At 34.8% G+C, this 72089-nt stretch overlaps 3 protein-coding genes across 3 annotated transcripts; 1 reads left to right on the forward strand and 2 right to left on the reverse strand.

Moving 5' to 3' along the window:
• Positions 1–12234: 12234 nt before the first annotated feature.
• Positions 12235–13596, forward strand: LOC143555517 (uncharacterized). The gene is made up of 4 exons (XM_077045047.1): positions 12235–12433; positions 12595–12664; positions 13026–13075; positions 13494–13596. The coding sequence occupies exons 1-4, from the start codon at positions 12250–12252 to the stop codon at positions 13583–13585; spliced, it is 396 nt and encodes a 131-aa protein (XP_076901162.1). The 5' UTR covers positions 12235–12249; the 3' UTR covers positions 13586–13596.
• A 4893-nt stretch (positions 13597–18489) lies between these two features.
• LOC143555533 (uncharacterized) lies at positions 18490–32094 on the reverse strand. Its single transcript, XM_077045070.1, has 7 exons — positions 31927–32094; positions 20300–20515; positions 20069–20222; positions 19176–19365; positions 18840–18997; positions 18598–18670; positions 18490–18508 (listed from the first exon to the last, which is right to left on the reverse strand). The coding sequence occupies exons 1-7, from the start codon at positions 32092–32094 to the stop codon at positions 18490–18492; spliced, it is 978 nt and encodes a 325-aa protein (XP_076901185.1).
• A 5232-nt stretch (positions 32095–37326) lies between these two features.
• On the reverse strand, positions 37327–49763 carry LOC143555526 (protein PHOTOPERIOD-INDEPENDENT EARLY FLOWERING 1-like). Its single transcript, XM_077045061.1, has 20 exons — positions 49669–49763; positions 49020–49100; positions 48815–48922; positions 48648–48728; positions 48481–48569; positions 48271–48407; positions 48131–48186; positions 47208–47346; positions 47027–47101; positions 45475–45527; positions 45254–45388; positions 45120–45158; positions 44955–45023; positions 44604–44666; positions 41628–44514; positions 41084–41148; positions 40924–41000; positions 39496–40249; positions 38529–39034; positions 37327–38141 (listed from the first exon to the last, which is right to left on the reverse strand). The coding sequence occupies exons 1-20, from the start codon at positions 49726–49728 to the stop codon at positions 37748–37750; spliced, it is 5868 nt and encodes a 1955-aa protein (XP_076901176.1). The 5' UTR covers positions 49729–49763; the 3' UTR covers positions 37327–37747.
• Positions 49764–72089: the final 22326 nt, after the last annotated feature.

The raw sequence follows: 72089 nt of genomic DNA on the forward strand, positions 1-72089 counted from the left end.
CAGGTTTATTCTTCAGGAAGAAACATTACTTTATCTATAATCATAGTATGAGAATGCTTACGTTTCTTAATCATGAAGAAACAATAATTTGTCTATAACCTTTTCTTATGAAAAGTTATATTATGCTTATTAGTAATCAAGGTTTGGGCTATACTCCCGACTATGGTCTAAGCCATAATAAAATAATAACTTAATCAGAACCCCTACCTCGCACGGGTAATCGGAGTTAAATGCCTATGACTGATCGAGCGGCACTTCTACTCTATATCGCGTACTAGAGCTTAAACCATCAGAGCTTCGGAGCTTGGCACATTTCACGAGGTCGGCACGCAAACCGAGGCTAGTGTGTGTGAGAAAATGTGTGAAATATGTGTTGAGGTGTGTGATGGGAGTGTGCCGTGAGCTTCCCATTTTATAACCAAAATTGGGTACCATCGCGTAGCGCGATGGTCCCTTGCATTATGGCATCACGTAGCACGACGCCGCAATTGTTAGGATGATGCCACGTGTTGACACGTGGCTGGACACGTGGCACTGGTTGCTTAATGGGGTCATCGCGTAGCGCGATGCCCCTTGATCCTTGGTCATCGCGCAGCGCGGCGCCCCCCCCCCCCCCCCCCCTTTTTTATTTCTGGGGAAGAGCATCGCGTAGCGCGATGATGCTGTTCCTGGGCTCATCGCGTAGCGCGATGGGTCCTGAAATCAGATTTTTCACTTTTGATCATTCGTCTAAAAAAATTTGATAACTTGCCACTTCTTGGTCATGTTTCCATTTTCCAAAAATACTAAAGCGGCCCTTATGCGGCGATGCGAGCGTGCGAAGTGACAAGTGCGCCATCAAAACACCACATTACGCCCATTGCCCGAGTCCGAGTCCGAGTCCGTGCGCGTCGGGTGCTTCGCACCCTCCGCTAGGACTATGGAGAGTGGTTAGCCACATTAAAACATTTCTATGGAAACTTGCTTCCTTATAAAGAGCTTCTATTTCTTTGTTTGTTTTCATGTGGGATAAAGATTCCATTCCTTGTTTATGCCCATGGAGAATGCTTCTCTTTTCTTCCATCTTTTCATGTGGGATGGATTTTTCTTATTTCCTTAACATAAAAATGCTTTGTTTTTCTTATCTTATTCTTCCCATTACTTGCCTTTGAAATTATTTTTAATCCTTCAACTTTCAAAGTTGACATATTTGGTCCAAAATAAATATGGGTTTTTCCTAGATGTTACACATTCTCTGTAAGTTTATATATTTCAATACTTTGTTTGCGTATGAATATGAATTACAATTAAAAATCATGTTGCTGTCTCAAAAAATATATTAAAAAATAACCTGTCATTTGAAATTATATGTGTTTACTTTATGAATTTTATATTTCCACCAATGTCATGCACGGGGTCAATAACCTAGTATATGTATTATAGTAGCTAATTAGGGCCAACTTTTTTTAGATGGTCAACAAACATAAAATTGTCTAGGTACTTTGTACGGTGACAAAATGCCACCTCTAGCTGGTCCAACTCAAATGTACAGAGCCCTTAAACGCCTCTAAGTTATCTCCTGTTCAGGAGAAAACTCACCCGTCCGAATGCCCATTTGTGTTAAAACCGGGATGCCCTTAGAATCGAACCGGAGATCACAAAAATCTCGGTCTTCCTTCATTGAGACACCCATGCCCACCCTAAAATGTTGTAAATAAGAATCGAATTTGGTCTCTTAAAAAAAAACCTCAAGCTATCTACCAGTACATCACATGGGAAAGGAAATAAATATGAAAATTGAAATACCCATGAAGTAGACGTGTGGTTTTCTCTACACCAAGTCACATGTATTCATTAAAGGTTTATTAATGTTTTAATTCGTATTAACTTTATATTTGTAAATAAAAATACGAGTATTTCTATGAATATATTATATATCATATAAATAAGGCGAATTGGATTTTTATAATCTCAACTTTATGCAGTTGGCTGATAATAATCACTACTTAAAAAGTAGCAGTTATCAATCCCAACTTTCACACAATTTGTTTTCTTTGAACATCTGTTAAAAAAACTTAACGACGGTAAATTTTTCCAAATTTTAAATTGATGTTTTAGGTTAGGGCTTTCGATTGGAACGAGGATATGAATCGATTAATGTAAAACTTACCTCAAAACGGTGCTTCAAACAGCTTGATTTTTTTTAATTAAAAGTTTACACACTGAAATTAAAGCATCTTTTAGTCGTTTGAACCCTCCGTTTTGAGATGAGTTTTACATAAATCGACTTTTATCTTCATTCTGAATGAAAGCCCTAAAACATCAATTTGAAATTTTGAAAAAAATTAAAGCCGTTAACAAACAGTGTGAAAGTTGAGACCGGTAACAGCTATTTTTAAATTGGGATTATTATCGGCTAACTGCATGAAGTTTGTATTATTAAAACCCAATTTGCCTATAAATAAATACTTATGGAAGATAACAAAATAAAAGCATTAAATCAAGAAACATTTTATGACAGGATTGAAGTTAGTTATTACCGAAATAGAATTAATTAAAAGTTAAGAAAATGTAATTAAACTTATATATGCATATATGTATATATAATATAAAATAATAAAAGGTGACAAAAAAAGAAAGTCAAAAGCATAAAAAACCAATACATTTGTAGCCAGGCTCCTTGCACGGAATACTAGGCATGTTCAAAACGGTTTGGGACTAGGAACCGAAACCGGTTCCTATATTCAAAACCCCCTTTTAAACCGGTTCCAGGCTCGAACCGGTTAGGGAACCGAACCGGTTCTCCCACCTTCGGACCCCTAACCTATCTAACCGGTTCTTACCGGTTCCTAACCCGGTTCCTGTACCGTAACCGGTTCCAACCGGTTACAGTGTAAATTTTTTTTTTTTTTTTTCGTTTTTCGTTTGCGATTTGGATTCTAAACTACGATTCGTATTTGTATAACATGAAAAATAAAAAAAACAATTAACATAAAAATAAACAATTAACTGATGAAGAAAAGACAACCACTGGAGATGTTTGCCCTGAAGACAACTACTGAAGGTTGCCACTGATGACAACTACTGAAGGTTGCCACTGATGAGGAATACTCATCAGTTGGAACATTCATCAGTTGCAGAGTTTGTTGTCACTGATGCAAAATATGAATCAGTGACACATCAGTTGCAGAGTTTCATCAGTTGGAACATCATCAGTTAAATATGTAACCATTGTACAATGTAAACTTGTTCATTGGATTTGCAATACAAGTGCATTTAGTTTTTTTTTTTTCGTTTTTCGTTTGCGATTTGGATTCTAAACTACGATTCGTATTTGTATAGCATGAAAAATAAGCAAAAACAATTAACATAAAATTCATTTTATTTACTTTAAGAAGTTCAAAAAAAAAAAGGTTACATGTTTTAAAATATTAAAAAACAAACTAACAAAACATTAAACTTATAAATATAAAGTTGTGACATATTATTTCTAGAAAAGCCTTCTTGTTCGTCGTGTTCAAGTGTTAATTGTCCAAGTGTTCAAGTGGCTAGAACCGGCTAGGAACCGGTTCCGGATGGTTCGGTTCCAGAACCGGTTCCGGTTCGGTTCCGGTTCCTACCCGCCCCACTCAGAAATGCAAGAACCGGTCACGGATCATCGGGTTGAATCAGATAGGGTCCGGTTCCTAAAAAAAACGGGTAGGGTCCGGTTCGGGTCCGGTTCGGGTTCACCGGTTCGGTTCCAGGAACCGGTTTCGTTGAACATCTCTACGGAATACTGGCCTGGCACGCTGGGGAAATCAAAATGGATGGCCGACCATAAATTGTAGCCCCTCTCGACCTCTACTCTAATTCATAATTTGTTACTACTTATTATGACTTTATTTATTTATTTATTTATTTATTTATTTATTATTATTATTATTATTTTAAATTTCATGTTCATGTTTTGAAATTCCATGTCTTGAATTTCAATCGCATCTAGTTGGGTTTGGTTTCAATAATTTGTTGGAGCTCAATGAGTTTCACACTTAACTATACGAGTGATCATGGATTGAATATCAGTTAATAAATTACAATACAAAACACACAAAATTATTCATTGTTTCTCCATCCTTACAAAAGTTATTTCTAATTATTTACATTTCGGTTGGCCATGCCCGAATCCTTGAGCCTAATGTACCTAGAGGTGCATAAAAACATATTGGGTTGGGAACCAAAACCGGTCCTGAAATTGATAAACCCTGAACTTGACTTGCCAGTTTCAAACTGGTAAAACCCGATCATTTACCCCTCAAACAAAGGTTCTGCCCCATAAACCGACTTAAAAAATAAACGTATTTAAAAAATAATTTTCCTACAATAATCCTTGCTTGAGGACTACATGACAAATTCCCAAGATCCGCTGAAATCCTCTACGTGTCGTTTAATTTGTTTTCTTAAGTTGTTTGCGGCCCTCACCAACATTTTTGTTGGGGTTCTCAATTGGTGATTTTGGCGTGATTAATTCTCCATCCCGAGCCTTACCAGTTTCACCAACTTTTGTTTCAAGTCCGTCTTCACACTTTCTTAGCTCATTTCTTCACCATTTTGCTGTGTACATTACTACCTTCAAATTACGTGAGTATAAAATATTAATTAATTTTGGAGTAGCAAGAAAAAAATTGAGAGAGGAAAACAAATGTACGAAAAATAAAACAGAAAAGATTTATACATTGAAATTGCTATAGTTGTTATTTTTAAACATTTAGTTTTATATATATATATATATAACGCAAATACATTTTATACTTGAAAGATTGATACCTTGATGTTCATTTTATGATCACACTTACAACCCATCTTCTCTCAAACAAACACCGATCCAACATTGTTTTCTCGCCCTTTTCACGATTAAATATGCAAGTATTGCTGACTATAATTAAAGGTTCAAGTATGTGGATGATCCACGTAAGGTTAATTTGTACTTATAATTTAATATGTGATTTTTATATACAACAAACCCCGTCTAGCACATGGGTTTCAACCTAGTTCCACATATTTAATTCTACGGAAATTTTCTAAAATGTTCTATTTTTAAAGAGAGATCGCAAATATGTCCATTCAAAATTCAAATTCCCCATTTGTCCATGTACTAACTCGTCTTCAGCTCTACGTTAGAAAATCGAGACGACATGTTCTTAACCCGCCGCCTCCCCGCCATATTAGCTCATAGCGCGTCGCCTCCCTGCCATATTAGCTCAAAACCTATCGTCTCCCCTCCATGTTAGATAAAAACTCGTCGTCTCCCTATTGTGTTAGCTAAATTTTTTTTTCACCTTATCTTTACTAAAAGCATGGATCCAAAACTTAATTAAAAAATATTTTAATATTTTAAATTATATTGTCTCCATCATCTTCGAACATTCAATCACAAATCCTAAAATTCCAAATGGGTAGCTTTCAAAATCTTGTTGCTTTTAAACTATTAGAAGCCCTATTGCACACCTCTGTTGTCTCTCAATTAATTCATAATATAGTCAATCCATATTTATTATTCAAGGCATGTTAATTTCGTTGATGCTGCAATAATCGCTGTTATTTTTCATCGGTTTAAAGTTTCTTCAAGTTATTTTGTACGATTTGTTCGTTTGTAAACCCTAATTCTGGTTAACACAGGCCGTATAATAAACCCTAATTTGATGAAAACTTGTGTAGCCAATTATGTATTTTATCATATTTATAATTTTTGCATCATCAAATTTGTAGCAAGTCATGTTATGTCATATGTATGTTAATGTCAAATTAATTTAGAAATTGATGTTGTTGAATCATGTAAGCTTGTGTTTGAATTCAATGATTTAATCTTTTTTTATTTGAAAAGAATATTACTCACAATTTGAAGCAGCTTTTAGACGATTCAGGGTGACTTTTTTCCGGTTCAGTTCGCCTTTGTGCCTCTCACCTGCACCGAACGAGGTTTTGTCTAGCCTGGGTTTATGTGTTGTGAGAAGAGTATTAGCAACCACTCAAATCATGTACCATGGACAGTTAATACATTTGTTCGGCAACTAAAGGACGCGCTTTTGTAAATTAACTTTTTGGAGGATCCAAATTACATGCCAATATTAACTTAAGTTCATGTTTTGAACAATTGTGGTTATATTCTTGCAGACAAACTTGTGTCGAGGTGACCGGTTCCCGCAGTAAATATTCAAATTTATCAATGACACAAACTTTTAGTGGGCTGAGTAAAGTGTACATTATTCTTACTTCACACTCACTACATTGTTTCATGTGATTCCTTAAAGGTTCATCTACACGTACAGTCTCAATTAGACATTAGTTGCCATAAATTTTTATTTGATTTTCGGACTCGAATGTGAATCGAATTTGATTTTTTTACAACAGAATTTTAACATCGAATTGGAATCGAGTCAAATTTTGAATTTTTTTAATCCGAATCGAAATCTGGACACCCTTATTTCATTTTTTATTTTGGTCAACGATTTTCTTTTTTAAATTTTAAAACTTCCAGATTATACTTAAAGGTGAATTTTGCAAATCAACCGTCTAACCTCCCATAACATGTAACATTATCCCGATTAAAATTTATTATTTCTAAAAAGGATTTTCAATTTTGAATTTTAAACTTTTAAATTTAACTTAAGTTAGAATTTTTTTTAAATGACTGGTCAAACATTCCAAAATTAACGTCTAAACTTACCACGACTAAAATTTATTTTAAAACAAATTTCAATTTAAAATTTTTTAAACTTTCAAATTTAGATTACAGTTGAACTTATTAAATGATTGGTCAAACATTTCATAATATGTAATATTAACACTATTAAAATATTTTTTTTAAATGATATTAGCCCATGCACACTTCTTGTATATAATCCACATCATGTTTTCAGTTATCGTTCATCCGATTTGCGAGCTCACCAAATGTTTCTAATATATCATGATTTGTTAGCAAGACCTGTAGGTGTTGTCCTTTTTGGCCACATACTTACTCTTAATTGTTTTTTTTTTTAATTGTTATCAGTCCCTAGCAAATTTGTGTTTTCAAAGTTATTTTTTTGCATTTAACAGTGATTGCATAAGAAAAGAACTGCAAAAACTTCAAGAACCCTCGAACTTTAGGTCTTGCTGGAAATTGACAAAGTAATTGACGGATCAATTATACTTGCGTTTAAGGAATTCATTACAAAATTTAGCTTAGGTAAAAGTTGAAGCGAATCCATTAAAAACCTATAAACATATAAGAATATAAAAGCCTTTAATTATGAATATTTTTGTTTTGAGTTATATAAATCATTTTATTATTTCATGTTTTTATGTACAGACTTTGGATATTGTTTTAGAGAATCCAGATTAATTCAAAGTTGCAGCACTTGCTGGAGGCTCATATATGTCATTTCTTGCTGATTAGGTGACTCTAATTTGACCTAATATGGTTTATAAGGAAATATTTAGTAGCTTATAAAGATTATGTTTGAAACTTTAAAATTTTGATTGTAGATATTATATATTATGTAACATCATGTTTCGTAACTCCTTTTCTTTTACTACTTTCTTTCTTTATCAATATGAATTGTATTTATAAATCATGTTGTCGTGAAAAATTTCTTGTTGTTTGAAATTATATATCAGTTACTTGACGATTTCTATATTTCCACCCGTGTCGTACACTTGTTAATAACCTAGTATACACTATATGAACAGAAAAAACGTCACAGAAATTGGCTTAAACAAGCTTAGTTTAGTCAACTAATCTGTCCTATATAAATGGGCTTGGAGATTTAAGACCCGGATCTTTGGGTGACTTTTTAAGAGCTAAAACAATTAAAATACATAATGGGAACATAACCTATTTTTTTAAAAAGCAAGAAAACCAACAAAATGGCATTCCTCACCGTTCAAATAAAAAATCTGCTTCTTATATCTCCTGTTCATTTCCTCTGATGTCGTATCAGATCGACCATCGAGAGGTCAAAGCTGAAACATGGTATTGTTTTGTAGGTTTTGCCTGAAACCGATATTACGTCCAACAAGGCATACCATGTCTGAGGTATTGGTTTTTTTGTATTTTGACTTTCTTCTTTTGCATCTCCTTTGCTTTTTTTTTTCTTTTATCTTTTTCTTTAACGGCAGGAGTAATTATATAAATATTAATTGAGAAGTTAGGGTCCTCACAGGAGTAATTAATATAGAAACCAAAAGTATATCCTATTCACTTCCTTATTACGTTTTTTTATATAATAACTCAACTTATATTTATTTAAATTCTATATTGGTAATTCCTTTATTATATATGATCTTCCTTACCCAAATACTTCAATCAATGTAAAAATGGGTTGTGTTGGGTTCAAGTCTCACCTTAGGAAAAAAAAAACACTAAGAATTCCAAACATTGGGTGTTTTCACCTGGGATAGGTTCCTCTGAAGGTGAAATAAAAATGATCGAAATGGTCCATAAGTGATCAAAATGAAAAGAAGTATATAAATAAAACAAAACAAAAGGGATGCAATGGCCGATGGGTTAGATAGATATGAGGAAGGAAGGAAAACCGGAAAAGCGTAATTAATTCAATTCTTGAGTAAAAGGGAAAAAAATAAGAATGATAAAAAAGATTTATAGCAAAAAAAACCCATAAAAAATAATGAAAAACTAATAAAAAGTCGTAACTCAAATTTTAATACAAAAACGAAAAATGTAAAAACACAAAAATGTTTCCACTGTCTTCCTTGTCTAAAAAAACGAAAAATACACAATTTTGAGTGAAAAAGATCATTGTGCATTTTTGTTTATCATTATATTTTGTGTTTATTTTCGTTATTGATTGTGATTTTTTCCTTGACATTGTGTCTTTTTTTCTTGATATTGTGTTATACTACTCAACATTGTGTCATATTTTGTCTGACATTACGTTATATTTTCCGATCTATTGTGTCTTTTTTTGTTTATCATTCTGTTCTATTGTTTGTTCATTTTCGGCATTGTGTTTTTTATCTCGGCATTATGTCTTTTCGTCGTTTTTTTAAACGGAAATGACGAGGAAACATTTTGTTGTTTCGGTTTTTATTTATATATTGATTTATGATTTTTTTTTTTGAATGGATTTTTATATTTTTAGACTTTACCCTTCAATTCCTTACATAAAATAAAAATAAAAATAAAAAAATCCCCTGAGTCGAGTCAGTCAGCTCCTGCAATAATAACACACACACTCTATTTGTTATTAGACAAAATGGTAAAAGACGTCCTTTACGTTTGACCTGATTTTCATTAGACGTTCTTTAATGAAAGAAATAGCAAAATGCATACATTATGTTTCAAATTCCTTTCACGTTACGTCCTTTGGTACTAACCAAGTTAATTTTTTTCGTTAAATATAGTCATGTGCAAGGCACACGAGGGTAAATTTGTCTTTCTACTCCTTAAGGGACTAGTTGTGTAGATTGCTTAATGTTTGAGCAAAAAGATAAAAATTAATAAAAAATATATATTTCTCTCTCATACTCTCTCTCTCTCTCTCTCTCTCTCACACACTCTGATTCATCACCACCATCCACCATCACTCAACTTCCAATGGATATCAAGAAGAAAGAACAACAACCACTCCCATCAACTCCCACCGCCACCACCGCCGGCCACCACACCAAACCCAAACGCTGGCGCTGCATAATAATTTGTTCGTCAATACTCGCAGTCCTCCACACCCCGTCGCCACCACTCGCCGCCAACACCCCACCCCCTTCTGCTACCCACCTCCACCCGTTATCACCGACATCTACTACCCACCACCACCAAACCAAACCAGACCAATCATGACATTTCCACAATCTACCAACACCTATTACTTAAACCACCGTTCACCACAATTGATTAACCGCCGTTTACCACCACTACTCAGGTACTGGCCTCAACTCTGCCATGAACCACAGACTGTGAATGAAAATAACCAAACACCCTTTAGTTTCTTCAATTTCTTCAACCAAGTACACATCCTAAAATACAGTAACCTCCTCATCCCCCCCCCCCCCCTCTCTCTCTCTCTCTCTCTGCACCGTCACACTACCGGCTAACCACCTACACACCACACCACAAAACAACCATAATAACAACACCTCACTTAAGATCTGAAATTAGTGTTTCTGAATAGCTTATTAGGTATGAAATTAGGGTTTCAGACGGACAACAACCACAACGCCATTAAGATCTGAAAAACGGAACCCTAATCGAGGTTTTGTTACACTTACCGTGCCTTTATTCATTTTGCTGCTAGTCCGATTGGACTTCTAACCATCGTCTAATGCTTCAATCACCACCAATCACTGCAAAGGGGGCTTCTTCTGGTCGCCGGAAAACGAGAAGGGTTGTACCCTCTGCTGTCGTCGCAAACCAGCATCCTCGTGATGCCTAACCATGTTATCATGTACCAATTTCGTAGCTGCCCGGATGGTGGGGGTGTTAGTGACGGTAGCAGGTGGAGGTGATGGTGGCTAGGAGAGATATAGGTGAGAGAAAGAGACGGGGATAGGGAGTGTAATTATATAATTTTTTTAGTTATTAAATAAAATGTGAAGTTACAAATATACCCTCACGTGTCTTGCACATGGCCAGATTTAACTAGAAAAATTAACTTTGTTAGTGACAAAGGACGTAACGTGAAAGGGATTTTAAACATCAAATATGTTTTCTGCCATTTGTTTCGCTAAAGGACGTGTATCAAAAAAACGATCAAACATAAAGGACGTCTTTTGCCATTTTGTCTTGTTATTATCTTCCTCCTCCTAGTCCTAACTCCTCATCGCCGGCCGGCCAGTAAGTAAATAAATTAATTATGGTTTTGAATATAAACTATTGAAAGCTGGTGGTTTATAAGTTTTATTATTAATAAATTATTCCGTTTCAATGTATTATGACCTAAATAAATCACCGCTTGATGTTTAATTAATGTTGATGATAATGATGATTTCAGATGAAGAAGACAATATCTGGTCTGCTTGTATGCTGGCCGGTCGTTCTACTATTAATACCATCACGCGCACAGCCGTTACATGGTATGAAACAAAGGGATGCATATCTGTGAGACCTGGTAATTAAGTAGCTACTAACCTTCATTAATTAATTAATTAATTAATTTCTAGCTAGATACACAACACAAAAGTAATTAAACAAACTCCATAATATTAATTTACGTTACGTGCAGTACAAAAAAAACTCACCAACACGTCATGATGAGATTCATAATGCCCTCACAAATATAGCTTATCTAGACAGCAGGATTCACATGCTTGGGTTGATTCTTTTCGGACCGAGAAACCAACGATCAATCCTCTGCGCAGTTGGAGCGCCTGAAAACCGCCCTTTTGTCCATGACCAACAATGTCTAAAATCCACGGTAATTAAACAAACAAACAGCCAGCAGCTAGCTAGCTACGCCTATGCCTGCGCGTGAATATATATATTATAGTCTTGTAATTATTAAATTCATGATATGCATGATTGATTTCTAAATGATAGTATCTTTTTTTTTCCGCACTGAAGATCAAGTTATTTGAAAAACATTGTGGTGCCGTCACTGAAAACCGGATGAAGCAGTCTTTGGCCAACATATGCAATTATGTGGCTGACAAGACGGCAATTGAGGAAGCAATTCTCCTCACGTGTGCCTTGCGCGCCACCGACTCACATGGTAACTCATACTGCTTGATTTTATTATCTTGTGTTTACGCTACTTGACACTTGTTAGTACTGATTGGTATTTTCCTCTTTTAAAACCGCAGGCATTGACATGAGAAATCCGAAAATAGACTTGACGCCTGCACCAATTCATGGCACCTCTCAGTATTGTGGCCGCGTTGCTGTTAATACTACTCCAAGAATCAAACTTGACCCCTATGCAAAAACATATAAAGTTATGTTGGTTTTGTCACGTAGGATACCTGATAGATATGCGAACATGATTCAAGTTTGTTTCCACAGGCAAGTAAGATCATGTGTTTAGGGTAACTAATCAAAACAGGCGGGCTCATCCCGGCCGTTATATATTTGGTCAAAATGAGCCACATTGTTATATGTAACTATATACTTAGTGCATTAATCTTTTATTTCAAAAAACCAGTATATAATATAAACTGGAAGTTACATTCAACCATTTTCATTTTAGTTCAAAAAACCTATTCATAACACGACTTAATTAGTTACTCCTCATTCCCACCTCTAGCTAGTAGATGTCTCTTATCTTTAACTCTCAATCGCCATGATAATTCATAATAATGCTCATAAAAGAAGACGTTTGCAGGAATGATTCACTGGGATTATGCCAGTGTGAAAAGGATGAGTGGGTACCTATTCGAAAGAGGTCATGGAGTTCGAGCATGCGACCTTATGAGCAAAGGTTTATTGATGTGAAGTTCATTGTTCAGCTTTCCGGCTCTGTAACCATCACTCTTGATGAAGGTACGTATAAACGCATTTGCTTCTACAATATTTGGTAGTTTGTGAAAGTAGATTGGCTAGTTTCAAATGAAATTAGTAGCCAGCCACTTATCACTTCATGACTCTGTTAGTCTCTATTTTCGGTGTTTCTTATTCATTTGTTGCCAATTGGTTTCGTGCAGTACTGTCGAAGGGATGGCAGTATGTATTCCTACTAGGGGGAATTGCTTTGCTATTCATTCCGGTTCGCAAGTAGGTCCTCTTTTACTATACCAGTCCTGTTGTTCTCATAAATAAATAAATCTTTATATTCAATTAATTAATAGATAAAACAAATTGGCATGTGTTTGTTGAAGAACAACCTAAACCTTATTATTTGTTAGTTTTATCTATCAATTTGTTGAATAGCAAGGATTTTCCTGCACCATGCTTTATTACAGCTGATTATGTGATTGAGAGTAATATATATTTAGTCACATAATCACTTTCAAAACACAAATACAAACAAATTTTTTTTATTGTAGGTTTTTGAATTATAATGATCACTAATTAGTTGTTTGGCAGAAGTAGTTGAGCTATCTGAATCTCAATGTCTTGATATTATGTCATGCAGAGCTCTCATGTTTTTAAAGAAGATCAATCAACAGAATCAACTTGAGCAAGGTACATTAACCACGTAAATTGTGAACTGAAAATTTGTTACACACTAGTATGATAAATCTGACTTTTTGAATAAAATGATTTACAACATTTCCACTTTAATTTCCGTTAATTAATCTTTTACCTGTTCATGAACATACCAGAATTGAAAGTCCCACGTCTATGTAATTACTTGCCCAATAAAAATTGAAATTTTCTTTCTTAACCACATGATCTTGGACTGATACACCCACCTATATGACCATATATCGCGGTTGTCATTACAAATAATTGATGATCATAAATTAAAGAAAGTTTGGGTCAAAGATTGCAACACTTAAAAATATTTTAGACTAAAAGTACCATCACTGATCAACAGGTCGTAACATTTTACGAAATAGAATGAAGCTCTCAAACAACGAACACGAGAAACTTCCCGCAGGATCAGTTTCTGAGATGGCGTCTTCTCATGAGTTCGAGGAGTGGGTGATCAGGAATGCTCATAGAATCAGACTCCGTCCTAAAGCGGATTAAGATGGAGATGCTCGATAAGAGAATGCAGGTTGGTCCTGTTTCTGTCTTGAGGGTACCTTTGGTCATTAAAAAGCTTCTATGCTAGCTGGAAGTAGTAATTAGTTGCTACCTTTTCTTTTCCGGTAATATTGATGTAATCAATACCAAATATATATGATTGCCTAGCCTAGCTATATATACCAGGAATCTCAAATGTCTATGATTTTCTTTCTGATTGTTGTTTTCCCAAGTTCGCCTTATTCCAAAACTATAATTAGCGGTTTGCTTTGGTACAATGTTTTCTCAAAACCAACCAAACCCTAGCCCTTAGATGTCAATTAATTTTTTCACAAGAAATTACTTTTAGACTTTTAGTGTCGGTTATTAACACTTTAGTGCATATGTTGAATCATAATAGATAGTATACACCACATTCGTCTAGCGACTCATTGTTTCTATAACAACCCCCTTATTTTTGCGTACAATTTGAGCGAGAGAAGCTAGCTAACCATAATGTGACTGTGAGAATGTAATTATGGATGGTATATATTAGCGGTTTATAAAAAAAAGTTAATAGATAGAACAAAAAGGGCATTTGAAAGTTGAGGGGTTGAATCGTCATATATGGTAAGTTGAAAATCTAGGGATTAAACTGTCATTGTGTGAAAATGGGCTACATGGGTTCTATGATGTCCACACAGGGTCGTATGTCCGTCCATACATTCGGGCGGTATTAAATGTCGCCCACTTTCAAGTTTCGAAATAACCTATGTTTCAGCCATGGTTTCACCCATTTTTGTCATAACCCCTAACAAAACCGAACAAGGGACATGGTAGTTAAGATAATAGTTTGTAACTATGATACGATCTTATATTATTATTATTATTATTATTATTATTATTATTTAGTTTCCTTATTATAGTCAAATTATGTTTCCTTATTATTTATCTTTTTCATTATTTTTATGTCTTTGTTTCCTATATATTGTAATCTCGTTTAAGAATAATAATAATAATAATAATAATAATAATAAGAAAGAATTATTATTTTGGGTCTCTTTTCTCTTCTTCTCTTGTGTTCTTGGTAGATTGACGGTTGTTTCGAATAAACCGTAACAAACTTTAAGACCACACATAGTGGACTCTTTGTGGAGTCCTATTTGAGTCCAAAACGAGCGCCGCACCTCCCTCTCTGGCACAGCTTGGGAAGACAACAGTTGTTTTTGGCATGGTGGGACCAAGGGTTGAAACCAGCCAATGGCCATGGAGGAGGGGGGTGTTTTGGCCACTACATGTGGTCTAAGGTCCCTGGTTTAAATTTCGTGCTACTTAATGCACTAGCCCACACAACTCCAGCCCTATAGGCTCTAGTTACTCCATGCACACTCCTGGCCACCTCCGCGCCAAATGCCAATCCAATCGCCACCATATCTTCATTCTTTGATTGATATAACATCAGTTCTTTGTAGATTTGTTTGCATGTTTAAATTGTTTTAAGTATGTGTTTATCAATTTACACCATTTTTATGGTAATCATCCGATATTAGGAAAGACAGTCAATTTTAAACCTATTTAGGATGGAAAAACAAAAAAAATTGAGATGCCTAAACTGGTACCTGATATTATGGTGGTGGGCCATTGCGATTGTGGTGGTGTTGGGGTGGTGTGCTGGTGGTGGCCTATGGTGGATTGGTGGTGAAGAGAAATTGATAAGACCATGTGTGATGGATAATCCCTATAGGTGTTATGCGTCATGTTCCATAGTGGGTCATACAAAAAATAAGGTGTAGTGCATAGCCCCCCTCCCAATTATTATTATTATTATTATTATTATTATTATTATTATTATTATTTTATAAAAATAAAACATAAACACATTTCATTAAACAAAAAAAAAAGAGAAGAAAATTATATTAAAAATAAAACAAATACCAAAATAAAAGAATACCTAAAATAAAATATTTAGTCTTCTTTATCGAAATTACTGACCGGGAAGTTTGGATGAGTCGATTGAGTGGTGTTCGGGAGTTGAGTGGATGTGCATTGCCCAAAACCGAGCATCGGACGGTTGTACTGATGCATTGTTTTATAAAACTTGTGTGTTGGGTTATTTGTTTTGAGAGGAGTTGTGGTTTAAAAAATTTGATAAGCGGTGTTTTATAGGGTATTAAATTTTAAAAAAAATGTTTCTTTAAAGACCGTTTGACAACGGTCAAGTTTGACCCACCAATCACAATGCTTCATCATCAACGTTGTGTGAAAAGCGTCCTCACCTCCAAACCCTCCAAGATAACACCCCCCCCCCCCCTGGTCTAAGAGAAGTCAAAGAACTGAACAGGAGAGAAAAAGAGATATTTCTGTTTTTATTTTAATTGTTTGCATTTTATTTAGATATGTGGTTATACCATATGCATTTAAGAAAAAAAAACTGAAATACCCTTCAAGTTAATGGAAATAATTACTTGAGTCGGTTAGTGGACTGAAATGACAAAAAAACAAAAAAAAAATATTTAACGGCAATAATATTAAAGTTTATTTTGGATGGAAATGACAAAAGTGGTCAAAACATATTGATGAAAATAACCATTTATTCTTAACTATTTTATAAATGTTTTGCATTTTCTTTTTCCTATACTTGTAAAATTGGAGTGATAACATGCAAAAATAAAAATAAAAGTCACTGATTAAGCTTGTTATCTTTGTGCGAACTCACGAATGTGTATCGTGCTGGTTTGAGTCTTTTTAGTTTTTGTGTTACGTAATTGACAGTTTCTATATTAGTTAACCAAAAGTTTTCCCACATCACTTCCACTTGGGCAATGAATAACTAATTAGCCCATCAAACCTGTGTAGTGAAAGAACTTTTTTTTTTATAGCTAAGTGTAACTAGATATCGAGGGACTTCGAAAGGCATACCACCTACTTATAGCCCACCTTACCCTATAATCTCATAGCTTGAAACCCTTGTAATGTTAGATACACCATCGTAACTGATTTAGACTTTTTTTTTTTTGGAAAGGCGAATTACATAAAAACTGAAAAAGAAACTCAAAGCAAGAAGCTAGAGCCCAACAATTAGAAGAAGAAAGTAAAAGAAACAAAGGAAAAATAACGAAATTGAAACGGCACCAATAAGGTCAAGACCACTTATCCTCTAGCTGTTGTGATTCAACCAAAGGAAAGAGGAAGTGTACACGCCTCTAACCGCTAACTGATTTAGATGTATATTGGAAATAGTTTAAACACACAATTATATTCTAACTATTAATCAACATTTTTTATTCAAAACTAGTTACTTTTATTGCAAATTTCGTTAACAAATAAGAAGTATATAAAAGTTATGTAAGGTTAAAAAAAAGGAAGAAGAAAAAATATCATGAAAATAAAGGTTGATTCTTTATTAACACTTTCAGAAGTTAAACAAATAGCTTATCCTTGTCATAAACATAGTAAAACAACTCACATTACTCTCTTGATTCTACCCGGGTTGTTGATCACCCAATTTCGAAATTCATGGGCCGACATCCCCCACTCGGCAACATATTCATCCGCAAATTCATCTTGCATCAACAACTCTCTGAGTTCAACCCATGGCAACAACTCTGTTGGGGCTCTACACGGTATAATAATAGCACATACTTAGATTCATATTAGTCCAACTAGTTTTAACATTTTAGTGATAATTAAAAATTTAACAACAGTTCAATAACCTACAACAGACAAAGGTTAAAGAGCGGCTTGTATTTGTGTGTTTGGAAGTGATTATGTGACATAGAATATTGAGAATCACACATAATTAATAAAACATGATGCATGATATAATGTTTGAATTTGCTTTTGCCTTGTGGAGTAATAATCAACAGTCATAAAACCACCCTCTTATTTGTTAAATTAATGGATAAAACTAGGGGTGTAAACAAGCTGAGCTGAGCGCAAGTTCGGCTCGTTTCAAGGTCTTTTTCTAAAGCTTGAGCTAAGCTCATGTGTTGTTTTTTCAAGCTCGAGCTCGGCTCGGGCTTGCCTTGTTTATTATTTAGTAATTAATTCATATGCATCTTTAATGATTTTTATATATATTGAGAAAAACTTGAAATAAGCCTTAGCTCGGCCCGAGCTCATGTAGTACCTTAACCGAGCCAAAGCTCAGCTCAAGCTCGATTGTGCAATGTAAAACAATTGCATATAATAAGCAAAGCTGGAGCCCGGGCTCAATAACTAAGCGTGAGGCTCGGGCTCGAGTAGCTCGATCACAAGCGACTCGGCTCGTTTGCACCGTTAGAAAAACTGCTCAAAAAGCAACCAAATGGATACTATTATATTCATATTTTTTTGAAGAATGAGAAAACCAATACTATATATGTATAACCTGGTCAAAGAAGTTACATTTAAATGAGAATATTTTCATGCACTAAAAAGGTTGAACAGAACTTACATGATGGAAGTAACCACACTATTTAATACCAAACAAAAAACAAGTGCCACCATAGCCAATGGGGTGTCAAGAGAGCTCTGAAAAGGAGCCAATGCAAACTTGAATGTAAAGAAAATTAACATGGAAAATTGTTAAAAATAAAAAAAATCAGAAAAAAGGTGATCAAGTAACTTACTCGGAGAATAGTGATGGCTCCAACGACCCACATGACCAACATGGATACATTGTCATCAGCAGCAACAATTTGTATCAACATGTTCTGAAAAAACAACTATGAGAAACAGATACGAATTAAGAAGTCAATGAAGTCAAAAGTTAACTAAAAAGTCAGATGAGAAAAGATGTGTAGAGTGGCTAGTTAGGGCAAATTGTATAAAACAACAAGATTGTAACAGATTCAGTTAGTTCAAAAAATAATAATAGTTTCCTCTCCCCAATTCTCTCTGACCCTAATTTTGTTAGTAACTTGGTGATTGACCATTTATTTCAGATCTCAATCATCTAAAACCCAACTGCAATCAATCTTTGTTACAGATTGCATCAGAAACACATCAAAACCTCTAATAAGCACCGAGAATAGTATAGTAAAAAGGGACCCCACCTGCGACTTGATATTGATAGTAATCCAGCCCCTAAGACAAGGAATACATAGTGCAGCAGCTGCAACAGTGGCACTGCACGGCAGGGCACAAACCATCAAACCATACAATTACAAATTAGAATATATATCTAATATAGAACATAAAAAATTAAAGAAAGGAATCAAGATTTCACGTAACTAGATCTTGCAAAAAAGACTATAGTAATACAACTGTGATTGTGGATATGTAAATACACACACACCTTTGACAAGAGAGACGGTTACATAACCAAAAGCGGCATTAGCAAACTTCACGTCAATGAACCTTTTCTCAAATGGTGAAGTGAAAGAATCACTAGACCACGTTTGGATATGTCTCCATGAATCCTTTTCACATTGGCATAAGCCAAGTGAAGCATTTCTGCAAACAACTTTCTTGGTGAATAATTTTTCTTTTTTCAAAATCATGAAACCTTAATGGCATGAGATAAAAGAAATTGAGTTGAGTTTAATGGATATGGCCTCAACATATATTATTAGTGTAACAAAACATAAAATAGTTTCTATAATCATAACTAATGCATTAAATCTCTACTTACTGGTGAAAACAAACTTGTATTTTGTGATGCAATGTATGAGGGAGAGATTCAAACGCAAGTTTATATGTCTGGGCATAACTTTGCAGGTTCATTCTTGAAATTCCATTCACATAAACACACCCACAATATACCGAAGAGCCATGTATTGGTGCTGGTGCGACATCGATTGTTGGATTTTCCACATCAACAACTGTGGTCTCAAAGCAATTAGTATTGTATATGTTGTCAAATTACACAAGTGATTCAATTCTTCAAACATGCACACACAAACAGTAAACTCGTTTGCGAAAAAAAGAAAGAACTGATAATTGGCACCTACCCTACCTTTTATAATCTACAATTAGATTCAAACTAGACTCCATCAATTATTAGCTTTAATAATAATTATCTCCAATTATCTTCAATGCATACAAGTGCCAAGTTGTAAAACTAACTAATAGATTATCCCATAAGTAAATTAAATGTTCCTTTTAATAAGCATGGGAGTTTATAATTAATTAACTGATAGGTAAAAGAAAGATTGACAGAATAACAGATAATTAACCAACTTTTACCTACTCATTCATTAGCTCAAATCGTTGTAAAGTACACGGCCTAACTAGCAGACTCTAACTAACAGCCTGTTAATAACCCTCTCTACTTACAAGAATTACAAACAAGTCCTATTTCAAACTATTACATGTTGACCCGTATACTTCTTAATATGTAGCATTAACCAAATTATTACACGCCTCATCCATTTGTTATCCGAATTTGGTTTGTTTTTGTATTTTTAATTAAGAAACCGAATTTAATAAACTAAACTGATTTTTATTTGAATTTAAGCCATTTGGTTATCTAAATAAACAAAATTCAAACACTAATAATAATAATAATAATAATAATAATAATACCATATGGTGCAAGGTTGTTGGAGCCACATGTAGCGAGGATTGCATCCTCGATCATCACCATCTCATCCACGTAATGGCATATGTTTGATATAGAATGAATGTGTCTCGAACCGATGGAATTTCTCGGACCACAATGCCTCGTGAACAAGTCATCCTTCAATGAATTAAGCAAAATAATCAATCATATACAATGCCTCCTACACGCATATTTGTTTAGTTAAAGCAACATACCGTATTTATGAGACATTGGGTGTAATCTTCCCCTACATGTTTCTTTTCATAGCCATCTCCACCGCCACCGGCACGAAGGATTGATCGACCCTTTTCTGGCCCGAAAAGTATCACCCCGATCATATCAAGCCGAGTATCACGGAAAGCTATTTCCTTCAACGACTCACTTATCTCATTCGCAATGCGAAATCTTTGCAATCTTGTGGAACGTTTGTACTACACGCATACATATTATAAGCAACATATATAATATAATATTATAATAATAGGGGTGTACCAAAAGTTTATAATATATATGTTAAGGCTGTCACTTTTACCCGAAACCCGAAACCCAACCCGAAAAAACCCGAACTAACCCGATCCGAAAAACCCGAACCCGAACCGAAGTAATCCGGGTTGGTTCTCAGGGTTGATTAATAAGTTTCGGGTCAACCCGAAAAACCCGACTAAACTTTTAATTTTGAAATTAAATATATTTTTAGGTATAATAGTTTAGTCTTATTCACCAAAGTTATCAGATCTGAGCCTAATAGACTGTTGTCATTCAAACTATTATGAATCGGTTGTTTATTGTTAATTTATGTTTTTCGTTTATTACCAATAGCAACCGTAATCGAACAACCAAATCACGTCTAATTGAAGACGATATAAGAGAATGGAAATCAACTTGATTACTTTCATTAACTTAGTGATCAATATATACACAAAGATAAATCAAAACTGCAGGAATAAATCCCAAGAAATAAGCTATCATCAAACCTAGTTAAGACTATCTACATATAAAATAAGAGTTACAATATTTGAATTTGAATTATTTCTTTGGAGGGAGATTATTATCTCTAATATGCCCCCGCAAGATGGACGATCTTGAAATAAGTCCAATCTTGGATAGGAGAGTTCTGTAGCGGTCTTTCAGTAGAGGCTTGGTTAGTGCATCCGCTAGTTGATCATCACCTTTGATATGAGTAACCCGCATTGAGCCTTCTTGTACTTTTTCACGAACAAAGTGAAAATCCATTGCTAGATGTTTCATTCGTGAATGAAAAACTGGGTATGCTGAGTAATGAGTAGCAATTAGATTATCACAATATATAACAGGAGTGACCGTAGATTTAAACCCGAGTTCATACAATAGATTGATGATCCATTGAACTTCAGTTGTTGTTGATGCAACAGCTCTAAATTCGGCTTCGGTGGAGGAACGAGCTAAGGTGGGCTGCCGTTTTGAGCTTCAAGCTACCGGGTTTGATCCAAGATAAACGATATATCCAGTGGTACTCCTATAAGTTTGTTTGTCACCGCCCTAATCAGCGTCAGTGAAAGCGTGAAGCTGTAATGGGGAGTCACGACGGATAAGAAGGCCATGGTGGATTGTACCATGTAGATACCCGTAGTAACCGTTTGAGGGCAACCCAATGCATGTCGGTAGGGTTGTGCATAAATTGTGACAAATTTTTTATAGTGTAGGAAACATCCGGTCGGGTTAATGCCAAATATTGTAGTGCCCCCACAAATGACCTGTAATCAGTAGGTGTACGATAGGGTTTGATAGATTATGATTGTGGTTAATTGTGATTAGATAATAGAATAAGGCAAACGAAGAACCGAACGATAGTATTAATGAAAATGTAAAGAAAGATTACAAGAGATTCCCGGGCCTAGCCCTCTCGCTGCATACGCAGGAGCCATGGTACTACCATCTTAAATCTAAACATACTCTCCTCCTCCTTATTAGCTAATAATACCTATTTATAGAATTATGAGTTGCACTTGACCCCTCTCAAAATACAAAAATGACATCTAAACTATAACTTGAGCATGATTCCTATCAGTGTAGGTAGAGGGGTGCCGTTGGTGGTGGTTAGATGGACTGAGGTTGACATAGGTGTGGATGCCGGTTTAGATTCACTCATGTTGGCCTTATTGAGAATATCTTGAATGTATTTAGATTGTGAAAGGAATAAACCATTGGATTGGTGAATGACTTCAACACCAAGGAAGTAAGAGAGATTGCCTAAGTCCTTTAAGGAGAAACGATTAGCAAGAGTTGAAATAAAGGAGTTAACGAGGGAAGAATTAGGACCTGTAATGATGATGTCATCGACATAAACTAGAATATAGATAGGATGAGTAGATGAATGATTGATAAATAGAGAAGAGTCGGAAATGGTAGGTTTAAATTTATTTAAGAGGATAAAGGATTTGAGTTCGTCATATCAAGCATGGGAAGCTTGACGAAGGCCATAAATGGCTTTGTGTAATTTGCAAACATGATTTGGAAAGGATGGATTAACAAATCCGGGAGGTTGGGACATGTAGACGGGTTGGGTGAGAGTGCCTTGTAAAAAAGCATTATTGATATCTAATTGGCGTAGGCACCAATTATGCAAAGCGGCTAGGGCTAGGATAAGACGAAGAGAGGTCGGCTTGACCACCGGACTAAAGGTTTCTTTGTAGTCAAGACCGGGACGTTGATTGAAACCTTTTGCAACAAGACGTTCTTTAAGGCGATCAACAGACCCATCGGGTTTGGATTTAGTGCGGTAAACCCATTTGCAACCAATTATATTAGGCGCGGAATTAGGAGGAACGAGGGACCAAGTATTGTTACGAAGCAGAGCATCATGTTCTTCTTCCATGGCTTTGCGCCATTGAGGTTGTTTAAGAGCTTGAGTGATGGTTGTTGGTTCAGGGAATGATTGAGCGGTAGAATAGAAAGAATATTTTGGATTTGGGTTTCGTGATTGCCAAATAGGTCGTAAGTTGGGCTGATCAGTGGTTTGAGAGGAAAGATTGGTGCTGTTAGGATTTATTGTTGTTGAAGGCTGTTGTGGAGGTGGTGTAGGGGATGTTTGTTGTGTAGGTGTAGGGGAGGTATGCTGTGAAGGTGGTGTGGAACTGTTTACGGTGGTGGTGGTGGTGTCCGAAACAGAGTTAGGATGGGCTGCGGCTTGGTATTTGGAAAGGGCTGGTTGGGTGTTATTTGGCTGGTGTGGTGGTCGTCTAGTGTAAGTGTGTATTGGAGGATCGGTTGGAGAAGTATTGGTGGCTGATCGAGGAGTTTGGGTAAATGATTGAGGTGTGGGAATAAGTTGTATATGAAGCCAAGAATCAGGTGTTGGGGGTGGGTGTGTGTCGGTTTGTGTAAGGCCCCGTTACCGGTAACCCTACTTTCGTGTTGGATTTACTCATAAACACAGTTCTAAATATCAGAGTTATTTAAAACATTTACGCGGAATGTAAAACTTTCATAAAACATTACATAATTCATAGTTGGTCTCAAAACATTCATTGTCTTTCACATTAAAGCATTAAAGTTAACACATCACAAGTCTTCAGATGCCAGACTCTCGTTCAGTGCCATGTGTCCCCTCAAGCGAGCTGCCTCATTCTACTCACCTGCGTGCATACTAAAAGTCAGCTACGCTGAGTGAGTTCTAGATAATCACATAATCATACCATTCACATAACAATATATTCATCCTTTCATTCATACTTTTATACTTTCATACTTTCTTACTTTCATACTTTCTTACTTTCTTACATTCATACTTTCTTACTTTCATACTTTCTTACTTTCTTTTGTATTAACTTACTTTCATATCTTATGTTATAAAGAGCATTACGCCCTACATTCCTCGAGTATTATTAGGGCTCGGTACCCTCCTTCCTCGAGTATTATTAGGGCTCGGTACCCTCCTTCCTCGAGTATTATTAGGGCTCGGTACCCTCCTTCCTCGAGTATTATTAGGGCTCGGTACCCTCCTTCCTCGAGTATTATTAGGGCTCGGTACCCTCCTTCCTCGAGTATTATTAGGGCTCGGTACCCTCCTTCCTCGAGTATTATTAGGGCTCGGTACCCTCTTTCCTCGAGTATTATTAGGGCTCGGTACCCTCTTTCCTCGAACATTAGTAGGGTTCGGTTCCCTAGTTTTCGAATATTAGTAGGGTTCGATTCCCTCTTCGTTACCATACAACCATACATTATCATTTCTTTCTTTTATTATCTTTATCACGTTCATACACGTAAACATACATATCATACTTACCTTACACATAGCGTTACAACCTGACAGTACGTGCAATATCCGAAGATCGTTCACGTAACATCAAGCAATCATTCATACATATCATATCATTCACATAAGGCATACACTTATCTCTTAGGATAAGCGTATTAACAACATATTGAGTATGCACACAGCCCCGAAAACATAACACATAAGGGGGCTAGAAACTCACCTGGACACGGTTACGTTCTCCGTTGATTGTAATTCCTTTCTTTAACTGGGCTCGGCTAACTGTATAATATTTACACATATAAATTAACTACTACTACTCGTTTTCGATAACTGCCTTAACACATTTTCCATTAGGTTTTTAATTCATTTTATAAACGAACTTCGCTTCAGGCGAAGTTAAACCTTAGGCGAACTTGGAAACAACTTGGTTCTGGCTTGATTCGATCGAATAGGGACATATTCGATCGAATCTGAGGCACACTCGATCGAACTAGACACACACTCGATCGAACCAGCTGGGAAAACTCGTTCGATCGAACATGGCACTCGTTCGATCGGATAGATACTCGTTCGATCGAATACGGATCTCATTCGGTCGAATGAGGCGGAGACCATTCGGTTGCTTTCTTATTCGATCGAATGGACTGGTTCGATTGACTCATTCGATCGAATGGACTGGTTCGATTGACTCATTCGATCGAATGGACTGATTCGACTCCTTCAAGCTGGGCGACGGAGAAACCTACGGGTTTTTCCGGATTTTCCAGATTTCGACCCAAAATCGAAGTTTTTGACATGGAAATGCTCGGGATTGAAAGGGCTATCGATTCCTAGTACTTTTAAACACAAAAGCTTGCATTTTGACACCAAAACAAGGCGGTTTTTGACCCGAAAACTCAAGTTACGAAAATGGGAGTTTTTGCTCGATTTGAGGTCGAAAATGGTTATGAAAACGGATGATTCTCGAGAGGGACTTACCAAAAACGATTAGGAACAAGATTGTGGACTCGGATTTGTGATTTGAGAACTTTCTCTCTCTAGCTTCTCTCTCTAGAAATGAGAGTGTTTGGGTGGGTGTAAGTGAAGGAAGATGGTGAAAATGGTGGAAGTGTCAAGAACTTTCGTTTATATACTACGGGTTTGGTTAGGCTCGGGTTGGCTTCCTACGGGTCGAGACAGGCCGAGTTCATAAAATAACTAAGCCCAAGACCCGTTCCTTACTCGACATTAAATAACTAAACATAACTTTCTTTTATTTATCAATATAAAAATTTCGGGATGTTACAAGTCTTCCCTCCTTAAAGAGGTTTCGTCCCCGAAACCTAACTTATTCCCTATAAACGGAAAACTTCTTATATTTACACGCTTTACCATCACACAACTATTTATTATAACCAACATGCATTCAAGTTAAATTCATAGATCGTTCATACTAAAGCACAAGAAGTCACAAGTACTTCATAACATAAAAGGAAATCATTCAAGCTCGCTAAACAACATAGGTTCAACTGTAACATAAAACGCTCTTTAACTACTAAACATAAAACAACTGTGACATGCCACTTATTCTCCTGCAACCTCCTCAGCAGCTAATAGACCATCCCTTCACGCGTTTCCTCTTCCTTCCCTCACTGCCACGGCTTCTCTACACTCCCTAGCTATGTGACCTGACTTACCACACCTATAACACTTCTGGTCCTCGGTGCATTCACGGGAGTGGTGCCCCTCCCTCCCACATCGGTAGCACTGGTTTGGACCAGCCTTGCATTCCCCCAAGTGCATCTTTCCACACACCTTACATGCTCCACTCCCTGCCATCTTCTGTGTCCTTCTCCCTGCATGTTCCACGATATCCCCAGCTCTTTTAGTTCCTTTCCCTTTTCCCTCATCTTCCACTCCCACATCATCCGCCGCCAGATCATCATAGACTATCTCCGCCAACTCGACCGCAGACTCAAAGGTAACAGGTTTGTTGGCCCTGACCAACATGCGGACCTTCTGGGGAAGTCCTCTAACGTAGCACTTGATCCGTTTCGCCTCGGTGTTCACCATGTCAGGTACCAACCTAGACATGCGGTTGAATTCAGTGGTGTACTCACGATGTGTCATCTTGTCCGCCTTTAGATTCAGAAACTTCATCTCGGCCCTCTCAACCTCAGCATCAGCACAGAACCTTTTCATCACTAACTCCTTAAGGTCATCCCACCTCATGGCCTTAATCTCCTCTCGGGTCTTCCTTTGTTCGACCGTTTCCCACCAGTACATAGCCTCGTCTACGAATGACTGAGTAGCATAACCCACAGCTTGGTCGGGGCGGCATTCGCTAATGCGGATAACCTTGTCCATAGCGGTTATCCATTGGAGAGTAGCGATTGCGTCTCCCAACCCGGTCAGCTTTGGCGGGTCGCATCCTTTGAAGGACTTATAGCTGCACCCACCTTGTCCTCTTCTCCTATCATCGACTTTCACAGACTTATCCCCACTCGAGGCCCCTCTTTCACCTTCCCCATCCTTCCTACCATCACCACCCGCCCCTTCAGCAGTTCGTTCACGGCTTCCAGCAGATCCTTCGGGATTCAGGTTCTTCACAGCAGCAACCACAGCCTGAACAATGGCTGCTTGAACTGCAGGGCTAAGTTGAACTTCTTCGTTGTTGTTCTGGTCTCCTCCAGCTGCGCTTCCTTCATCTTCGGTGTGGGAAGCTTCTTCTACCGAGGGTTGCCGGACAAGACGAGGCCTGCCACGACGTCCAGTGCGACCCCCAGTTCCAACAAATTCTCCAGCTCCCGCCATTAGTATTTTAAAAGGGAAAACACAAACATCATCACTCAAGGAACTATTTAGTACAAGGATAGTAAGGCTAACAGGTAATAACAGTGGCCAGTTGTGATTAGCTGATCACGTTACCTTCCTTGTCCTATACACTTCCCTTTATGAGTCTATTTGTGCTGGTTCTACTTAAGCAGTTTGTCAAATCAAACAATCAATTATTCCTATCCCTGACGTTCACATATCTTTCCTTTCTCATTAACATATATCATTTAATCATACACCTTACCTTTACTGATCTTGCTTGAGCGACACATGGCATTCTTGAACTGGCATCTTCTTTCCTTTCTTACTTAAATCCCATTTTCTGTTCGAGTCTAAGCATGTAGGATGCTTAAATCTCTCGAACTTATGCTCTGATACCAACTTGTAAGGCCCCGTTACCGGTAACCCTACTTTCGTGTTGGATTTACTCATAAACACAGTTCTAAATATCAGAGTTATTTAAAACATTTACGCGGAATGTAAAACTTTCATAAAACATTACATAATTCATAGTTGGTCTCAAAACATTCATTGTCTTTCACATTAAAGCATTAAAGTTAACACATCACAAGTCTTCAGATGCCAGACTCTCGTTCAGTGCCATGTGTCCCCTCAAGCGAGCTGCCTCATTCTACTCACCTGCGTGCATACTAAAAGTCAGCTACGCTGAGTGAGTTCTAGATAATCACATAATCATACCATTCACATAACAATATATTCATCCTTTCATTCATACTTTTATACTTTCATACTTTCTTACTTTCATACTTTCTTACTTTCTTACATTCATACTTTCTTACTTTCATACTTTCTTACTTTCTTTTGTATTAACTTACTTTCATATCTTATGTTATAAAGAGCATTACGCCCTACATTCCTCGAGTATTATTAGGGCTCGGTACCCTCCTTCCTCGAGTATTATTAGGGCTCGGTACCCTCCTTCCTCGAGTATTATTAGGGCTCGGTACCCTCCTTCCTCGAGTATTATTAGGGCTCGGTACCCTCCTTCCTCGAGTATTATTAGGGCTCGGTACCCTCCTTCCTCGAGTATTATTAGGGCTCGGTACCCTCCTTCCTCGAGTATTATTAGGGCTCGGTACCCTCTTTCCTCGAGTATTATTAGGGCTCGGTACCCTCTTTCCTCGAACATTAGTAGGGTTCGGTTCCCTAGTTTTCGAATATTAGTAGGGTTCGATTCCCTCTTCGTTACCATACAACCATACATTATCATTTCTTTCTTTTATTATCTTTATCACGTTCATACACGTAAACATACATATCATACTTACCTTACACATAGCGTTACAACCTGACAGTACGTGCAATATCCGAAGATCGTTCACGTAACATCAAGCAATCATTCATACATATCATATCATTCACATAAGGCATACACTTATCTCTTAGGATAAGCGTATTAACAACATATTGAGTATGCACACAGCCCCGAAAACATAACACATAAGGGGGCTAGAAACTCACCTGGACACGGTTACGTTCTCCGTTGATTGTAATTCCTTTCTTTAACTGGGCTCGGCTAACTGTATAATATTTACACATATAAATTAACTACTACTACTCGTTTTCGATAACTGCCTTAACACATTTTCCATTAGGTTTTTAATTCATTTTATAAACGAACTTCGCTTCAGGCGAAGTTAAACCTTAGGCGAACTTGGAAACAACTTGGTTCTGGCTTGATTCGATCGAATAGGGACATATTCGATCGAATCTGAGGCACACTCGATCGAACTAGACACACACTCGATCGAACCAGCTGGGAAAACTCGTTCGATCGAACATGGCACTCGTTCGATCGGATAGATACTCGTTCGATCGAATACGGATCTCATTCGGTCGAATGAGGCGGAGACCATTCGGTTGCTTTCTTATTCGATCGAATGGACTGGTTCGATTGACTCATTCGATCGAATGGACTGGTTCGATTGACTCATTCGATCGAATGGACTGATTCGACTCCTTCAAGCTGGGCGACGGAGAAACCTACGGGTTTTTCCGGATTTTCCAGATTTCGACCCAAAATCGAAGTTTTTGACATGGAAATGCTCGGGATTGAAAGGGCTATCGATTCCTAGTACTTTTAAACACAAAAGCTTGCATTTTGACACCAAAACAAGGCGGTTTTTGACCCGAAAACTCAAGTTACGAAAATGGGAGTTTTTGCTCGATTTGAGGTCGAAAATGGTTATGAAAACGGATGATTCTCGAGAGGGACTTACCAAAAACGATTAGGAACAAGATTGTGGACTCGGATTTGTGATTTGAGAACTTTCTCTCTCTAGCTTCTCTCTCTAGAAATGAGAGTGTTTGGGTGGGTGTAAGTGAAGGAAGATGGTGAAAATGGTGGAAGTGTCAAGAACTTTCGTTTATATACTACGGGTTTGGTTAGGCTCGGGTTGGCTTCCTACGGGTCGAGACAGGCCGAGTTCATAAAATAACTAAGCCCAAGACCCGTTCCTTACTCGACATTAAATAACTAAACATAACTTTCTTTTATTTATCAATATAAAAATTTCGGGATGTTACAGTTTGGGTTAATGTGGTGTAGGGGAATTCAGCTTCAATGAAATATACATGTCGTGAAGTGTAGATTTTGTTTTTTAGAGGATCAAGGAGATGGTAAACGCTTTGAGAAGAGGAATATCCCACAAAGATACAAGGAGTAGATCTTATGTGAAGTTTGTGTGGTGAGTATGGACGTAGCCATGGATAGGCTAGACAACCAAAAATTTTTAGTTTGTCATAATTGGGAATTTTTTTAAATAGACAAGAATATGGAGAATTATTTTTTAGTGTATTGGTAGGGAGACGATTTATGAGATAAGTAGCGGTAATGAAAGCAAAGGGCCAAAATTTCAATAGAATTTTGGCATGAGAGAGTAAGGAAAGACCCGTTTTGACTATACGACGATGTCGTCTTTCGGCATAGCCATTTTGTTCGGGGGGTGTGGTGGAGATGTTAAGTGAGAAATACCACAAGAAGCAAGATGGGGAGCGAGTTTAATGTATTCTCCTCCATTGTCGGAGAATAACTGTTTAATTTTTGATTGAAAATAGTTTTCAACAAGTCTTTGAAATCTAATGAAAGTGGTGAGGGAGTCGGATTTGTGTTGTAATGGATAAATCCAAATATATTTAGTAAAATGATCTACAAATATAATATAGTATTTAAAACCGTCAAAAGATGTTATGGGAGATGTCCAAACATCCGAAAAGATTAATTGTAATTGTGCGGTGGATGAAAGAGATGAAGTATGAAATGGAAGTTTGTGACTTTTATTAATGGAACAATCATTGCAATTAGTTTTTGAGTTTTTAATAGAAGGAACAATAGATGCTAAAAATTGTAAAACTTGAGAATGTGGATGCCCAAGACGATGATGCCATGAAGTGGACTTATTTTGGTGGATGTGAAAAGCATGAGGTTGAGATGTTGAACGAAGTTCATAGAGTCCTTTGCTAGCTGTTCCCCGGAGTAGAATTTGGTTGGAGTGAAGGTTTTTGATAATGAAGTTGAAAGAGGAAAATTGGATTAGTATACTATTATCAATACATAAGCGAGATATTGAAATAATATTTTTAGAAATTGAGGGGACGCAAAGAACGTTTTTGAGTGTGAAAGGAGTATTTTCAAAATAGATAATTGAAGAACCAACATGAGTGATCATTAAAGATGAACCATCGCCGATGACAAGTTCATCGGTACCATTGTAGGGTGCGTGTAGGGATAGTGCTTTGGGGTCGTTTGTAATGTGATGCGACGCTCCACTATCAAAAAGCCAAGGAGAGTTTGAACTTTGTGTAGATGAAACATCCAACATGTGAGCTTGTGGGTTGTTGCAGCCTTGTCGTGGGAGTGAGGGAAGGTTTATTTGGGGGTGTTGTTTCTTGAAAGCACAACAAGATGTGAGAGTGTGTCCTTGTTTGAAGCAAAATTGACATTTGCCTAAGAAGGGATGAGAGGTCAGTTGATTTGGTGTAGGGAGAATGCTGGCAGTGCGGTTGGTGGAATTGATGCTTCTTACTGTTGCCATGATAAAGAGAATGGCTGTTTACAGGAAGAAAAAAGAAACTGTGCAAACAACAAGCTGTTGAAGGCTTGCAGCAGTGGTTCGTAAACTGTTAAAACAGTGAAGTGTGAAAACAGGCTTGCAATTAGGCTTCTGGAAAATTTAGAGGGGGGAGTATTATGGACATGTCCAATACCATATAAGAGAATGGAAATCAACTTGATTATTTTCATTAACTTAGTGATCAATATATACACAAAGATAAATCAAAACTGCAGGAATAAATCCCAAGAAATAAGCTATCATCAAACCTAGTTAAGACTATCTAAATATAAAATAAGAGTTACAATATTTGAATTTGAATTATTTCTTTGGTGGGAGATTATTATCTCTAATAGACGATTATGGTTCGAGTTAGTTACTTAGCTTTACTCTTCTTTTGAATTGTTTTATGACTTTATCAAGTTATGTTAGTTTATTATTTGATTATTTGTGTTACGAGCAAAGAAGAATATTTGTTTTAATTTTAGCATTGAAATTTTTAAAAAATTTTTTGTTTTTGTTTCATTTTCTAGGATACTCGAAACCCGATTAACCCAACCCGAACCCAAATTACCCGAACCCGATAAACCCATGAGAGATTTGGGTTGGATTTCGGGTTAAGATTTAAAGCTTTGAAACCCGAAGAACCCGACCCGAAAAACCCGAAACCCGAAGAACACCCGTAATATATGTGCAACGTCTATAACTAAACGCTTACGGCATTCCACAAGTAACTAGCATAGGCTTCTTTTCGCCTAACGAGGCCAACATCAAAAGGAATCCCGTTAACAACGGCTTCTAGGGCATCCCATGATGACATGTTTACAGATGCTTGGGCATGTGAAACCACCATCAACAACATAAGCAGCAGCAACCAGCTAGTCATGACTGTACGTGTATCATCAAACCAAACATTCATTCATTAGATAGATAGATAGATAGATAGATAGATAGATAGATAGTTGTTCTAATTAAGCAAAATAAAATAATGAAAACTAATAATAATGTAAATGGCAATTAATCTAAATTGCTTAATAATGAAATTTGAATTAATCATCACAAAAACAAAGACGGTTTTCTCTGTGACGGACATTTAGGGAAGAAATTACTAGTGCTACACCCAATGTTATGAATAACCAATTAAGATCCGAAAGAGAGAAAGAAAACTCGGCTGTCATTGAATGTAGGTAGCTCGGTGAAGAAATGAATGCCCAATTGTGACCGGAGGCCTTTTCTGTTTTTCAACCCACCCGCCCTTTTGTGTTTTTCTTTTTTATATGTATTTTTTTTACATTATTCATTTCTAATATTTATTTATATTTTTTTGAATTTTAATTTTATTTATTGTAAAGAATTTAATAATATACTTAGTATTTGATGATGAGAAAGTATCACAAATAAATGAGATGTTATAACATAGTTTAAAAGGTATCTAGGTTTAGTGAGACCCATGAACCGTTTATATTTTTTACTATAAAATTGTTTTCTAATTGAAAATAATATCTTTAAAAATCATAAATTACTTTTTAATATATCCCTATTTTATAGAATTTTCATATCAAATATTTGGTAAGACTAACTTTTAATTTAATGAGATGTCATAACCCGTTTAAGGGCTATCTGAGTTTGATGAGACCCATACCCATGAATTCGGGTTAAAAGCATGAAAAGCCTCCATTTACAAATGAAGCAATCTGGTGGCTTGAGAAAACGTAAGGAGCAACAGAGAGCTTTTAATGTTTCGTTTATATCTGTTTAAGATAAGTTCTAAGTAGTTAGTTAGTTTTACTGCCACTTAGTCTAACTGTACTGGGCGGCAAATATGGGCAACAAGAGGCGAGAACACCAACCCCTAGACGACAAAGGGGCGATTTCGAGGGGGGCATGCATTTGTCGCCTTGATGTGGGTTTTGGTTTAACATTGTTATATTAGTATGTGTGTAATATATATATATATATATATATATATATATATATATATATATATATATTCTTTATAACACTTTATAACTATTTTAACTAGTATTAACTTTATATTTGTAAATAAAAATATATAGAGTATTTCTTTGATTATATAGTACTTATAACTTTTTTTTAGAACGACGACTTTCTTATATTTAGACTATCGCACTCTTCAAATTTGGAGAGCCCCGATGCCCTACTAAAGCCTGAAATCAAGAAATATATCATGACAGGATTGAAGTTAGTTATTACCGAAAAAATTAATTAAAGGTTAAGAAAATGTAATTAAAATTATATCTACATATAATATAATATAAAATAATAAAAGGTGACGAAAAAAGAAAGTCAAAAGCATAAAAAACCAATACGTTTGTAGCCAGGCTCCTTGCACGGAATACTGGCCTGGCACGCTGGGCAGATCAGAATGGATGGCCGATCATAATTTGTCTCTACTTATTATTTATTTATTTATTATTATTATTATTCTTTTTTTTTTTAATTTCATGTTCATGTTTTGAAATTCGATGTCTTGAATCTCAATCGCATTTCTCGTTTTGGTTTCAATAATTTGTTGGAACTCAATGACTTTCGCACTTGATTGCACGAGTGATCATGGATTTAGGGTGTTCTTCGGGTTAGTTTTTCGGGTTTTTCGGGTCGGGTTCTTTGAGTTTCAAAGTATTAAATCCAGATCCAAAACTCAACCCAAATCTCTCACGGTTTCTTCAGGTTCAGGTTTTTTCGGATTAGGTTAATCGGGTTTCGAGTAACTTAGAAAAATAGGAAAAAAAAATGACATTACTAATTTAAATGCAACATATTCGTGTTCTTCGGGTTAGTTTTTCGGGTTTTTCGGGTCGGGTTCTTTGAGTTTCAAAGTATTAAATCCAGATCCAAAACTCAACCCAAATCTCTCACGGTTTCTTCAGGTTCAGGTTTTTTCGGATTAGGTTAATCGGGTTTCGAGTAACTTAGAAAAATAGGAAAAAAAATGACATTACTAATTTAAATGCAACATATTCTTCTTTATTCATAATGTAAATAAACCAATATCAAAACAAAAATAAACCGATAAAACATCATAAAAAGAGTAAAATTTAACGAAGTTCAGCCGTACTAAACAAGACCGACATAATCATCTTCAATATGCCGTGATTAGGGTGTTGAATTATAGTCGCTTTTAGTCATAAAATGAAACATTAATAAACAATAAATAATCGATTCATAATTGGTGGATTGAGACAAAATTCCTATAACATCAGCGGCTAAGGATTAGCCTACAATACTTAAATATATATCTAAAAACTAAAAGTTTATTCGGGTTTACCCGAAACCTAGAATTCGGACCCAAGAACCAACCCGAATTACTTCGGGCGCGGGTTCGGGTTAGCCTTTTCTTGGGTTTGGGTATCTCGGGTCGGGTTAGTTCGGGTTCGGGTACGGGTTTTTTCGGGTTGGGTTTAGGGTAAAAGTGACAGCTCTACGTGGATAGAATATTTGAATACCATTTAATAAATTATCAAACATACAAAATTATTCACTGCTTTTCCATTCTCTCAAAAGTTATTTCTAATTATTTACATATCTGGCCATGCCCGAGTCCTAGAGCCTAATGTACCTAGAGGTGCATAAAAGCAGGCCAGGTTGGGAACCAAACCCCCGAACTTGACTTCTGTTTCAAACTGGTAAATTCCGATCATTTACCCTCAAACTCAAAGAGAGGTTTTGAGCCCATAAATGGACTTGTGCACCTTTAAATGTATTAATCATTTTGCTAATTAAAATTTATAATTCAGACTTTTACAAAATTAATTCTTTTCAAAGTTTGTCACGATCACAATGACTAGTATTCAAAATTTAGAAAATCTAATTATTTTACGAATATTGGTAGATATAACTTAATGTAGATGTCACGGTCTAATATAAAACAACTTAATTATCGGATCTTAATCACTTGTACTAGTACGGATAAGTAATGTCGTCTCCACATTATTCCATCTACTTACTCTCTTACCATTTCAAATGATAGTTTTGTTAACCGTGCGAACCTTGAAGTCTTCTTCTTCGAAGACCATTACAATCGTAATGAGGCATTATATCGGGCATAATATGGCAGATAAAGCCCTAGCTACATCACCCCCCGTGCATTATGGGGCGTTATAAGAGCATGGGCGTTTTCTAATTTCTACAATAAAGCCCTATGTGGCTTGAAGTAATAATGATTTAATTTGGTTGAAAATAGTGTATGTGATGGAAAATGCCCCTTTGAGTGCATTAAACATTACGTGTCACCTAAGTATTAAACCTATCCATCGGTACTAGGAGACAACTGAGCTCATAGAGTAACTTTAATTAGTAAGGGCAACGAAGGTGTCGTATTCACAATGAATCAGTGGAAATTGCTATTTGTGTATTAATCTAGAGTGGGCAATCGATGTCCAACTGAAAATTGAGATTTTATTGTGAAAACGGTTCAAGTAGCAATTAAACTTTGATTAGTGAAACAATTATGAGAAAGATGGCAATATCCAGGTCTTGGGATGTGAAATGTACTAAGTAACCTAATTATAACCAGTTGTAAATCACATACACATAATTTGTTGACTGCTCGTTTTGAGAAATAATTCAAAAAAAATAAACTATTTGACTGTGATGACTAATGATGTGAAAATCAAGTAACTGACACAATTGAATTTGAATCTAGTTATTACCAGTTTCAAGGTTTAAGACACAACAGATATCAATGCTTAATGATAAACAATCGATGACAGAAAATTCTAATCATTAATTATTTTTTTATTTTTTATTATTTTTTTTGGAACGACCAACTAAGTAACGCCGGGTACTTCGTACGCGGCCCCCATTGGCTAAAGGTAGCCCGAGCCGGCCACGAGTCCGGACGGACGGAGCCCCTAGCGGTCCACCTATTGAGGGATTCCCCGGATAAAACCCGACCCCCACGCCCGCCAAACGGCACGACAGCAAGGAGCCGGTAAAACCGGATGAGATCAGGACTCGAACCCTGGCAAGCCAGAGTCATCTCTCATATCTCTCATATAAATTGTGGTAGTGAGGTTTGATCCCCCTACCTCTCACTTGAAAAGTGAGTGCTCTACCATTGAGCCACATCCAATTTATTAATCATTAATTATTTCAAACCAAATAACTAATCAATATGCACTAAAACATCTTAAAACTGTTATAACCAAATCAAATAAACATAAGGACTTGACAAAATGAAATATTAAATCCAAACCCAACATATAGGAAATGAATATACAGGAGGTACTTTTGGTTTCTATATTAATTACTCCTGCCGTTAAAAGGAAAAAAAACAAAGACGATGCAAAAGAAGAAAGTCAAATACAAAATTCTAATACCTCAGACATGGTGTGCCTTGCTGCACGCAGTAACTATACGTGAAAACTTATTCATCTCGAGGCCATGTCCAAGGTCAACTCCACGACGGCTGTGAGACCGTACCCCGTTGATGTGCGGAAACCGGATGGAATTCGTAAACCTTTCCCCCCTGTTAGGTTCGAACCCGGGATTAAAGCCCTAATTCATCCCTTCACCTAGATGTCCATAGAAATGACCCAAGTGAGAATCGAATCTACATGAGGAATGTCGTTTTGTTGGTTTTCTTGCTTTTTAAAAAAATAGGTTATGCTCCTGTTATTTATTTTAATTGTTTTAGCTCTTAAAAAGTCACCCAAAGATCCGTGTTCTAAATCTGCAAGCCCATTTATTTAGGACAGATTGGTTGACTAAACTAAGCCTGTTTAAGCCAAGACCACCCGTAAATCCGTAATAGCTTTAATTCTGAACATTTTTTTGTTCATATGTTGTATATCAGTCACATGAATAATCAAATAAACTTAAACACGCAACTGGACTATAAAAATAATCCATATATTTAATAAACATCATAAAAATCCCATTCACTTAATTTCATGACCGATTAATCATATCAAATTATTATTGTAAAACAAAACTTAAAAATCACTGAACTAATTTTGTACCAACAATATTTAACTTAGATTATATTTTAGAATGACTGCTTAACATTTATTTATTGTAATTCTTTTTTACTCCGATTTTTGAAAAACTTTTAACGCAGACTATTGATTTTAAAAGAAAAACTAATAAAAATATTCGGTTCAAACCGTCAAAGTGGCCGGTCCTATCTAGCAATATTTGAGAGTGAATTGCTTTTCTTTCATCATAAGTCTAATTTTCTGTTTCTAAAGTCCTACACTATAACAGGACCGCGTCCAAATAATAAATTATCATTTTCGACCGAAATACTAAAAGCACGATTTCCCGCTAACCAACCACAAAACATAACACGGTTTAAGGACCTCATGCTATACAATGTTACATTCATTCTATGTGCAAAACCTCAAGAATCGCGTATCTGGCCCCACATCACCACCATTCTCCAGATACATTAAGTTAGCGGTTTCTCTGTTTTCTTGTTTCTTGAATCGATAAAGATTCCAGCCCGTTACCATCACCATCAAAATGCACGGGCCGATTAGCTTACCAACCAAATTCATAACCACCCAGATCCAATCCTACCCGATGTCAGCAAACTCCATTAACGAACAATCCTCAAGGCCCGACGTGAAGCCCAGATCGTAATTACGAGGCACGATATCAAACCCCCCGAGGCCCGTTTCAGGCATTAGAAATTCATCAATCCCGACATCTGGAACGGAAGCTTCTATTTCAAATCTTGAAGTTAAATCACTCGGGATTGTTAATGGCGATTGCAAATTCGGGTCATTTAAACCCAGGACGTGTTTTCTTGATTTGGATTTAGTATGCTTCAATGGTGTTTCAGTATTAGACTGCTTGTGTTTCCCCAACAGCTGGGATTTTGTCGGGTGTCGGGATTTCACTTCGGTTATCGGGAATGGTGACGGAGGTAAAGCTAAACTGCCCTCAACTGCAACTCTTGATGCATCCCTGTACAAGATTGTGTTCAAATGTTATCCTTAAAGTCGACAAATTTGACCCGTTTATTAAGTTGCGATTTATCTCAAACGATTGCGAAAAGGAGTCAACTTTGGTCAAAATTTTGCTAAACCAAAACCTTTTAAATTCAAAATACGGATGTTTATAAGAATAAATTAATAATACATTTTTTATGATCATAAATTCAAGACATTAATTAACAACTAATAAAAAAACAAAATTGGACAAAAACATGTTTTGGGTCAAAGTCAAACCAACAAGACCCTGCCCGTTTTCGACCCAACCCTGTTTATATACATTTATACGAGAACATTAAATTTGAGAAAACATGTATTGCTTAAGCTAAGGGTATTAAGATAACTTCACAAGCACACGTACCTGAAACGCCATTCAACAATATCCTTTGACAACCTAAAATGATTATTCCCGCCAGCTGGTACGTGTTCAGCCGACACTGATTCCATGTCATTTATCAACACGGGTATAACAGGTGGCAATGGAACACTTTGATCATGAGCCCGGCCCGGAGGAAACTCTAAAGTAACCGCCAGCTCAGCAACACCTCGAGAATCGTGTCTTTCACCGACACTTGAAACCCGGTCATCTTTTGGTATGTTTTGAGAACTGTTGAGTGCATCGGCTACTAATCTACTCATCGGACTTGAGTTAGTGAAATCCATTTTTTGTGATTGTGGTATAATCGGGTCTCGAGTACGATTTAAACCCGTGTTATGAAATCTTCCACTTGTTAACAGACTTCTGCGTTGACCAAACTGAGTGGTTGACTTCCACACAGATGTAAGTAGATAACAGAAATGTTGTTGAAGCGTGTATGCTTGATCGGGCTGTTCGGACACGATATCCAACAACATTTTGGCATGCTCCTGCAATTAAAAAACATAGCGTCATCATACATACATAATAGTCTCCAAATGGGTTCGGGGCAAAATTGATCATTGAAACCAGACCGCACCGAACCCAAAATTTTTAGAAAATCAAAACCGAAGACCGAACACAGTTTAGTTTTATGTTTCCATGTAACAAAAAGTTTTGGTTCGGTTACGGTTTTGCACGCACTATAACCGAATAAACCGAACCGAATGTATGGATTTTCATTTTTAATATTATATGTTAAGTTATAAGAATCTAATAATTAGTGAAATGCAAATATTTCAACCCAAATGTATAATTATCTTAATCATTAATTAATTAATAAAGAGACTTAAGCCTAAACTTTATTGTTTCGAGTTATAACCAAGTTAAAAAGGTAAAAGAATCTGGTTTGAGATCGGGTTCTGACCAGGCAAGTGTTACAACACACACACACACTAACACCATCACTTACCTCGGATACTCGAAGAAGAGCTTTGCCGCTTGATTTTTCATTATGAATATTATTATTGTCGGAACTAGACAACACGTGTTTCTGAACAAGTTCCCGATACCTCTCACAACAATGAACGGGATGTCGAATAATCCCCCGATAAAATCCGCCAGCTGTCATTCCATACAAGACGTCACTAGCCAAACTCCAATTAACACCATATTCATTCACAACCGCACAAAGAACCGCGTCTTCAGACGATAACCACGGATCGGGTGCAGGAAAACAATCGTTTGGCCAAATACTTCCCTTCTTCAACCTCTCGAGTCTTATAGTCATAACCCGTTTTACAGGCATTGGAGTGATATATATTTTGATACCCGGTTTGCTTTTGTTGAGCAGCCTATGGTCAACTTCACGATTATTATAACTACTACTTCCACTTAATTTCAAATCTTTCGGTGGTTCTTCTTGTGGGCTGAGTACAGAATTTGATTCAAATTCTAATGGGCTCGGTTCAAGAATCTTTTTGACTTTTTTGGATTTCTTGGAAACTTTGGCTTCGATTTCCTCTACGGGTTTTTTGCGTTTCTTCACAAAGATCAATTCTTCGTCGAGATCAATATCATCATAATCATCATCATAAACAACTACATTTGGTGACTCGGTTTTTGGGGTCTTTGTTGTAGACGAGAAAGATTCTTTCTTTAAAGATTTGAACTTTGTTTTCTTTGACTTTTTCTTTGACTTTGATTTCTTGACAACTATTTCATGCCTGGTCAGATTGAAAAATAAGTACCCGGATCTGAAACGCATAGATCAATTTAAATACTAAAAAGTCAAAAACAGATTAAGAGAGAGAGAACGCTCAAACAGGTCAAAATAGATTTTGACCGAAAACGGCCTTAAAAGAGTCAACCAAGTAAAATACATAGAACGGGTCAAACGAAATTTGGCTGAAAATTGCCTTGAAGAATCAAACTAGTAAATAAATAGATGGCAAGCCAAACGGGTCAAAGAGATTTTGGGTGAAAATTGCCTTATTAGTCAAACTGGTACAAAAACAGAGAATGGGTCAAACATAATTTGGCTGAAAATCATTTTGGTAACAAATGACAGGTCAAATGGGCCAAAATTAGTCTTGTTTGAAATATCCTTTAAGCATGAAATTTCATGTATAAAACATTAAAACCTCCTAAATCATTTAATCATATAAAAGATTATCTTTCAAACAATTTAACTTCAATCTTATTTGACAAACTAAATAACTTATATAAAATAGTGAACTTTTATGACTAGAAATGTTCTGGGCCCACCCAACCCATTTATAAGCAAACCAAGAACTTCATGTTTTGAACAAAATCTGTTTCGACCAATCTGACCTGCTAATGTGTATTAACAAAAGAAAAAAAATGCCAACAGGTAGATTTTAAAAAAACTAATTCTTACCTCATTGACTCAAATGCTGCAAGCTCCTGCTCTTGCCTCTCCTTCTCTCGAGCTTCCATTTCACGTTCTTCCATCAACTAAAAAATGTAAATAGCGTGTCATTATCAGCAACGAGAGCATTTACACTTACACCCTTTAAAAAAAAGATTAAAGTTCCCACCTGAATTTCAGCCAACGCTTTTACTTGCTCCTGGTATACCTTAGTTGCAAATTCAGAATCCCATCCTAGTAACACAAATTAAACAAAATTGTTAAAAAAGTCATTAGATCATACATATATTAATAGGTGTAAACAAGCCAAGGCGCTTGGGAGCTGCTCGATATCGGCTCGCTAAAAGCCCAAATCGACCCAAGCTTAAATAACCTTAACCTTAAAAATAAGCTTGTTTAATAAACAAGCCAAAGCTTCATTTACCAAGATCAAGTAGGCTCGCAAGCCTAAACGAGCCGATTATTTATATAATTTTTATATAACATATATATAAAATACTATATAATAACTATATAATTATTATGTACGAAATTATGACAAAAACAACTAAATATATTGTGTTGCATATAAAGACTATAATTAAAAAAGATTAGAATAACTAAAAATGTGTGTATATTAATTATTAAATAAAAAACAAGCTGAGCCCACTGCTCAAATGTCGAGCTCGAGCTTTACAGCTTGTTTGCACCACTAATATTTACAAGTAACTCACTTTCATAGACGACTGGCTCATCATCTTCATCACCATCGGCTTCCATGTCCTCTTTTAATTTCTCAATATGATCCAATTCCCATTCGGTTTCCTCAAACCAATCTTGCGTCTCTAGCACCTTATTATCAACAATCGGGTCCCACAGCTCAAGAAACCGTACCGCATACCGATCAATCGGCTGAAGTTGACTCTCAAAAGACGAAATCTCGTTCCCAGATATCGCACCCATCTGTTTAACACTATCCATCATGTCCACCTCATCATCATCGACAACCTTAACCAACTCCACACCCTTATCTTCATTCGGGTCGACCCGTTTTGGTGTTTGCGGGTTTTCTTCCTCGTTCAAAAGCTCATCATCCTCAACTTTTGCAATGCCATCTTCTGTAAATTCTTGGTTATCAACCGCCTCTTCTTGTTCAACTTTCTTTAACGCCATGTAATCAGCTTCGTCTTCCGCGTGCTTTAACGCAGCCTCCACGTCGTCATTCGACACCGGCCCGTTTGTCAGGTTTTTATCTTTTTGCATATTACTTACAATACCCGTTTCATGACCCGTAAACAACTCCATTGGGTCAAGTTTCTTGAAAAACTCAGTGTTGTACTCCCCACTCTGAATCACCAAATCATCAAGAGCCCGTTTCTGTTTCGCCTTTTTTAAAATATTTTCTTCAATCGTGCATTCACTTATTAACCGGTAAATATGCACCTCACGGGTTTGACCGATTCTATGACACCGATCTTGGGCCTGTTGGTCCATTGCAGGGTTCCAATCACTATCATAAAATATAACTGTGTCCGCACCGACAAGATTAATGCCGACACCGCCACTGCGCGTAGACAGAATAAAAAGAAAATACTTCGGGTTCGTATTGAACCGTTGCATTAGGGTTTGCCTCTCTTCTGGCTGGGTCGACCCGTCTAATCGCATGTACGTGTATCCATATATGTTTATAAAAGCTTCTAGAACATCGAGCATTTTTGTCATTTGAGTGAAGATTAACGCTCGGTGGCCTTCGAATTTTAGTCTTCTAAGCAAAACCGCAAGCTCTTGTAACTTTCCACAGTCAAACTGTATTAACCGCCTATCAGGAAAATAAACTTGTCTTCTGACAATAGCGGGTCGGATAGGGGTTAATAATGGTGAAATTAACTTTGAGCATTCTGACTTGTAAGTTGGGTCAACAAACACTGAAGTCCCAGGTTTGCTGCACCATCCAACAGGTTGTGGGGCCCGTGCTGCTGGAATTGCAAACATGAAACTCTCTACCTGGTCAACCATCTGTTCAAACCGTTCAACCGGAGACAAAACGAGCTCTGGAAACCTGGATGAATCCAAAACGGGCTTGTGAAACGAGACCATATCACGCAACCCCGTTGAATAAACGGGCTTTTTCTTGCACCTTAAAGAATTCCACCACGCAATCGCTTCAGCCCGTTGTCTCATTTCTTTAAGTCTCTCTTCGTGAAGCGCCTTCTGAATTTCTTCAAAGATATTAAACCCTTTTGACTTTTTCCCGAATTTAACTTCACTTCCGATTTCTTCTACACGTTTTTTGATTAAAATCGAGGGTGTTTCAATAGCTTGTACTTCATCACTCTCCCAAGATGCCATGTCAAAATCAAGATGAGTGAAAACAAACCCTAATCCACAAAGGTCAACTTTTGAAAACGGGCCCGCGTTAAGAACCGAGCACACAGAAGAGCAAAACTGTATTTCAATCCCGTTCATATCGAACGAACTAATAATGGGGCGCCCTTCAAATAAATCCGGATGGTTGCAAACTTTTCTAAGTTGCATAATAACACTAATCATCCCAAAAAAATTGGAACTTGCGAGTGTAGCTTGCGTTTCTGAGCTGGCAATAAAATCTTCATAAAGATTTCTTTGTCTGCGAGACAGTCTACAGTAAATAACATGCTCGTGTTTACCAGGTAACTGTTTTTCAACATCTCGTTTTAGCCTTCTGAGTATAAACGGGCGAAGAACGTTATGCAACCGGTCAACCACTTCTTTGTTGACTTTTTCTTGACCTTCAACCATACCAGATATTGGATTACTAAACCAATCTTTGAATTCTTGATGGGATTGAAAAATATGTGGCATCAAAAAATGCATTAACGACCATAATTCCATTAAGTCATTTTGAAGCGGTGTACCCGTTAAAAGAATCCGCCTTTTTGAGTTGAAATTCAAAAGCGTTTGCCATCTTTGTGATTTCCAGTTTTTTATAAGATGGGCTTCATCCAAAATCAAGTATTTCCACTTTTTTCTCTTGAAAATCTTAGAATCTTGAATAACGAGTCGGTAAGTCGTGATGCATATATGAAAAGAATTCTGTTTCATCCACCCTTGTCGTTTATGTTTCCGTTCTTTCGCGCTTCCAAAATAAGTCAAGATTTTAAACGCAGGACACCATTTAAGAAACTCAGTTTCCCAATTGAGCATGACACTTGTCGGTACAACAATGAGATGTGGGCCCCATATCACCTTTTCACACGCCAGGTGTGCAAGTAACGCGATTGTCATAATTGTTTTCCCGAGGCCCATTTCGTCTGCAAGAATCCCATTTAACCTTTTTTCATACATTGACACGAGCCAATCTAACCCGATGTGTTGGTATTCACGAAGAGAGAATTTGAGTAAAAAGGGGTGTTTTGTTCGGACTTTTGTTGTCAAAAACGTGTTTCCTGTCGGCTGTGCTGACCTGGCAGCGGCTGCCGCGTCAGCAATTCTGTCCTCGTTATCCCCACCCTCATCATCAACCATTTGTTCTTGTTTGTCTTCTTGTTCAGATTGGATTTCAACATCAGTTTTGGTTTCTTTTTGTCTTGAAGAACCGGACACGTTTTCAGATTCAGATTCTGAATGATTTGTGTCAGGATCCTGTTAATAATCAGATATGACCAAAAAAAAGACGTTACGATATGAGGAGAATTTTTAGATAATAATTTGTCACGTGTTTATAAATATACCTGTCTATACCTTGCAAGCAATTCCTCTATTGGAATTTCACTTTCTTTTTGCAATAATGCAATCTGCAAATAATAATTTGATTCATAAAAACCCATCTCAATTAAAAATGTTAGCATATAATCCCATTAAATTAATCAGTTTCCTAATCTAGATTCATTAAAAGGCTATGAAAGAGCAGTTAACTAATTTTACATTTATCTCAGTAATCAGTTTTCTAACAGCTAACTACTCATCATACTATCAGAATCTATTAGTTTGACCCTAAATGATCACAATAGGAAAGATACACTACACGTCAACGACTATAACAATAAGACAAAATCTCAAAAATCAAAGTCAAAAGTATTCACCGCATCTACTGAATCATCGGATTCTGCCTTTGCTAGTTCCTCTTCCTCCAACATGGTCGTTTCATCATCCTTGATATCAAAAAAAAATTATGCATACAAGATAAATGATGGTTAAATATCAATGCAAGAAAAAAAATTGCCTACACATCATATCATATGACACACCTTATCATCTCCATTCGTACCAACAAAGTCGCCATCCTCCTAAAACCAAAAAATATATATATCACTGAATTATAAGAATATCTTTATATTTTCAAGTGTTTTAACTTTTGAGAGAGTGTAAACAATTATCTTACATTTTCCTCATTAACGTCTAACTCCAAATATCGTTTTTGTTCCTGTTGACCACGTTTTCTTTTTCTAACATAATGTTCCTTGATTTCCAAATGATGCTTTTGGGAAACTAATAATGGACCGCCATTACTTTCGGCCTGTAATAAACGTGAGAAAATACATATAACGATCAGCAGTGAATTTTAATTTCCATTTATACCCATAATGAAAACCTACAACTTACACAATGACGACTCTCTTTCTTTAAACCATGGTCAGAAGCTTCTTTTCCATTGCCTGTAAAATGTCAAACCATTCATATGACAAACGGTTCAATTTAGTTTGTGTTTCATTGATAACAGGTCAACGAGATAACCGCAAATTCTTAGCTAAATATGAGACAGCTCAAATAGGTTCTTGACCGGCTTAAAACATGTCTAGGAGTGTAAACGAGCCAATCCGCTTGTGAGCTACTCAAAACCGGCTAGCTAAAACCGAGCTTAAACGAGTTTCAAGCCTGAGCTCAAGCCTAAACGTAAACTTGTTTAACAAACGAGCCAAAACCTGAGATTCAATTATCAAGCTTCAGCTGGCCCGGGAGCCTAAATAATATTTATATAGCTTTTATATAATATATTAAAAAATATATTTATACATCATCATCAATCATCAATCATGCCCAGTAAAAATCCCACCGACAGCAAAGCTATAAGTAGGGTCTGGGGAGGGTGGGATGTAGGCACACCGTACCTCTATCCAAAGGAATAAAGAGGTGGCTTTCAGAGAGACCCTCGGCTCTAAGTACATGTGTATGAAGCAAAATAAAGGAAATCAAAGTTTAACAGTTATATAAAAACTACTACTAATTATAATAATATTAATAATAAGATCACAGTTTAACAGCTATATAAAAGCTAATAATAATTATAATAATAATAATAATAATATATGTAAGGGAAATACCATTATGGTATGTGACCTAAATAAGTTAAGTCTAAGCCCTAAGGTATTCAATTCTCTCTAAAAATCCTTAACTTTAATTCTACTTCTCCACGAATTCCTATCCTCAACCATGTCCTCGGAGAGGTTTAGGTCTATCAAATCATGCCTAATCCTCTCATCCCAAGTCAATTTCGGTCGTCCTCTACCCCTCCTCCCCTCTATAGTAATGTTTTCTACGGATCTAACAGGATTCGTCGTCTGTCTTCTCTTTACATGTCCAAACCATCTCAATCTCCACTCTCTTATCTTGTCTGCTATGTTCGCCACCCCTAATCTCTCGTGAAACACAACGTTTCTTATTCGGTCTAGCCTTGTGTGCCCACACATCCAACGTAGCATTCTCATTTCTGCTACCTCCATCTTCCGCACTTGTGCCTTCTTGATGGCCCAACAATCTGTTCCATATAGCATTGCAGGTCTAAATAAAACATATTATGTTTTATGAAACAGATACAAAAATAATTAATAAAAATATAGATTAATTAATAAATAATAAACGAGCCAAGCTCAAGCTTGAAAAACTACTCACGAGCCGAGCTCAAGCCTAGTCGAGCTCGGCCTGTTTACACCCCTAAACGTGTCTAAAGTAGCCTAACTGATGTATTCAAATAGAAACGTCCAAAATTACTTCATTAAGATAAACTATTACAAACTTAACAAGGTAGTTTTTGTTATAGCTATCGCATTAGCTAATAGTTATATTCCACAAAATGGGAAAATGAGATTAAGCAACAGTTTTAACCCGAACCCGTTTTGACAGGTTACCAAAACCCACCCGTATTCAAGTTACTTACACTGAGAAACATCATCCCGGGCCTTGCTTGGTTCAGCTACATCTTCAGTCTTTCCTGGAGTCTTATCTGTACTAGCTGAAGATATTCAACGATTGTGATCAAATAAGGTTAAACATAAGTGTTCTGGGTCAACATGGCCCTTATGTCATATCAAATGCAAATGAGGGTCGGAACAACTAACCTTCTTCACCAACAGCATACTTTTTAAGCAACTCCTCAAGGGGTAAATCGACTTCATTTTGCAAAGCTGCTAATTCCTCTCGCCTTTCATCTTCAGTAATTAGGGCTTCATCTTCCTCAATTGTATGCTCATCGTCTTCCTAAAGCAGCAAGAAAATCAGATATTTGAGCTCAAATTCAGCTCATAACTGTTTTATATACAAGATTTTCTAGAAATCGGTGCAGCAATATTTGGAAAGCTATAGGCTTTTTTAAACCCTAGAAATTGGTTTAGCAAGATTTGCATATCCATTCTCTCTTGTGTCAACTAAGTTAAAAGTAATCACTGATCAACTGATGATTTTTTAAAAAAGACAAAACTTTTTACTTGTAGTTATCGATTTTAAGTTCTATGAAGAACAAGAAGGCAAAAAAAGGGGTTATCATTTAAGTTACAAGATTTAGAAAGTAAAAAAAAATGAGCACCTTTTATATGCAATCTTTAAGTTTTAGTGTAACTTTGACCCTGAACATATTCATTTAGATTTATGAACTACTATCGCTGATCCAAAATCAATTGATTTTCACATTTTAAAATCTATTGTTTAGATAGATGTGTTTTCTTTTGCAATGTTGGATGTAATGATGAAGGTATTTTGAACTTTAAATAAGATATTCACATTTACTTTAAATTGGTTTTGGCTTATGTCCGTCTACGTACGTTCATGTTCAGTTCATTTAAAATATTAGCAAACAAACACGAACACGCTCATTTCTTAGAAAACTAACACGAGCAAGAAAATACACCAATTTAATCGCCCATGTTTGTTTGTTTATCAATTAAAATTAAACAAACACGAATAAACCCTTCGTGTTCGTTCTGTTAATTTACAGGCCTAGATTTCTGTTTCTAACAATTAAAAAGAAAAGGGAGCAAGTACTTACGGGTTCATTTTCAGACTTGTAATCTCCGTCAGTTTCTAAAATATTTGACTGGGACTCTGCCAGAACGACACATACAAATCATATAAAGAAAAGGGCCCTCAAAATGAAATACTTTTAGCTAAAAATACCATTTTTTATACCAATGGTTGGTTCAGTACACCCGTTGACATCAGTTTGATCTTTGCATTCAATAGCCGGTAGTGCCTGCACTGAAGATGCAGGCATCTGCTCTTTAGAAGACGAATCAACAAGATTTTCTGCCAGCATTGTCGAATACCTGCCAGTAAAAAGAAATGATTAATGAGATTTTACGTATTATAATATAATCTTGTTTTAAAGTAAATGTTTACCTTTCTGTTTGCCCTAGAAGAAATTCAAGTTGCTTATCAAGTGCTTTCTTCTTCTTTTGATCAAGTTCTAACCGATGCTTGTATAGCACCTGAAATGACATAATAATTAATAAAACACAAAATATGTATATATAAAAAATATGTATTAAATTGTTAAAGTTACTTGCCAGCTTCTCAATTTTCGTCCAAAATTTCTTCACGTCCTTGGAGATATTTAGTGCAACTTTTTTCATCCGAAGCTCTTCTTCCTACCCATCAAAATTAAAAATAATTAAATCATATACATACATACATACTTAAAATGTCAAAAAGAAAAAAAAATCAAAAATCTAACCTTGACTTTTCTTTCTCCTCGTGTGGCCTGATCCACCATACCTTTGCTGGCCCGTATGGCAATCTTCTTTGCCAGAGCCAACTTAAATTTTCTCTCTGACTCAAAATCCTGAAAGAATAGCAAATTTTGTATGAAATACTTACTAAGTTAAAACTTTACAAGAATAAAGATACAAGATTAAGTATAAAATGAAACAAGATCATACCTTTGATAACCACACCATCTCTTCAATGAGATGATCCCAATGTGTTCTCGGGCGTTGTGGTTCTTTGGGGGCTTCAAGTGCCTACAAAACCGTTAAAAATGAACAAAATTGAATAAAACATATTCTTTTAGCATATATATATAGAGTGGGTCACATATACAAATTCATACATAAACACAAGTTTCTCATCACTTGATATTGTCTTATTAAAGTGAATATATATCCACCAAAGTCCACTAGAGCATAAAGATAGAGGTGTTTGAATGTGAAGTAGGAGATAATGGTACCAAATAACCAAAACTAAATAACTAGTTACAACAAAATGTGATGTATAATATTCGAATGTATTATAATTGTAATGACCAAATTAAAGTATCCACAATGAGACGCTCCACCCCGCCCCCCTTTTTCACAAACGCACTCCTTCACGTTAACCGTGTCTTCTCCAGGTGATCTCAAAACCGCATTAGTTGTGCTCTTAATAGAGTGTATTATTTCAAAACTACCTTAGTTACTTACAAAAAAGATAAATAAAACAAGGGTATGAAACTATAACTCAAGACAGTATCCGGGCCCTAAACGATCACATAACATATCTACATGAGCAAAAGTAGGTTACCTAACAACTAACAACCAATACTGATCTTACCTTTTGTCTCTTGGCCCGCGACTCATGATCAAGCTTCGACCTTGGACCTTTAGAGGCCATTATTCCCTCAAGCTTCAACACATTACATCAACAACACTGCACAAAAACCATAAATTTATCATCTTTCAGCACAAAAAAATGCACCATTAAGACCAATGCAGCTTAATGTTAGCCAAAAAGCAAAACCCACATCAGAAATTGAGAAAAAGATTCAAGAAACGGAAAACCCATGAATAAAAATGAAATCTTGGGTGGAAAAACACAGTAAGAACAAGAATTGCATGCATGTGTGAAGAACTGACCAGTAAGGAGGAGGAATGAGTTGGGTTTTGTGGGTAAGTTTTAGGGTTTCAGATCCGGTAAAAATAATAAAGGGTTTGTGTGTAAAATTAAAGAGAGAAGCGAAGAAAGAAGGGTTTGATGAAGGAAGGATGGAAGAAGTTTTTAGGGCAAAAGAGGAATCGGAGGACTTAACGATTGGAGATTGACGGAGTAAAATCTTGACGGCTCAACAAACAAACAGCTTTTCTTTTCTTTTCCTTTTATTTTTATTTCACAAAAAGAAAAGAAGAGGGGGGGATAATAATAATAATAATAATAATAATAATAATAATAATAATAATAATAATAATAATAATAAGCAAGATGATGATTTACATAAATGGCAATCGAATATAAGCATGTTGATAGTTATCCCGAAACAGATTTTAGGACGACGAGCTTGGTATGATTAATAAGTATAAGGGTCTAAAGGGGCTGAGTTGTTAATATGTTGGGGTGCAAATGAGTTAAGGTGTAAACGAGCTGAGTCGTTAATAGATAGAAGTTTAAACGAGTTCATTCGTTAATAAGTAGAGTGTAAACGAGCTGAGTAGTTAATAAGTAAAGGTGTAAAGGGGTTTTAAGTCGTTGTTTGGAACTTTGGTTTAAAGCTTATGATCGGATCGCGAATAGTTTTCAACTTGAGCTCGGCTCGTTAGTTATTTGTTAGTTTATTTTTTTTATTTAAATGGCATTTGTTAGCTTATTTGCATAAATATATTTGTCTTTATATATAATTTTTTTTTTTTTGGAACGACCAACTAAGTAATGTCGGGTACTTCGTACGCGGCCCCCAATTGCTAAAGGTAGACCAAGCCGGCCATGAGTCCGGATACTCCGGACGGACGGAGCCCCTAGCGGTCCACCTATCGAGGGATTTCCCGGATAAAACCCGACCCCCACGCCCGCCAAACGGCACGACAGCGAGGAGCCGGTAAAACCGGGTGAGATCAGGACTCGAACCCTGGCAAGCCAGGGTCAACCCTCATATCTCTCATATAAATTGGTGATAGTGAGGTTTGAAACTCCAACCTCTCACTAGTAAACTAAGTGCTCTACTATTGAGCCACATCCAATTTATGTCTTTATATATAATTATAATTAAAAAAATTACATAAATATATACTTTTAATTATATATAATATGCCATATATTATATTATTATTTTAGTCATAGTTATATATGTGAAACAGCAATTACATAAATATATACTTTTAATTTTAATACATTGAATAATAAATATTCAAATAATAGGCCCATCCAGTTACTCAAGCTTGATGAGTTAAGCTCGGACTCGGACTGAAGCTCGGTTAAGTTAAAACTCGATCTGTCTATCTAAGGAAGCAATCTCAATCGGCTAACATACAACTTGGTATATTTTACCCTCTTATCAATAAAGCGTGTAATATTTGGGTTGATACACATACTTTGTTTGATAAACAGGTTGTGTTTCAGTTGTACTAATATCGAACATGTCATCTTGTCAACTCACTCAAAATTAGAGCAAATACATATCTTTTTTTCATTTGATTACGAGTTGATGCTTTAGATTTATACATTGTAACCAAAAAAATTAACAAAAGATGAAGAAAAACATAAGTCATGCTCATTATCATTAATTTTTCGATTGCCACGTCTAACTTTTATAAAATTATACAACTAGTTGCTTTAAATAAATGTTTATATGTGAACTTATGCTTATAGCTCAATTTGGGATGACATCGGTATCGTATCCGTATCTGTACTCGTACATGTACCCTAAGTATCCGTACTTAAAATTAGTAAATCTGGGTACCTGTACCCGTACCCAATTTTATGGTGTGGGTACGAGTACCGGTACAGGTACTTTCGGATACGGTACTCGCTTTGGTGCTATTTTGTTCTTTTTTTTTTAAAAAGAATCTCCATTAAATTTGGTATCGGTACCATACAGTACCGGCAAACAATTATCTATAATACCACAACCAAAACCGTAATATAACACAACTAAAACATAATACAAAAACCAAAAATGAAATAAACCTTCATATAAAATTCATTTATAATCAAGTAATGAATTCCAAAACATACAAAGTCTCCCAAAAATTTTTTTATCAAAATGTTTAATATAAAATTAACCTTATGCAAAAAAAGTTAATTTTGCATTATATTAAATTCATTTTTGGTTTTTGTATTATGTTTTAGTTGTGTTATATTACGGTTTTGGTTGTGGTATTATAGATAATTGTTTGCCGGTACTGTATGAACGATCTAAGTATATTAAGTTATTAAAATCGTATTCATGTATATTAAATTCATCGGCTAGAGCCCCCGCGAAAGAAATTTGCGTGGCTCTGATACCAATTTCAGAGATACCAGCGGAAAAATATGAACGATTTAAGATTATTAGTTCAAGTAAGTTATTATCCATGAAATTTAAGATTATATCTAAGTTTAAGAAACTTATGAATTTTATAAACCACATATTATAACAAATATTTAATAAGTATGCAAAATTTAAACACATAGGGATTATTTTTAAGTGTAATTTTAAAATTATTAAGGCAAGTATTTATATCTCTGTTTCAAATTAATTATGAGAATTTTCCTTATAAGACCCAAGAGATTCAGATATTTAAAAGTATTTTAAAATTAAAAAGAACAAGGGTCCAACATGCTTCCGTACCTTTTCCCCGTTTTGACCAAGATATCGCCGGGTTACACCAGGAGTCTTTTTACTAGGTTATTCCAGACCAAACCTAAGTATCCTTAGGTAACTCCTCTCTGGCTCCTTCAGCAATATTCAGCTCAACCAGGTTTCGTTTCCTACTTCCGGTGTATGGTAAAAAGGAACAGTTCGTAGTTGGAGATTTCCTCTTTTTAAAAGAGAAATACTTCTAAATAGGAAGAACACTCAAAGGTATTATAAGGAAAGTGAAAGTTTTTATTTCATGATGGGTATTTTACAATGAAGATGTGAAAGAAAGTACATAAGTAAATACAAACACTCTTATTTTTAATACATGAAGGCTTAAACACTCTTTTTTGAAATTTTGTTCTAGGCCCGATGATCTTCTTCTTCCTTCTTTTTCTTCTTATATAGGCCCCTTATCCCTTTAGATAGACTTCACCACTTTGTCATCTATATCTTGTTTCCATGTGATATTCTTTTTCTTGAAATTCTCCATTGTCAGATCATTGAATTTGGTGTTGAGATTCCTCATGGAAACTTGAACTTTTGGCTTTTCTTTTCTCTTGTATCCATGTTCCCTATGGGAACTCTAACATTTGGATTTATATGATCCATGCATTCCAACTTTTGTATGTATCTCATGAGAGTTTATCCATCATTAATTTATGAAATCTTATTTTTATAAGATTAATTAAAATCTTAATCTTCATATGATGTTTGACTCTCTTTAGGAGAATCAATAATCATATTGTCCTTTTTCTTAGAACAAGCCGGACAAACATTGTGTTGATGTTTTCTGGTTAAGCACAGTTTATATTGAGCTTGAGGACTTGATGCTATAACACCAGTATCCAAAAATCTGATTTTATCCTCTATATATTTTTTAGCTGCTGGAGGAGTTCTCCTTGCTGGAGCTATCATAACAGAGGAATGCATCTTACTTCCTCCATAAGTTCTAAATTCTCTTTTAAAAATATTTTCTAGAGTACAAAGAACTATCTTCATACCAAGTGCTCTTCTGTTATGAATATCATTTTCATTAAAATTTTGAAAAGTTTTTAATCTTTCTGTCTCTATATTGTAAGAAAGAGATGCATGAACTTTTTCTATTATAATCAGATGATATACAGGGTAATTATTGTTTTTATAAAAATCAGGCCCTGCAGAAAATAGTTTTAACACCATAACATCACTTGGAGTAATAGTAGAGTTATATAGATAATTGTCCCTTACTCCGTCCCTAACCCATTTTGGTAAAAAGGAAATTTCTGGGAAATTTGGTGATGTAAGATATATTGAATTTATTGATCCAAAATCATACCAGTGTCTTATTTCTTCAGGGGAATTACCTTGTAAGTAATTAATTCTGGGGTAAACCCCAGTACAATCAACATATCTTATATCTGTATTTTTAAGGTTATATAAATCTCTCATTTTAAACCACTGTTGCTCAACAAGATCTTGTTGAGTTGGTATCCTTTGGAAAGTATTATCAAAATTTGAAGTCTGCCCAGAATGTGGTTTAAAATTAAAATGTTTTTCTTTAGGTTCATCTTGATCAGAAGTAAGATCTATTGTTTGAACTCCCTTTGAAGATGACGGGATATCTCTTTTTTCTATTTTCACCTCCTTATATATAGGAGATAAATCCACTCTTTCTTTTATTTGGTGCTTTACCAAAGATTTCAATATCATGCTATCATATTCATAAAAGACTATTTTTGAGTCTATAAGAAGACAATTTCTTGTGATCAAATCTTTTAGGTCTGAGACCTGTTCAGGGAGAGTGCTAAAATAACTTAGCATCTCTTTCATATCTTTCATTATTTCTTTTATAGACACCACCTGCCTATCCATGTCTTCAATATGCTTATCCATTTTTTGGGCTATCTCATGATCTTCCATCTCTGGTTAAAAAATCTGCTAATACATTTTTATCAGATTTAATTATTTCTATATCAAAATTATATTCGGATATTAAAGTTTGCCATCTAATTAACCTTTTATACTCAGGTTTAGAGGGCAAATTGTTTTTTATAAAAGCTTTTACTCGTGTATTATCAGTTCTTAGTAAAAATCTAACTGGTAATAGAAAATAATAAAGCTTTTGACAACTTTTTACAACTGCTAAAAGCTCTTTTTCGTTAATATGATATCTTGTTTCAGTGTCACTAAAAGTGCCTGAACAGTATCTACAAATGCTTTCACCAACTTTTTTATTTTCGGAGTCATAGTCTATTTTTTTAAGTATCCCACTCCAATAATATTCTGAAGCATCTGTTTCTAATATCAAATCATCGTTTTCTTTAGGTAATTGTAATTTTGGTAAGTTCCTACAATATTCTTTTATATTTTTCACTTGGTCTTCTAAGCTTTTATCAAAACTAAATATCTTATCTTTCTTTAATAGGTTTTGAAAATGCTTTCTTATATCTGCAAGATTTTTAATAAAATCTGAAGCATAATTCAATATACCAAGAAAACTTTGTACTTGCTTTTTATCTATTAATTTATTAGGAAAGGATATAATTTTTTCAAGAATATGGCTCTGGAGTTCTATTCCTTTACCATCTATTTTCATACCTAAAAAATCAATATTATCTTTTAGTAAGCTAGTTTTTCGTTCAGATAGGGCTAAACCATGTTTTATACATAAATCTATAAATATATCAAGATGTTTTAAATGATTATTGATATTATCAGATAATATTAAAATGTCATCAATATAAACAAAAATAAAATCGTAATTTTTTAATATAGTATCCATTTTTCTTTGAAAAATCTGTGGTGCATTTTTTAATCCAAAAGGCATCACAAGCCATTCATACTGACCTTGAGGGGTGGAGAATGCAGTATAACTAATACTATCAGGATGCATTTTTATTTGCCAAAATCCACTTTTACAATCAAACTTAGAAAATATCTTTTTATTTCTAGTCCAGTTTATTAAACTTTCTTTATGAGGTAAGAAATATCCATCAAAAACAGTATTATCATTTAATTTTTTATAGTTTATTACCATTCTAGGTTTTCCCCTTATTATTTCTGCATGTTTTCTTACCAGGAATGCAGGAGAACTATGTGGGCTATGGCTAGCTCTAATTAATCTCAAATCTAAAAGTTCTTTTAATTGGGTGCTAAATTCTTTTTGGTCTTCTGGATTATATCTCATAGGCTTTATTCTTATTTCCTTATCTTTATCTTTCATTTCTAATTTTGCTGTTATATGATTTTTATTCCAAAATTGTAATGGATTATCTGTATAACATTGTTTAAGCTTATGCTTTATATTTTCAATATGGATATCTAAATTTCTTAGATTTACTTGATAGTCTAATGGTTTTTCTGGGTAACATTGTAAAATCGTGATTCCTTTTTCAAGTTTTGGGTTTGGTTTGTAGCCTATATCACCACGCTTGCTGACGCGTTTTGTAAAATTAATTGGAAATTTTCTTCCGTATGCATTTTTTATTCTTTTAACAACTATTAAGTGGTGGCATGGTGTTTTTAATATTATTTGATATGCTATTATATCAAAAGTTATCTTATTAAATCTTTCTAAAAAATCACTTCCTAATAATACGTCTGATCCTGAATTATAAAAGTAGAATGAAGGACATTTAACTAGATATGATCCTAACAATATTATTGGATTTCTTATTCCTCTTCTTAAAGAGACTATATCCTTAGAAAAACTAATACCATTACAAGGTGTTAAATCCTCATGGTATTCTTCTGGAAAGCATTCTGATTTACAAATACTTAATCCTGAACCACTATCTATGTAAGCTGCAAAATACTCGGCTTTATAATCTTTATAAGTGATTCATATTGGAATATAAATACTTCTAGGGCTTGTCATTTTGGTATATATTTTAGTTTATCATATCGTGTTATTTTTAACCCGTAAGAGGTTATCTGATATGGTTTAACATTTTCTAAAAATGTCAATCCTAACATAATTTCTAATGTGTCGTTTTCATCCTCATTACTTATTAGTAATCTTAATGGAATTTTTTCATCTCCAAATTTTATCATAGTTTCCACAGCTTCATTAATCTCATGTAGTTCACCATTAAAATTAGTATACTGGTGAGGTTCGTCTAATGGATATTTTTGTAAATTCTTACAAAGTTTGAAATTTATATAGTTTCCATTTGCACCTGTATCTATTAAAATGTTTACATGAGAATATTTATTTCCATTAAAGTATTCTCCTTGTATTTTGTAATTTTTTATAGTATCTTCTTTTGCTTTAATTATGTCAGAGAATCTATTAGAATTTGTATCTCTTATTAAATGGTGACTAATTACACTTTTATTAGAAAATGATAATCTAGAAGAAACATTATTAGATAATAATAACGGTTTGTCTTGTAAATCAAGACTTAATGGTCTTGAATCTATTTCTTCTATTTTAGGTAAGGTAGGTGTTTGTATCTGACACACATCATTAAATAAAAAAGGAAAATCTATTGTGTCTTTTATACTAAAACAATCGGAATGATAAGTATTCGATATTGCATAAGAGATAGCATATGTAATAGAATATGGCCTGTTTTGTTGTTTAAAGAAATCTTTTCTTTTAAAATCTTGTAATAAACTTAACGTTTTATCAAAATCCTTGTCTTGAATATGATAGGAAATTCTTGGATAAATATTAAATTTAAGTTTTCCATATTGTAAATTTCCTCTTAATATTCCAAGACACGCTTCTTCTCTATTTTGGATCCTATTGTCCATGATTGCTAATTCTATAGGAGTATCTATACCTTCTTTAAATGTGGATTTTATTATTATTTGGATGGCTCCAACGTGAACCCATCCTAAAGTATTTCTTATTTCTGGTCTTACCTTTTGTATTTTTTCTTGAATATCTTTTTTAGATAATAAAGGTATCATAACTTTATTGGATGTTATATTAATATCTAAAGCCCTTTCTTGAATGTTTAATCCATAATATAAATTATGATCTCTAGGTCTTATTCCTAATCTTTGTAAAGTATTCAATTTAAATCCTGAATAGTTTGATAACGAAAAATTTTCATGTTGTATTTGCTTAAGCTTTTTCTTATCTATTAAAATTTCTTGTTTATATTCTCCTAACTGTTCATTTTGACAATTGATTATGTTATTATTTATTTTACTACTAGAGGCTGTATCCAATCTATTCATCTTCAGATGACGTATATTCTGTTTCAGTTAAAATAAATATACTTTCATCAGAGTCTATTTCTTGAAAATCATTTATTGGTATAAAATCTCCTTCTTCGATCATTTTTCCTATATCCTCGTCTATTTCAAATATTTTAAGATTCTTTTTAAACTTTTTTGGACATTCATTTGCATAATGACCTTTTTCATGACAGAAATAACATTTACATTCCTTAGGACCTCGTTTTCTTTTATAAGTAGGCTTAAACGTCTTCTTATATCCCTTTCTCTTATAGTATTTTGTTTTACGCTTTTTAAAATATCTTTTTCTAAAATGAGTTCTTTTCTTATATTTTCTTTTTATCTTTCCATAATAATATGAACTATCACATCCAATCATTAAAGGCATTTTCGGACTACTACAACATAAAGATATTTTTCTTTTTAATCCCTTGCTTAATTTAGCTAATATAGCATCTCCGCACCATTCACTTAATTTATCTCTAACATGAGTTATTCTTTTTCCTAACGTATCAGCTGTTCCTGGATTATAAGTTTTTATTAATCTTTGTCCCCAAGGGTCTGGTATTTTTGCAAAAAATAATGCTAAATAACTATTCATATCCGGTACTTGATTATATATATGGTAATAATAATCTTGAAATACACAAATATATCTATCTATTTCACATATGTCACATAATTGTAATCTTATTAAGGCTGTTGAGTATTTTTCGATAGTTGCTGGGTCTTTTATAATATTTCCTTCTCCACAAAATTCTAACCTAAAGGCTTCCACTGCTCTTGTTATTATGTTTGCTATTATTTCATCTTGTTCAAATATTGTTCTCTTTATATCTAAAGGTAAATTTTGCCAATATTTTAAAGCACTATTTATTAAAGTTCTTTCTAAGAATCCTTGAAGTGTTTCAATATCCATTCTATTAACAGAAACTGCTATTCTTAAAGCTGTTTCCCATTTATCTATTGCTTCTTCCGTATTTTTTATACAATCTACGTCTAAATATATTCCAAAGGGATTAATCGGTTCATTTTTCATATTCTGGTATGGTTTATAATTATCTTCATTTTTTATTGTTGATTTTACAGCAGCATATCCTTGTGCTGACCTACGGGTTTCATCTCTTATTGGAATTTTAGGATTTGTACTTGAGCTTGTTTGTTCAGTATCATTAATATTAAAGTTTTCCTCATTAGCCTTTATATTTATAAAATTATCATTTAATTCCATATCCCCTATCTTTGTTATTAAATTATCTATTTCAGGAGATACGTAAACTTCGTTTTCAGAGTCGTCTGAGCTCATTTCTAATTTCTTTTATATTCTTTAGGAATTTTCATATTTTGTAAAAGTTGAACTAAAGGTTCCTGAAATCTATTTGGGGTTATTTTGTTTTTTCTATTTGGGAACGCTGCTTCTAATAAATCTATAATCGTATCTAATTTAAAAATTATTTTATCTCCATAAAATATAATTGTTTTTTGTAGTTCTATCATATCTCTATCTATTTTTAAAGAGTTTTCTGTTTCTTTTAGTTTATTAAAACTATTATTTTCCATTACGGTGAAGGGTATTGCCAATCAGTATCATCATAATAGTATTCGGAATTAGTGAATTCATATCCACTAAAATTAAAGTCTTCATCTGAAATATAATCTTCATCAAAATCATAATCTGAATTAAAAGTTTGACTAATTTCTTCTGTTTGCATTATAAAAGTATTATTTATAAAATTAAAATCTAAGTATATTAAGTTATTAAAATCGTATTCATGTATATTAAATTCATCGGCTAGAGCCCCCGCGAAAGAAATTTGCGTGGCTCTGATACCAATTTCAGAGATACCAGCGGAAAAATATGAACGATTTAAGATGACATCGGTATCGTATCCGTATCTGTACTCGTACATGTACCCTAAGTATCCGTACTTAAAATTAGTAAATCTGGGTACCTGTACCCGTACCCAATTTTATGGTGTGGGTACGAGTACCGGTACAGGTACTTTCGGATACGGTACTCGCTTTGGTGCTATTTTGTTCTTTTTTTTTAAAAAGAATCTCCATTAAATTTGGTATCGGTACCATACAGTACCGGCAAACAATTATCTATAATACCACAACCAAAACCGTAATATAACACAACTAAAACATAATACAAAAACCAAAAATGAAATAAACCTTCATATAAAATTCATTTATAATCAAGTAATGAATTCCAAAACATACAAAGTCTCCCAAAAATTTTTTTATCAAAATGTTTAATATAAAATTAACCTTATGCAAAAAAAGTTAAGATTCGTTTAATGTTCGCGAGTCATCTTTCTATTTTTTCTTTTCCTTTTTGTATTGTTTCCTTAGTTTCTATAGAAAAACAAGAGAAAAAAATTAATACGTGTTATTTAATGATATACACAATTACACATACATGAAATAAAAATATATGAATACATAATATATGAATATGCATATATAGATCGAGAATAAACTAATTCAACTTATATATATAGGGTTAGGATATTTTAAAAACTCAACCCACTTAAGAAAACCCTAGAAACCCTCTCTTAACCATTGATTGTTTAAATAGATGGCTGAGATGATTGCTTGAAAATATGCTTTTTGTTGATTAATAAATCAATTATTTAATCTGTAATAGTACAAATAAATGGAACAAAATCAATTCTCTCTCATCCTAAGATCTTGAAACTATAATGATGGTGAAAGTTAAAAAATGTGAGATTGGCTTGTGATTGCTAGTTTCTAGAGCCTAGCAATTGAAAGGGTTGTTGATCGTGCATGTGTCGAATCAAGGAAGGGGCAGCAACAACCACCGTCTCCAGATGAGGCAGCCATCTCCGACGAGTAAACTAGAAAGGTCAAAACCTTGTGTCAAATCTCCGTCGACTTTTAGAAAATAAAAATTTCAAACGAAGATCCACCTTTCAAATGAAGATCTAAAGATCCACCTTCTCCGTCACTCACCACGTTCTTCTCCGCCACCGATGATCTGTGTGTGGCCGTTAGCTCTGGTAGTTGTTTGCGGAGGGCAAATATATTACTTATTTATCTTTATGTTTTTGAATGGCAAAGTTTGTTTTTGAATGACAATGTTTAGAAAAGTTAAAAGTTCGTTTTTGATGATAGGAGATTTGTTTGGTGTTTGAAATAATCAAACTATCTTTATTTTTATGAAAAATTATTTTTTAAAGCATACTAGCTGATTAAAAATATGTTTTAAACAAGTTTATAAAAATATATTTTAAACAAGTTTACAAAGTTTTAAATATGGTTACCTATTTTTAGTTAGGTTTACATATATTATTAAATATTTAAATAAGATTACATATTTATAAATATGTTACATAATTTTTGAAGTATGTAACGTATTTATAAAAAAATATGTTTTAAACAAGTTTACAAAGTTTTAAATATGTTTACCTATTTTTAGTTGGGTTTACATATATTATTAAATATTTAAATAAGATTACATATTTATAAATATGTTACATAATTTTTGAAGTATGTAATGTATTTATAAAAAATACGTTTTAAACAAGTTTACATATTTTTAATATATTTATCTATTTTTAATTAGGTTTACATATATTATTTTTTTTAAGTGTGAAACAAATTTATTTAGTTTTACCTATTTTTAATTAGGTTTGATACTTGTAAAACCATTTTAATCTTTAAAAAAAATATTATTAAAAAAGTTAACACATGCTCACCACAAAATAAAAGTCAGTTTAAAGTCAAGAGAGAGAAAGAGAACACTATATCCGTTTAAGAATGAAGAGAAAAGCAAGAGAGGGAATTTAAAAGAAAATGACTTAAATACCCTTTTAGATGCAAGATATAAAATTAGGCTTAAACATGATGTGGACCACTTATTGAGTTTTCATGGGTTTTCTCAAGAAACATGCGTTTTCATTTTAAACATCTCCTGTGTGTGTGTGTGTGTGTGTGTGTGTGTGTATTAGGTTTTAAAAATCTCGCTTGAAAGTTAAGTCACGAGTGTTGGAAACCTAATAAAAGCCCTACATATTTTAAACGGGTACAATACTTGTACCTGTACCCGAAAATACTCGTACCTAAAATCAATAAATTTTGGTACCCATACCCAATATACACATACTGGTACAGGTACAAATACGGGTACGGATACCGAACGAGTACGGGTATTCGGAAAAAAATATCATCTCTAAGCTCGATACATTTCTTAACTTTTTTGATGCGTTAAACTCTTTTGAGTCATTATTTATTTTCTTTTCCTTTTTTTCCAATATCAACTATATGTAAAACATTTGGGTTATTTATTATTTATTAGACATGTGATTTTGTAATGTGTATTACCATGTAAGTACATATATTTATACTCGTGGGTCGTGGGACTGGTGGGTTATATGTGTTTGGTTATTAATGACTGTTGTGCATAACTACACATAATTCAATTTATATCATTGAGCCGCAAATTATTTTGAGAAATTGATAAATAAAATTCAGGAAGTCCCCTTTAGGCCTTTAGGGTAGGGTAGGCTATGTATTGTGAAGCCACGAACTAGACGTGAAAAGCCTTCACATGGGACAGGTTTAGCGCCAACATCACAAAACTAAAGCAATTCTTCCAGGAGGGTTTCATGATTTTCGATTAAACAAACAGTTATTTCACTGAATTGATCATATACAATTTGTACATGAATCTGATTACATCGACCCTTTAAATAGATGAAGCGGCATAACCGTCTTTCTAATAGTTCATCCAAACTAACACAATATAAAACCTAACTTAAAACCTAAGACATGTCTGTTTACAACATATGACAATACGTGCTTTTAAACATGTCTTGCCCGTTATGAAAATACAAACATAAATAATATAAGTCTTGACCCAATAAACAAAACAAAATTAAATATGCAGCCTATGATTAAATGATAACTCTTGATCAGGAGATTAAAGTCCAACACACCTCCCTAATCTCTTGATCATTCTGTTGCATCTATATCCTTGACTTGATTAGGCGATAACTTCAAATGAGTATTTGATCCTTCAGCACTTGAACTTCCAATTGCATTTCCATCATCACTTAAAAAGATCCACCCATATTGATCTTCTTTAAACCCGAAATTGTTTGAACTTGATTCTCCAACTTGATTACTAATTGATCCAGGTTGATAGTGTGAAGTGAAATATGTGCTTCTTTTCTTGATCGGCAATGGCTTGATTGACTCTTCATCATCACTTGTTTCACATATATTGTCAAACAATTCTACAAAATCTTTATCTTCAAAATATCCCAAGTGGTGATAGTTTGACAATACCATCCAAGGGTGTTAAAATACCTAAAGTATATCAATTGTAGATCACTACCCTTGTCGACTTGGAAACCTAACATGATTGCTAAATCTGTTCGGCCCTGTGTGATTTTCTTGAAACCACCAAACAAGTGAACTCCCATATAAAGATCCAATATAATCAACGACTTGCCATCATCTAACTTAGGAGGAGAATTTTTTTCTTTTGAATTTTGGAAATCTTTAACAAACTACTTAACTAGATCAAGGAATTATCGCTTAAGATAATTCTTATGCTTGTTGAACATGCTATGAGCTTGTACCGTGTTTAAGAAAATGGCACACATATCCAATTTGCCTTGACCCATTTTCCCTTTTCCTTGATTTCCTCCAAATGATCAAACATCACATGGCATCGTGTTGATGAAACTTTAGAGACTTATGGAATAAGGGTTTGTAACCTCTTTAAATTTTCCAGAATTCAGGTTCTTGGTAGTTTCTTCAACAACTTTGTTATCCTTAAATGCCTCGGTGACAACATAATGATCACCTTCAAAATTTACATCATACCCTTGCATGATCAATTGTTTCTCACTAAAAACATTCTTTTTACTACAAGGAACAAAATGAACACGGGGTATTTTCCTATATTTGCCATTCACAAAACAATTTGACCATCCCTAACCCATGTACAAAAATCAATTCTTCATAATTATCTCTTTTAACTTGTATATATCTTTGAGATCACGAAATAAAGTCCGGTTATTTGTTTGATGTTTCTTAACACCAGGGTTAACATACCATGCATCATTCTAATTTCCACAATTATATTCCTTAACTATATAACCAACATAATTTGGTTTTGATTCAACAGGAAAAACGAAATTGGATGACTTACTAGGGCATGCATACGCATAATGGCCAAATATGACAAACTGAAATTTTTCTTTTCTTACTCTTTCAGACACTCATCACGACTTGACTCAAATTTTCGGGACAAATTTTTTTTCTTACTCTTTCAGACACTCATCACGACTTGACTCAAATTTTCGGGACGAAAATTCTTTAACATGGGAATGATGTGACAATCGTCAATTTCAGGTTAACTCCGTTAACTCAACTCCGTCAATTCAAACTTAAGATCACTGAATCTATAACGCACACTTCATTACATTTAAACTAGGGTTTAAATGACGCTTAACACTTACTACATGTGTAGTCTTTCGGGAATTGCACCGAAACGCAAACGATTGATGAATAAACGAAAAACGTCAAAACAATAATTATGTGATAATTATGTGTAGACTTATGTGTTATGTGATAACATAGTATAAAACGCTAACTCAAGATGTAAACAAGTTAGTTAAGCTAGATAAGTAATACTTAGAAGTGGAGGGGCCAAAGTGTAACATAGTATTCTATAAATAATAATAATAACTAAACCCTAACTTATTTTCTTTTCCCCACAAGTCCCGATCGGAAACTCTCCTCCCCCTCCCTTGGCTGCCGTCACCTATACACACACATACAACCAAGAATTCAAGTGTTTGATTGAAGAATTAGGTGCTAGGAAGGTATAATCGATTATCCTATGCATCCTTTATACTTAATCTTGACTTTTATTGGGTTAATTATAAACCCTTGCTGCCGATTTTTATATGGTTTTGTGTTCATATGATTTTGTTTGATTGGATGATGTATTGATGATGATTTGATAACTAGATTGAATATTGTTACATGTTAATTGCTTGTGTCTTTGATTTGAGTTCAAACAAAAACCCTAATCATGTATGTAAGGTGTAATTCATGTGCATGGATAGTGATTATGGAGTCTAGAGTGTTATATGAATGCATGATGGTCCATAGATAGTTGATATGTTGAGTTTGGATGCAAACAGTTTCTGGACAGATTGTGTTATTGATGTTTAATTGACTGTAACGAGGTGTAGATGTGAAAATTGGTTGAGATTATTAATACTACAGTAAACTAGGTTGAGTCTAGTTTCTAAAGAATATAAACTTGTAATTTTTGGACAAGTAAAGGTTAACTTTTATGATTTTACAAAAACGTTGTGCAAAGCTGAGCTGTTAGACCTGCTGTTAGGTTGTTTTGTAAATGTTATATCTCATGAACTACGAGACCAATTGGGTTGGTTCCACTTCTGGAAGTTGACTCATTGAGTTAGGAACCTAACCCAAGTGGTCTTGCATTTATTGGATTTTTCGTTTAACGGGAATTGCAAATAACATTCTGTTGCGCATGAATTTGATTGTTATGAGTTTGCTGTAATGATTTGATGATTGTGAGAAAACTATGTGGAATAAAAATATAATAAAATATGTTCTGGAAACCCAAGACATATATGCTTCTGTGATGATTTTTGGTAAATTAATTGAGATGCTATGATCGGTGGAATAGTAAAATCTTTCAAGTAGAATTTCTGTCTCGGTGAAACTAGCTGCTGAGTTTTGTGAAAATGCATGAAACATGATACTTGCTAATTTATTATCGTGTTTTGACCAAATTGCCCTTGAGGGGAATGATTGCAAGTTAATTGTCGTGTTTTGACCAAATTGCCCTTGCGGGGAATAATAGCAAATTGATTGTAACAAATTGCCCTCGTGGGGAATAGTTGCTAGTTAATTGTTATGTGTTGACCAAATTGCCATTACAGGGAGTAATTGCTAGTGATGTACTTTATGAATACGTGACACGTAAATAATTGCTTACACATGTAACGTATCACAAATACACTTGTTAAAGTCACACACGATTCACAAACGAAACACGAAACATGTTATGTGCATAGGTATTATGTGCCGGGTCTAGAGACTCGATAATATTCCGACACTTAGAAAAATCTCTTTGTTGTTTTAGAACGCTAGAGAGAGTTTTTCTGTGACGCGCATCTTGGTGATTTAATTTGGGAATTTCTTCGCAAACAGTGAGTTTCACTTTCCCCTTTTAAACTGTTTTTTAACGCTTTTCACTTGGGGAGATAACATACTCCGAAACGCATTTAAGATTTTGTTAATATAGATTATATATCACTTGTAAAGACTAAGTGGCAAACGCAATAACTAAAGTCCTTCATAACATCGAACCGGTTAATATTTGGATAATAGCGAGTCACTGTTGAGTAGTACTACTGGGTTTGACAAACCCCACCCAACGCTAAACTCGACTGGAGGTCGAGTGGGTGTAATCTTGGCTAAACACATACCATGGTCTGGATGACCTGGTGGCAAGGCAAATGATAAACAGTCAGCTTCGGTGTCGAACACTTAGTGATACTTGTTTTATAGGCTAGCTACCTATAGATATATAATTGACATAACACTATCTGGTAATGCAAAACGCTGTAACGCAAAACGCTGAACGCAAACGCTAGACATTTATTTTTATATAACTTGTGAACTCACCAACCTTGTGTTGACACTTTTAGTATGTTATTCTCAGGTAGCCGAGGCGGGCGCGCGGTTTAGGAACATGCATTGCTTGAAAACGCTTCTGTTATGCAAACTTATTTTTAACGGTTATCATTGGTTTTAAGTCGTCCTGCGTGACGCAACTTTTGGTTAAAGGTTTTTTTTACGCTTCTGCATTAAATTACTCGTAAACGTTTTTTTTCATGGTTTTGAAACTTTGTTTTATGGTTTTATTATAACTAATGATTCCGATCATGTTAGTTCACACCCTCTGACGGTAAAACTCCGTTAGTGGATTTTGAGGGTGTGACACCAAACAACTTACAACGAAAATCTGTTTCAAGGTGCAATTGTTGGTTGGTTTTAGTGGAATTTCACATTCTTGATAATCCTCTTTATTGCCTTGTGCTATAATCAATTGCGAACAAAAACCCTAGGCGAGTTTGTCTTCAATAACAACCGTGGCAACGCGGTATAAAGCCTCCTTACCGACAATGTCTTCCTCCTGTTGCCAATTCCTTTAAATAAATGGATCGAATCGAGCCCATCGGCTCTGATACCACTGCAGCGATTCTTCCAGGAGGATTTCATGATTTTCGATTGAACAAACTCATAAACAACATGATACGATAATTGAATGTGAATGAAACAAGGAATGAATAAACAAATTGATGTAGTTTCACTGAATTGATCATAGACCATTTGTACATGAATTTGATTACATCGACCCTTTATATAGATGAAGCTGCATAACCGTCTCTGTAATCGTTTATCCAAACTGACACAACATGTAAGGCCCTGCACCCTAGCGCCCTACTTTGGAATTGGATTTACTCATAAACACAGTTATAAAATTAGAGTTAATTAAAAACATTCGCGGAATAATAAAACTTCAACCATTCACTGGTACAAAATCATTCAAATCTCTTTCAAACAACCATTAAATTTTGTTTTAAATTCAAAACATAATTAAAACATGAAAAAATCTTCCTTCTTCCGATGCTAGCCTTTATTCTTGATACCTATAGGTATCATTTCACTATTTAATAAACGAAAAAAAATCAAAAGAATACAAAACAACAAACAGCAAAAAATATTTACTGGGAAAAGTGAAAATCTTTTAAAATATCAATAAAGTATTAAATGATTTAACTTACAGAGAAAATTAAATTGATTAAACTTTCAATTAATACGTTCAACTACCAAAGATTAAAACACAGTAATGTAATGATGCTTAGATGAACAAATAGTGAAATAATACCTATAGGTAATGATACTTACGTCATATATTAAAGTAAACACTGCAATAACTTCCTTCAACAACCAAGTTTATAACTAAGAATAAGAAATCAAAACTATAAGAACAGGGGCAAACACCAACACACAGACATAAAACACAAAAACATTAAAAAAGAGAAGAAAAAAAAAAGATGGATTCAGGAAATGTTACTGTGAAAAGCATTATAAAAGCAAGAATTAATCTTGTGTTAGAGAAAGACTGTGATCGGTTGGGTGTGATTCAAGCAACAAAGGAACGTGTGTCTCATGAAGCATCCAAAACCAATGATCTTTACCAAGAACTGATCAACCACCCAAAAGCTCGTTCAAGATAGAAGCTGTAAACTACCTCGAAAAGCAAGCTTCCTACTATGGTCAACTTCAAGTTATCCTAGAGCAAACAACTCACAAGGTGTCGGTCAATAAAAAACTGAAGCTTGAAGGGGCTAAAGATATCATTGACAACAAATAGGGTTGGTGATGTAGTCTTTTTGTTTCTTGGTTTATTGATAATGTCTTTTGTGTGGTTGTTTTCTTTGATTTTCTGTCTTCTATGGTAAAGTCTTCTTCTTTTGTAAGTGATGGATGAATATAACCAGGTATTTTGAAAGTGGTTGTCTACCATGATAATTCAATATTATGTTAATACGTTCAAGAAATACTTAAAACGTTTTAAGGCAAAAAACAGATATAACTCTTTTATGATAAAATGCTACCCCGTTCAACAAAACACATCTCAAACGCTTAGGATAAAAAAAATAACAAAACATTCTATCTAAAAAAATTGTAAAAATTCAGGTAAAAAAGATAAAAAAAGTATTTTTCTCGAAGTCAGAGACATGTTTTGCTGTTATGACCCGGTAGATTACAAACCTTGCATTCTCTGTAATTCTTCCCAGAACGAGCTATGGCTATCTCTTTCTGAGATTTAATCCTTTTATGTGACCCGCGACCCTTGTTTCTTATTCCACTCGACACACAGACACTTCTGATGGTTGATCATATCCTAACACTGCAGCAAATCTGTCCATTTTTGACAAAGAAGTTCTTTTGTATCATGTCTCATCTGCTTTTTTGATCATTATATTCATATGATCCCTGACTTTAGTTAGTTCATCAATGTAGTGACATAGTTGTTTATAAGATACTCATCAGCCAATGTTATTTCCCTTGAAATCTCCTTAACTTTCAAATTCTTCTCATTACCAAAATTTGAAATTGGAGCTGTTCTAGGATTTACATCCGCATCTCTCTTCCAACGATCCAAAATGTATTTTTTTTTGGGAATCTTTTAACTCGGAACAAATTTAAAATATAAAGAATGTGACGACACAATAACCCGTATTGTTCAAATATTTTGCAATTGCATGATGCCATCGAATCTACTCCATCTTCACCATCCTTCTTAAACAAAACCTTAACAAAAAAAAAATAATGAAACAAAACTGAGACATTTATAAAAAAAAAAATTAAACGTTCAAACCAAAAGGCTATTTTAAAAAGTTCAAAACAACTATAGATAAAAACAATAATACATTATGTATAAATTAATTAAAGCTTATCTCCAAACATCCCGGTACATATGCATTAAAGTCAAAGATGGAAAACTTCATATAATCTTCTTCTTCAGATGACTTAAGACACGCAACACCACTTCGAATATAATACATTTCATCTTGAAAAGCATTAAAAATTGCCCATTGTATACATCAGTTATGCTTCTTCCTCAAAAGGACTTTCACTTACCAAATCAGGATGCGTATACCTTGTATCATGATCATTTTTTCTCCTGTTGTGCCTTTGAATCTCCATACAATGATCAAAATGACTAAAAATCTCAACAAGTGTTAATTGTGAGTTAGAAACTTGACAAAAAAAATGATTTTCACTTTTTGATCTTGATGTAGTACGCATAAGACTAGACAACGGTATATCCCTATAATAAGTTAGTATCAAATCGTATCTCATTTCAAACATATCAATCAACCATTTATAGTGTCAGGATCATATTCCTTCATTATAAGCTCTCATTTAGTCTCAAATTCGAATTGAGAAATTAAATCTGTCCACACAATGTCACAATTTTTACGTTTAAAATTTTCATTGTTGCAAAGGGCAATACCAACCTAGTGTAAAAATAAAATATTTAGTAATAACAAAAATATAGAGAATATGTTATGTGAAAATTAAACATGTATTACTACCAAAACATATGTATCAAAATTATAACATATAACTGTTACACGCTCTATGATTACCTTATCAGTAAGTTTCTTCATAATATGCCGCATACACAACCTATGTCTTGTGTTTGGGAAGACTAATGCAATTGCTTGCTTCATAGCCGGATCTTGATCCGTAACAACCACCTTTTAAGCGATACCAAAAGAATCAAGAAGAACTTTCAAAAGCCATGCATATGATTCGATAGATTCAGATGCTAACAAACCAGCACCGACTGTCACATTTCGACAATGGTTATCAATAGCTGTAAAAGTCACAAAAACCATCTTGTATATATAAAAATAACATAAACAATCAAATAATATTCAAAACAGTTATAAAAATTTGGAAAGTGAAAACAAAAGTAAAAAAGACACACTTATTGGTCTTGAAAGTGGCATCAAATGATATAATGTCTCCACATGCCAAATAATTCTTCTTTGAAATCTCATCAGCCCAAAACATACGAGTTAACTCATCATTATCGTTAACAGTATATTCAAAAGAAAATTAATCACGACACCTTTTTTTTCCATTTAATCTTTGAACAACCATTTCAGCATCAAATTCACCAATAAAATAATTTAAACTTTGTTTAAAATTCTTACAATTATCTTTTGTAGCCCCCAAATTCCTCAAATCCTCCATACTTTATCCTCAAAAATATTAAATGCCTTAACCAGGCCCAAATTCAATGTTGACAGCTTATATATGGTATCTTCTTGAACATGAGTTAACTTCCTATTAAATCGAACAAAATGCATATCAATTGCTTTTATCTTTGCATGATTATGTCTTTCCACAAATTTGTTTTTTCATACTTCATACTATCCTCAGATTTCAAAAAGTTGAGCTCTACAACCACACCGAATTGTGTAACGTCGCACTTTTGAGAAAGTATTAAATAAAATAATATAAAGTTTTATTCAATCATGTGTTGTGTAATGTTATTTAATATAATTAATTAATAATGATGTGAAAGGATAAGATTAAGGATGTCATGGGCTTAAAATGATTGTGGACCTAAAAGCCTATGGGCCTAGAATATTTAAGGTCCTAAACATTCCCTAAAACCCTCATATCATCTTGTTCCCACACACTCAAAACACACACAAACACCCTCTCCATCTTTCGGCCAGGTCTGAGCCCAAACAAAAACCAATTGGTGTTAGATATTCACCTAAATAACAAGAAACGAAGAACTATTCGTGTGTTAAACCAATCCGACGCAAAACCGGATCCAAAAGGTACGTTTTAGTTCAAAAGGCTAACTGTTTGAGGTCGGTTTGCCATGAAACTTGGTATTAAGGTAGATCGGGATGTAAGAAACAAGAAAAATATAAACTTGATGAATCAAGTGTTAATGGGTTCATTATGGAACGAACGAGTGACGTTCGGGCTGTGTAAAAAGCAAGTAGACAAAGTTGTTACGACCCAAAACCCATTAAAAGGGTGAAATCGGGTCATAAGGAAAGTCCAGAAAGAAACATAACTGAAAGAATGATAAAATGAAGACAAAAATGATTTGAATCGCAAAACAGAAAAGAATCGCATCGCATAGCCATGCAATGCGATTGTTTTAGCCATGCGATGCGACTGGTTTTATCCATGCGATGTGATTCCTTTAGCCAGGGGCTCTGCCCCTTGGACTATACTAGGGGCTGCCGCCCTTAGACCGCGCTAACAGGGGCGTTGCCCCCGGACCCCCGTTCACTAGAGACTTCACTAACATAGAAGTATGATTTGTTTAGAAGTAAGTTAATTAATATTTATAATTATTACACAGTTTGCCGTGCACAGCTAAGGAAGAGTATCACCATTAACTCGAGAGAGAAACCAAGTTCAAGTGAGTTCTAGCCCCTTTCTGTGTTATGTTTTCGGGGCTGTGTGCATACTATGATGCGTTAGATAATACACTTACTATAAGTGGTAAGTGTATATTAGATGATTATTTGTGTATGTTTGTGAACGATATAGAATGATTAGTTAGTATGCACGTGGTGGTATATATTTATTTATACTTGAAGGTAATAAA

This window comes from Bidens hawaiensis, unplaced genomic scaffold (assembly GCF_021521415.1).
Source record: "Bidens hawaiensis isolate Kalapana, Puna unplaced genomic scaffold, B.hawaiensis_p1.1 tig00018140_1, whole genome shotgun sequence".
In the NCBI taxonomy this organism is placed as follows: Eukaryota; Viridiplantae; Streptophyta; class Magnoliopsida; order Asterales; family Asteraceae; genus Bidens; species Bidens hawaiensis.

Excerpts from the sequence above, each read along its gene's own strand:
- LOC143555526 (XM_077045061.1), bottom strand. The coding sequence starts at position 49,728 with ATGGCCTCTAAAGGTCCAAGGTCGAAGCTTGATCATGAGTCGCGGGCC. Across the intron at positions 48,923-49,019 it reads AGATGGTGTGGTTATCAAAG|GATTTTGAGTCAGAGAGAAA; the intron begins GTATGATCTTGT and ends CTATTCTTTCAG. Across the intron at positions 48,729-48,814 it reads GAGGAGAAAGAAAAGTCAAG|GAAGAAGAGCTTCGGATGAA; the intron begins GTTAGATTTTTG and ends TTTGATGGGTAG.
- LOC143555533 (XM_077045070.1), bottom strand. The coding sequence starts at position 32,094 with ATGACTAGCTGGTTGCTGCTGCTTATGTTGTTGATGGTGGTTTCACAT. Across the intron at positions 20,516-31,926 it reads CTAGTTACTTGTGGAATGCC|TACAAACGTTCCACAAGATT; the intron begins GTAAGCGTTTAG and ends GTATGCGTGTAG. Across the intron at positions 18,671-18,839 it reads AACCGTCTCTCTTGTCAAAG|TGCCACTGTTGCAGCTGCTG; the intron begins GTGTGTGTGTAT and ends CCTGCCGTGCAG.
- LOC143555517 (XM_077045047.1), top strand. The coding sequence starts at position 12,250 with ATGCTCATAAAAGAAGACGTTTGCAGGAATGATTCACTGGGATTATGC. Across the intron at positions 12,434-12,594 it reads AACCATCACTCTTGATGAAG|TACTGTCGAAGGGATGGCAG; the intron begins GTACGTATAAAC and ends GGTTTCGTGCAG. Across the intron at positions 13,076-13,493 it reads ACAGAATCAACTTGAGCAAG|GATCAGTTTCTGAGATGGCG; the intron begins GTACATTAACCA and ends AACTTCCCGCAG.